This window comes from Euphorbia lathyris, chromosome 4 (assembly GCF_963576675.1).
Source record: "Euphorbia lathyris chromosome 4, ddEupLath1.1, whole genome shotgun sequence".
Taxonomy (NCBI): domain Eukaryota; kingdom Viridiplantae; phylum Streptophyta; class Magnoliopsida; order Malpighiales; family Euphorbiaceae; genus Euphorbia; species Euphorbia lathyris.
In genome coordinates, this window is record NC_088913.1 from 59,965,468 (window position 1) to 60,037,556 (window position 72,089).

General features: G+C 35.3%; 4 protein-coding genes and 1 long non-coding RNA gene across 8 annotated transcripts; 3 read left to right on the forward strand and 2 right to left on the reverse strand.

The window, feature by feature from the left end:
- Positions 1 to 17,909: 17,909 nt before the first annotated feature.
- LOC136227566 (uncharacterized) lies at positions 17,910 to 20,248 on the reverse strand. The gene is made up of 2 exons (XR_010688127.1): positions 19,909 to 20,248; positions 17,910 to 18,619 (listed from the first exon to the last, which is right to left on the reverse strand). It is a non-coding gene; the product is annotated as an uncharacterized lncRNA (long non-coding RNA).
- A 5,206-nt stretch (positions 20,249 to 25,454) lies between these two features.
- LOC136227082 (cytochrome P450 726A27-like) lies at positions 25,455 to 27,220 on the reverse strand. 3 transcript variants are annotated; one of them, XM_066015799.1, is made up of 3 exons: positions 26,323 to 27,220; positions 26,130 to 26,219; positions 25,455 to 25,794 (listed from the first exon to the last, which is right to left on the reverse strand). In XM_066015799.1, the coding sequence occupies exons 1-3, from the start codon at positions 27,193 to 27,195 to the stop codon at positions 25,705 to 25,707; spliced, it is 1,053 nt and encodes a 350-aa protein (XP_065871871.1). In that variant the 5' UTR covers positions 27,196 to 27,220; the 3' UTR covers positions 25,455 to 25,704. The 3 variants fall into 3 exon arrangements, with proteins under 3 accessions (XP_065871871.1, XP_065871870.1, XP_065871869.1); XM_066015798.1 differs by having other exon boundaries at positions 25,455 to 25,797; XM_066015797.1 differs by having other exon boundaries at positions 25,455 to 26,219.
- A 4,544-nt stretch (positions 27,221 to 31,764) lies between these two features.
- LOC136226029 (uncharacterized protein At4g26485-like) lies at positions 31,765 to 32,850 on the forward strand. Its single transcript, XM_066014299.1, has 2 exons — positions 31,765 to 32,044; positions 32,130 to 32,850. Exons 1-2 carry the CDS (start codon positions 31,825 to 31,827, stop codon positions 32,375 to 32,377), a joined length of 468 nt encoding a protein of 155 aa, XP_065870371.1. The 5' UTR covers positions 31,765 to 31,824; the 3' UTR covers positions 32,378 to 32,850.
- On the forward strand, positions 32,192 to 45,483 carry LOC136226027 (probable terpene synthase 6). 2 transcript variants are annotated; one of them, XM_066014298.1, is made up of 7 exons: positions 32,192 to 32,328; positions 43,322 to 43,613; positions 43,709 to 44,096; positions 44,167 to 44,385; positions 44,463 to 44,580; positions 44,659 to 44,898; positions 44,985 to 45,480. In XM_066014298.1, the coding sequence occupies exons 2-7, from the start codon at positions 43,349 to 43,351 to the stop codon at positions 45,267 to 45,269; spliced, it is 1,515 nt and encodes a 504-aa protein (XP_065870370.1). In that variant the 5' UTR covers positions 32,192 to 32,328; positions 43,322 to 43,348; the 3' UTR covers positions 45,270 to 45,480. The 2 variants fall into 2 exon arrangements, with proteins under 2 accessions (XP_065870370.1, XP_065870368.1); XM_066014296.1 differs by lacking the exon at positions 32,192 to 32,328 and adding an exon at positions 32,930 to 43,242 and having other exon boundaries at positions 44,985 to 45,483.
- Positions 45,484 to 55,265: 9,782 nt separating this feature from the next.
- Positions 55,266 to 57,638, forward strand: LOC136226030 (uncharacterized protein At4g26485-like). Its single transcript, XM_066014300.1, has 3 exons — positions 55,266 to 55,605; positions 55,691 to 55,889; positions 57,175 to 57,638. Exons 1-3 carry the CDS (start codon positions 55,386 to 55,388, stop codon positions 57,455 to 57,457), a joined length of 702 nt encoding a protein of 233 aa, XP_065870372.1. The 5' UTR covers positions 55,266 to 55,385; the 3' UTR covers positions 57,458 to 57,638.
- Positions 57,639 to 72,089: the final 14,451 nt, after the last annotated feature.

The window sequence follows — 72,089 nt, forward strand, 5'->3', positions numbered from 1 at the left end:
GAATCCAATTCCCTAGAGGGCATAGGGTAATGGATTAACCTAAAGTGGGGTAATGGCTTAATCTAAAATGGGTAAAGGGAATGAGTTTTTTTTGTAAACAAACGAGAACAAAGGGAATGAAACCCTTCCATTCTCATTCCCATTCTTAAAGACCCCAAATCAAACGCCCCGTAAAAATCAATTATTTATATTATTTTTAGAGAGTGCACTAGAAGCCTATTGGAGATGCTAGCTAGCCAACAAATAATAAGAAATATAAATATAATTTTCCCAACAGAATTCGAGTAAGTTAAAAGTGGTATTACCAAGGTCTTTTGAGCACATGGAGAGCAAGTGTCATATTTAATCTGGTAACAAGCTACTTACTCCTCAATTTGAGGAATCATATGTTCCCGTACGAACACCAATAAATAAATAAGTTCTCTAAAACAAATAAGACTAAATAAAAGATTGTGTAAGATCATTTAATTAAAAATATATATATCATCAAGTGTATTTTAAATTTGTTAAAATCGCAACCCTTAAATCGTTTTGTTTCATAATTTGATTCCTTTTGTTTCGTCATATAAACTATTTGGTTATTGTACGACGTTGACCAAACTTTGATTATAGAAATGAAACAACGTGATACTCTTGTGATTCCTAAGTTTTTTCTTTGAACCAGAATAATGATATCATATATAAATCGGACTGGCGTCCTCAACAATAGTGTTTAATAGCCAATCTGACACAACAATTGAAAAGAAATCGCTAGCATTAAAACAGACAAGTCTAGCTACCAAATGTGCTGCTCTGTTCGCTAAACAAGGACTAAATGATAATTTCAAAGACAAGTTGGATCTTAAGAGCGCTCGACAATCCTGAATAATCGATCCAAACTCGGAGATATCTTGTTTATCAGACTTAATTGCGTCGACAACCAGTTTAGCATCATATTCAAATTCAACAGTTATAAACCTCATAGAAGCGAGCCAAATCATGCCCGTGCGAAGAGCAAGTGCCTCAATAATCCGTGGCTCTTTAATACCTGGAATAAAACTGCTACTACAGAATAGGAATGTTCCCATTTCGTCTCTGATAACCGCACCCATGCCGCTGCTCTTTAATTCTTTAAAGATTGCTCCATCAATATTGCACTTTACTGAACCTAGGTTGGGCGGCTTCCATTTCTGATTAACCACCGAACGTACCGGGAGCCTACTGAATGGGGGTGTTGCTGCTTGTATGACACTGTTGGACTGCCCGGAGTGGCGCTGTGCAGGAAGCTGGCGCTGCTGTTCCGCGCAGATCACCATCCGTCGGGCGTTACTGCTGGGCGCTATGGGCACTATTCATAGATGCCGATCCGCCACTGGGGTGATACTGCTGCCGTCTCGCATTGCTGTTGTGTGATGCCAGCGTCGCACGATCGACAGAGGCAGCCGGGAACAGTTGCTGGGGTCCGACCACCGACTGCAGCAGCTCACAATTAGTTTGGTGGGTTCGTTGATCCGTGTATCTTCTTTCCCTAGGCGTTGCACCTTGATGATAGGCCCTCTAGTCACGAATTTCGTCCATGGCAATGCGCCAACTAGTGTCTGCCGGCCACCACCTCATATGCCATAGCACTCTGTTTCTGTCGTCCCAAATTGACTTTAAAGCATAGCAGGTTCTGACAATAATGTCCTGGTTTGAGCCACATAACGCTTGTAAAAGCCAATCAGCAAGGTTCAGATTACCCACTTGTGGTACTGGAATACCAGCAATTCGCCAAATGTCACATGCAAAACAACATTCAACAAATAAATGGTTATCCGTTTCATCCTGCTCCACACATACTGGGCATTCGACTGTGATGGGGACTCGTCTTTGGACCAACCGTGCTCTGGTTGGTAAACAACCTAAACAGATTCGCCATATAAACTTTTTTAGCTTAGGGGGAATCATCAACCTCCATAGTTTTCTCCAACCTTCCTTCACCCTGTCCTCCCATTCATTCTCCATACCCGTCAGATAACCCGAATGCACATTATAGAACCCATCTTTTGACCAATGCCAGATTCTCATATCTTCCCCAACACTGTATGGTAGAATAATGTCGCTAATGGCTTGCACTTGTGTTTCACTAAAGCACCCATTAAGTCTCTCCAATTCCCATCCTCTACCATTCTCATGCAACAAGTCAGCAACCGTCAAATTTTCCAATCTAGGGACCATAAAAGAGTTTATACAAAAACCATCTAAATTAGGTACCCATGCATCCTCCCAAACTCTAATGGATCTGTCATTCCCCACTCTCCATCTTATCCCTTTTCTCAATATGTTAAGGCCCTCCCATATACTTCTCCAAACCATACTAGGATTATTGCCTAATTTAGAGAAAAGTAAGTCCTCCCTAGAAAAATATTTAGCTTTGAACATTCTACTTACTATAGTATTTGGGTATTTTAGCAGTTTCCATCCCTGCTTACCTAACATTGCCAAATTAAACATATGCAAATGTTTAAATCCCATCCCACCTAAATCTTTTGGCATGCATAATTTTCCCCAATCAAACCAATGGATATTTCTTTTCCCCTCAGGTTTCATACCCCACCAAAAATAATTCATTAGCTTTTGCAGCTCATCACAAATAGATAAGGGTAGAAGAAACATACTCATACAAAAGGTGGACAGAGCCTGAGCCACTGACTTGAGCAACACCTCCTTCCCAGCCTGGGATAAGAATTTTAGACCCCAAGCACCAAACTTCTTCCGCAACCTATCGACCAGAAAAGTGAATATCCAATGTTTGGAACGTCCAATTAAAGAAGGCAGGCCAAGGTATAGGCCCATGTCTAGCGGTATGCTCACCCCCAATATCCCTTGAATCTCAGCTCTCACTCCCTCTGGCACATTAGTACTGAAGAAAACCCCAGATTTATTCAAATTCACAACCTGTCCAGAAGCCACCTCATACTCGGACAGAATATCCATCACCTTTCTAGCTTCATTTGTAGTTGCTCCAAAGAACAAGAAACTATCGTCAACAAAGAAAAGATGTGTAATAGTCGGGGCCCTACTGCACACTCGGTACCCTGATATGAGCCCCTCTCCTTCAGCTTTTCTTATCAACTTGGATAAGACTTCTTCACAAAGAATAAAAAGATAGGGAGACAGTGGGTCCCCCTATCTAAGCCCCCCTGCTTGGGACAATTTGATCTGTGCATTCCCCATTCACTGTCACCCTATACTTCACTGTTGTAATACATAACATCATCCACCGGATCTAGAGCTCATGAAATCCCATCCATATCATAACCAGCTTCAAGAAATCCCAATCCACTCTGTCATAGGTCTTGCTGATGTCAATCTTGAGGGCCACCTGCCCATTCTTTCCTCTATTCAATCTCTTCATGAAGTGGATGCTCTCAAAAGCCACTTGTACATCATCAATTATAGATCTGCCTGGGACAAAAGCAGATTGTGTTTCTCCAATTATTTGCGGGAGGACCCTCTTCAACCGGTTTGCTAGAGCCTTGGCAATTATCTTATAAATTACATTGCATAGGAAAATAGGGCGAAAATCCTTTAAAAGTCTAGGGTTGTCAATTTTAGGAGTGAGAACAATTGTAGTGTCATTTACCCCTTAGGAAATTCCCCCTCTTGAAGCCATTTTGCACAAGTCGCTCCCAATTCCACTCCCATTGTGTCTCAAAAGGTTTGAAAAAATCCTGGATTTAGCCCATCAGGGCCAGGAGACTTATTCGGGCTCATAGAGAAAAGAGCTTGTTTAAATTCCTCCAGTTCAAATAGAGTCGTGAGATAATCATTTATGTTTGAATCAGTTAGTGTGTCAATGACCTAATTAAGTCCCAGCCATGTTCGATGTAGAGAAAACAGACTGGAAGTAGTTCTGTGTTAGCCCCATCATCTTAGCCTGACTCTCGACCTCTCCCCCAATTCGTCAATCAATGAAGCAATAGAATTGTGTTGTCTCCTTGCTTTGACACTAGCATGGAAGAACTGGGTGTTTCTATCTCCTTCGGTCAACCAGGAAGCCTTAGCCCTCTGTCTCTAGTAAATCTCTTCTGCTTCCAGGGTGTCATTAAGTTTTCTTTTGGCTAAGAAATATAATGCAATTGACTCCCTATCACTGTTACCGTGCAATCTCTCTAGTTGGATCCTCCATCTACTGATCTGGCTCTTGAAGCGCACATTGAAACCCTTCCCCCACTCAGCCATTTTCTGCACACAATCCTTCAGTTTATCTTGAACAGGCTTGCTTCCCTGTCCCGTCTAGTGTCTGACTACAAGCACCTTGAACTCCTGTTCCTTCAGCCAATTTTCCTCAAAAAAGAATCTTTTGACTTTCCTTCTTCCTAACTCCCTTTCCAAACTAAGCAAAAGAGGTAGGTGATCAGAATAACCTGACATACATGATTGGAGATGGTAATTTGCAAACCGGTGCAACCATTCTGCCAAAGAGAAGCCCCTATCAAGCTTTTCTCTCACCCACATCTCAGTCCCCCTTCCTCTTTGCCATGTAAAAAGGTTACCTTTCTGTTCCAGCTCACATAATCCACACTCCTCAACAGCTTTGGCAAACTCCTACATTAAAAAGCTAGAGAAAATAGCTCCCCCAGCCTTTTCATCAATATTTAGAATGCAATTAAAGTCCCCTATCACTACCCACGGCAGTTGAAAGTCCCCATCCAATCTCCTCAATAACTCCCAAGATTCTCCATGTCTACTACGGTCAGCAAACCCATAGAACCCTACCAACCTCCAATATCCACGAACATTATCAGAGATTATCACCTCGATATGATGTCCAGAAAAACTTTTAATCGACACATGTATCTCTGCTTTCCATATCATTGCTAACCCACCACTGTGCGATGTTCTTCTATTTACAAAGAATGCCCCCATCAAACTTCAGCTGATGTTTTATAGAGCCCAAACGCTGATCTTCTACTAGTGTTTCCATTAAAAATATAACAACTAGTTTTGGGGATGAAACTAACTCCTTCAAGGACCGAACTGCCCGGTGGTTTCCTAGACCATGATAATTCTAGCTTAAGCAACTCATTCCCCCCGGCGGCCCTGTGCACTAGGGCTCGCCGATCCATTGACTATAGAAATCCCCTCATCCTTTCCAAGAACAGAGACTTCTTCCTCTTGTACATTTTCCCCTCCCTTCTCCCTCCCCTGACCCTGATCCCCCTTCCTTATTTTCCTAGGCTTGGCTAGCTCCATCTCAGTATCCTCTGGGGGGCCCCTTGTCTCCTCTTTCCTCCCCCCTTTCCCTTTTCCTTCAGTTTCTGCCGGTGCCTTAAAGAACGGCCTAGAATAGGGACATATCAAAACCTCCCTCTCCCCTTCCCCTAAATATTTGGTTAGTTCCCTCTCTCCTCTTCCTCTCCCCATATTAGTAATGTCTCTTAGAGTTCCCACCCTACCTCCCCTAAAGCTCCCACTCCCTCTCTGATACCCTCTAGTCATGATACCTCCATTACTCTCCCTTAGCCACCTCGCCCCACTTTGATCACCTCCCCTCCTTGTTGGGGCCTTAAGCCACTCCCCTCACTCTCTCTGAATTTCCACCCCATGCAGATCAAAAACTTTTTCACAGAAACGTTCCGTATGTCCCAGGCAGCCACAGACATAGCAGAAAATCCCCAGGCGTTCATATTTAAATGTTGCTAAAGCCCAGACATTTCATGTACTCTTCAATTTTTTAAATCTTTTCAACGGCCTTTCACTATTTAGCCTGACTCTAATACGCATAAACTGCCTATAAATACCAATGTTATTGTTTTCATCATACTCCTCAAATTCACCAAGGAAATTCCCTAATTGTTTACCAACTATCTCAGACATAGTTCCCACATGTAAGCCATAAATTTGGACCTATATTGAATAATTCAATACAGACACATCATCCACATGAACCCCAAATTTTCAATTGTTCATAATCAAAGCATAGTTATCAAAGGACCAGGGTCCTCCAGCAATCACCCTATCTCTATCAATTGGATGACAAAACTCAAACGAGTAAAGATTAGGACTCACCTCTTGGATTTTGATACCTCTAACCGGTCTCCATAAGACTGCCAGTCGGTTTCTCATACTCAGAAAATTGAGCGGTCTATCAGCTGCAAACCAACCTAGGAAACGAAGTCCCAAGTCCACCACTACTTCTGCTATAGGCGGCGCTACCAACTCAAGGTGCCCCTTTCCTCTCCTTCAATTCTTAGACCCTCCATTTCCCTCTCTATATCAATCAGAATCAGTAACCTTCCCCACCCACAATTTGATGAAGAGCCACAAAATACAGAATTACAACCCTCACTACCGATCCCCTTAACCGCAATCAAGAATGAAAATAAGTCTCTAAACACAAGGGAAACTGGTTGTTGCAAAGGAAACCAGCGTCACCACACCCACAATCGCACAACAACACCTCTAAACATCATTAACAGCAAGAAAAACCTAATCGAGATCGAGATCAGAACCACAACCGAGAAACCATCGACTCAAAGCCACAAACAATACAGAACTCTCAAAAGAACTGAGACAAACCTTCACCAGATCGGAAGGACCCTCTCACCGGCGACGGAACTCACGACGGCGGCCACAACCAGGATAGCGCAGGCGGTGGTGTCTTCGTAGGGTTGCGAACTTGAGAGAGACTGCTTTGAAATCTTTATTTTTTAGTGTTTGTGATTCCTAAGTTAATTCATATCTACTAGGAATCATATCAATTATTCATATTAAATAATATATAAAACAATATTATTTAATAAGGAAATTTATATAAAATGTCATAATTTACTGTTACAATCTGCTGCATAATGTAAGGAAGAGTTTGACCATGAACAAATTCAACCTCAAGCATTGCTAAAGCTACGAGGAGGCTTCGGCTTCGAGTGGTGAATGTGACATATCAACGTACGCTGGTGGTAGAGACCGAGTTGGTATAAGCAACACTATAAGAGAACATGTACTACTCTAGTGTTGGATCTCGGCCACCCCCTGAGTCAGTAGTCGGCACTAGGGGTGCAAACGAGCCGAACCGAGACCGAACTGGGACAGGCTCGGCTCGGCTCGAGAAGTATGGAGATCGGGCTCGGCTCGAGCTCGAAGCTCATCGAGCCTGGAGTTTTGGAGCTCGATTCGAGCTCGATATAGGTTCGGCTCGAGCTCGAAGCTCGTCGAGCGGCTTGTTTTGAAAAATTTTTAAATGAATTTTTTTTAAACAACTTTGAATATATTAAAGTCTAATGGACTGGCAATAATTTTTAAAATGAGTTTTAAACAGATTAGACCGGCCAGAATCGAGTTTTTTTAGAATTAAAAAAAAACATTAAAATATAAAATCACTTGAGAAGCAACCCTCTCAATTGCAGTGGAGGTAACAGCCCAACCAAACAAGTAGGAAAACTCCTCACTATGTTGCTCTTATTTATAGTGATATGTCCTCTTTATACTTTTTACTTTAAGCGGTATGGGATTGTTTTCTTTATGAAAAAGTTGAAGTTGAGGTGCCGGCTTCCCCCTATTATTAGGCTTCAATCTATTGGATTTTTGAGAGAGAACTAAATTCACGTGGATGAGCTTTCCATAGGCTTAATAAAAAAAATTAAAAATAAAAAGGAAATTAACTTCTATGATGATAATAATTAATTACACAATTTTTTTTTTGAAAAATTTAATTACGTATAATTTTAATTAAAAAAAATAAAATTCTATTTAAGGATGATAATTGGGCTAAACATCCAATATTGAAAAACTTTTTTTATTAATACATATGATTGTATTATAAAGTATATGATACTTAAAAAATAAAAATCAATATATATATATATATATATATATATATTAATTAAGAAAAAAACTTTCGAACCTGCTCACGAGCTTTCGAGCCGAACCTAAGGAAGCTCAGACTCGAGCTCATTAGTGCTCGAGCCGATCTCGAACTCGAACCGAGCCCAATCGATCTGAACTTTGACCGAGCCGAACTCAAACAGTTTGCGAACTAGGTAGGCTCGCTTGCACCCCTAGTCGGCACTAGCTTAAGAGATCCGCCCTAGTCTACTAGAGACTAGGAGAGTCGAGCATTCAACCTTTATGAAGGGGGCGAATGTATCCATAGGGTGGAACTTTATGGACACTATGGGCTCTTGCATTAGCCTATAGTGTGTGTCCCTTTTAGGGAGAGGTTTAACCACAGGGAGTTCCATCGGGACAAAATGCAGATAGACGCATTGACGGGACGCTTCAAGGGAATAGACCCCTTCGATAGGAATTGGTTGGCCGAGAGTTGGGAAAGTCTTAGCGCCGCACGGGGATTTGGCCTGGCTCAAACCTGGCCCCATGATATTTGGTATCAGAGCCTAAACTAAGCAAAGTCCTTGCGAGAGTGCGCGGTAGTGCCTTAACTAAGCAAGCTCTTTGTGTGGTGGGTTAATAAGCTTTTACGAAATGAGTTTTTCGTGGTGTGAGCATGTCATCTTTAACTAAGCGAGTTCTTCATGGTGTGAGCGAACATTGCTTTAACTAAGCGAGTCCTTTGTGTTGTGCGCGACCGTTAATAAAGATCCTAAATGATCCCCTGACGAATTGATGGATGGAAATTTACGATGCTTTTCTTGAAAATATTTTTTGATCTTTTCGATTTGATTAAAGCTTGTGGTTTACCAAGGCCATTGTTGTGAAACTTTTACCTAGTGTGTGGGAGTGCGGAACTAGCAAAAGGAAACTGATATTGCTAATGCATGTGAATGCATGAAAGTAGGCATACTCCCCTATAGTTGTAGGTGAGGGAATTCTACGATATTCAATCCCTTTAAGGGGGGAGAGTTCGTAGTCGATTTCGAAATTCGACGCTCATGTGAAGTAACATTGAGGTGATCTATCGAATTTGTGATTATCATAGCCAAATTATTGAGGCGTAGTTTGTGCTTAAATCATTTTAATTCGGTTAGACATGGCTTGTTCTTTTCCATGAGTCGAGAAAATTGAGGCGGAATATGGAGGCTTGGGTGAAGGATCACATGAGTGGGCTGTTGAACTCTTGTGGCGATGTAGGACTATCAAAGTATAATGTGAATTCCGTCCTATCAAGATTCAGCAAAACATTGTGTATGCCTTCTTAGAAGTCGAGAAAAAACTCATTATCGAGTTACCTTCAGATTACGTGGACATTGTCCATCATATGGAAATGGACCATTGCGCAAAAAATTGTGTAAATTCTTAGGCATGTTGGCCTAGCCTATCGTGGCAAAGGTAGACATCGGAAGTAACTATGGATATCGAGTGGAAACATCCGATTGAGAAATTCGGTGGCCATGATTGGCCTAATGTGGGAAAACTATGGAAGTTATATTTGAGTGAAGAAGATCATGAGATAATATAAGAGAAGATCCATTCGACCAAAAATTGGTCACGAGATGATATTGCAAAAGCTTTGAGGTTGTGGGCCAACGAGTAATGCTTTGAGATTTGCAATGACCCCATGCTCCGGTCCATGAGGATGATGTTGTGATCACTTGTGAAAATTATTAGCGATGGCCATTGTGAGAAATAATGATATTTGGGTTTCGGTAACCCAAGGTCTTAGGTACCCTTGAAGACCTCCTCGAGTGGAGATGAAAAATTCTGATTGTTATGGATGTATTAAAGGGACGCCTGAAATAATTCATAGGCTTTGATCTTTGCTTGTAATGAGCTCAATGGATGGGACGCCCAAAACAACGCATATACAAGAAGGACATATTTTCTGTGCAGGTACTCCAAGAAGCTTGAGAAAAGTGAGGAGTCTCAATGGTAAGAGAGTGGGGATCCCACTAAGAGGAATTAAGCATGTGAAAACATTCAAATTCAGCGGTAAATTCTAAGGAGCCTAGAGTTTGTCAAAAGAAAAACCAAACAAATTGAAATGGTGGCATAAGGAAACGAAATAACGGTTAACAAATCAGTGAGCAAAGGTTTTAGGAAACTATGGACATGTTCATCCCAATAAGAGGCATTCTACTAGTGAGCTAAAATGTACAACAACAAGGACATCCTATCGGAACCCATGAAGGCAAAGATTAACGAAACAAAAGCATGATCAAAGTTGAAGGAGGAAGATGCAAAACCATCGATGGAAAAACCCTGGGATTTTTTTATGTCAGATTTTAATTTGGGTTTCGACTATAACTTGGGAGAAGGGGAAGAAACCCAGTGTAGACGTCAGGACAAATGAAGGCAGAAATGGTGTAGAAAATAAAAGATTACGAACGACAACAACAAAATGGTTTGTCAAACAGATGTTGTAGTGGGTTCTATTTAATTTTGGTATATCAAAGTATTTAAATACTTGATCAATCACGTAAGCGGGCTTACCTTTGCCTTGTGAATAATAATTGCAATATTATTTTCTTGATGTTTGATTTCGGTTGTGAATGCTTGTATGGTTGCATTAAAATGTATTTCGAGTACCAACATTCACAAAAAAAAAATATTGTTAATATTGTGGTATTTTCATTTGTTTATTTTGTGAGGTGAAAATTTGGAAAGAGAAACATCAGGATAAAAGAACTGCGAAGGTGAGGAATTTGTTTGGCTAGTCGATATCAATGGTCTTCGTCAACGTACCAAACCCTGTCATCTCGATCATCAAGGATGGTGATCCTCTAGTAGGGGAGCGTACATATAGACCCGTATAAATATAATGGAGGATGAGTTAGATGAAGATGACATGTAGAAGAAGAATAAGATGAAAGGCCTTGAAGACTAGGATGAAGACCTTTGATAATAGAAAAGTATTTTTCACAATTTCAAAAACTTCAGGAAATTACTTTTGCTATTATAAAGGAATGGGTTGGCATTTGCAATGCAAGAAAAGATCTTCGGTTCAAGATGTTCATGGTGGAGATGGTCGAAGCGGAAACAATTTTCAAAGACAAGCAAATAGCGTGGAAACTGAAGTAGAGTTCAATTGGGAGATCAGTTAGAAGATAAGAGTGTAGACAACTTGGCGAACCTCAGTGATGTTCGATGTGGAAGTGAATCTCCCTTTAGAGGAGGCGAGCTCGATCAATGGGACGTTGATCCTCTATATGGGGGAGGATGTAAGGGGGGAGTTTGATCATAGACAAACTCAACCCCAAGAATTGGCAAAGCTATGAGAAGGCTTCGACATCGAATGGCGAATGGGACATATCAACGAATGCTAGTAGTAGAGGCCGAGTTGGTATAAGCAACACTACAGGGGACATGGACTACTCTAGTGTTGGATCTCCGCCACCCACTGGGTCAGTAGTCGGCATTGGCTTAATCGATCCACCATAGTCTACTAGAGACTAGGAGAGTCGGACATTCGACCTTCGTGAAGGGAGGCGAATGTCTCCATAGGGTGGAGCTCTGTAGACACTATGGGTTCCCGTGTTAGCCCACAGTGCATATCCCTTTTAGGGTGAGATTTAACCATAGGGAGTCCCACTGGGACGAAATACCGATAGACGCATTAAGATGATGATTAAAGAGGATAGACCCCTTCGGTTAAGGGGATAGACCCATTCGATAGGAATTGGCTGGCCGGGACTTAGGGAAGTCTTAGCGTCGTATGGAAATTTGACCTGGCTCAGACCTGGCCCCGTGTGTGATAGGTTATTTTAAAAGTTCAGGGTGCCAATAGGCAAAACGTGCCAAGTTAAAGGGTGTAAATATACATTAAGCCTTAAATATAAGACTTGACTTCATATGATTAATAAATTAAAAGGATTACAAATAGGCTTGTTAAAGGGGCGGGTTAGGGATGGGGATAGGGCAAGCAATTCCCCATCCCCATTCATAATGGAGATTCTCCATTTCGCCCAGTTGAGAAAAATTAGATAAATTTGTCCATATCCTATACTAATAGATAATGGAAATTCCCATGGATATACCGACCACATTTTATAAAAAAATTCTAAACTAATATCAAATATATATGATTTACTAAATATAATTTATTTTTAAAAAAATAAACATAAAATTGTGTAACCTCTCTAATGATGATTAAATATAAACAGCAAATAAAAAAACATGGACGATGAGAACTAAATGAGCTTGCCTTAGTCCCTGTTTGTTTGGGGGAAAATACTTTTCCAATTTTTCGGTGTTTGTTTGGGAAAGAAAATAAGTCAAAGGAAAATAAGGGGTAAGTCAATGGAAGATAAAGGAAAAAATGGTAAAATATTTTCCCCAAAACATACACGTTTAGAGAAAAATGGAGAAAACATAAAAAAAAATATGAAAATATGAAACACTAAAAACATGAATAACGTGAAAACGTTACAAAACTCGAGAATATGAAAAGGTGAACAAACGCGAAAAATACAAAAACACAAAATAAAACAAACACTACGTGAAAAAGTGACAAAACACGAAATATACAAAATGTGAAAAATACAAAAAACACGAAAACGTGAAAAAATACGAAAAACACGAAAATGCGAAAAATGCTAAAACAAAAAAATGTGACAATACATGAAAAACGCGATAAACATGAAAATATGAAAAATGCAAACAAAACACGAAAATGTAAGAACCACGAAAACATGAAAAATACGAAAAACATGAAAAAACGTGAATAACACGAAAAAGTAACAAAATGTAAAAAATAAAAAACACGAAAAAAAAAGAAAAAAAAAAGAAAAAGCCGAAAAACTAAACGTGAAAACACAAAAAAAATGAAAAAGAAATGCAAAAAAAACACAATAACGTTAATAACACGAAAAAATGTACAATTTATAGTAATAGATTTGAGGGTAATATTATCTTTTTTAATGAAAAATTATATATTCTATGCTATCTTATTCTACCAATCAAATATAGGAATGGTTATTCCTAAGGAATTTATATTCCATTCTTTGCTATTTTATTCCTTTGGAATAGCAATTCTATTCCATTCCATTCCGCGAACTAAACGACACCTTACAGTTTATGTGCGTTTTTGGTGCTTAATACATGTGAAACTCTTTTTTGTGTTTTATATATACAATTAAAAATAAAAATACAGAAAATCTATATTTAGTGGTTGGAAAATATTTTTCAGTATTGTAGCCAAACACCGGAAAATATTTTCCAGTGTTGTTGCCAAACAAAGGAAATATTTTATTTTCCTGCATAAAATTTTCCAGAACACAATATTTTTCCCCAAACATTAGTAAACGAAGAATAGAGATGAGCACACCAATATAATGAATCGAGTGAAAATCATAGAATAGGACTTCCCCGATTTATAAGTTTGAATTAAATAAGAAGTTAGAATTTTTATAATCCTAACCGGAATTGAAATTTTATTATAATAGAAGATTAGAGATTAGTAAATTTTATTTGCTGAGGCAATTATAGGTCACAATTGCATTTTAGGATTAGTTTACTGTAAATTATATTAGTATTTAACATACATATATAATATGATATATAATTTTTTTATATCAATAATACATTTTAATGGGTATTTATGGGTAACACTAAAGGTAATGGATTGGGGATCCTCATGGGATGAAGATAGCGATTATCGTCCCCAACCCATCCTCGAGAATGGGGATAATTTTCATTCCCATCTCTAACCCCATAAAAATGGATACTGGGGATTCCCCGACCCTAATGAGGCGGGACCCAATGGATATGAATATTATCCGCGTCATTGACAAGCCTAATTACAAATAGGGTGATGATTATAGTTTCCGCAGAAATCCTTTAAAATTTAAATAAATACCTTTTTTATTTTATTTTTAAAAAACTGACTATTATTAAGAAATATAAATATTGTCAATAGAAAAAGCCTCGCCTAAGTAAGTAGGAGCAACAATCGCATTAAAATAATTAGTATTGGAACGGGAATGACGAGTAATTGAATGGATATGGTATGGGCCACTTCGTTCGCTAATCTAACAAAAGCCGCAGAATAACCTGGACAGATAAGTAACATATCTTGACAAATTTTATTGATAGAGAGAAAATAACTTTAGATAGATTAGAAAGAATCAATTCTGATTTGTATTTTTTAAATATACTTTTTCATTAATGAATCAATAGGATTCAACGTACCTTTTCTTTAATCAATCACACGATCGTACAACTAATCAATATGATTTATTCTTTTATTTTAATAAACCATATAAATATATAATATATTTGGATATATTAACTTGATGTAAAATATGCTAATAATAACATTTTTTTTTACTAAATAGAGGTCAAGTGTGAAATAGTTGAAAGTATTCATATACTTAAAGTCTCTCTACCAATTCTTTCTACCAATACATTATTAATTTTTGACAAAACAATACTAGGAAAACATTTATTTTACTGCTAAGCTTGTAATAGAGGTGGCAATTTCTGACACGAAAATACGATTACAGAGCCAACCCGACTGACACGATACGATTGACACGAAAATCATTTTTCTAGCATTTATAACATATAAAACCATATGGAACATAAATATGAGATAACACGATTTTGACACGAAACACGATAATTGCCAGGTCTACTTGTAGATAGAAAACTAGTTACTTAAGTTAAGGAAATGCAAGTGAAAAAGAAAAAAAACACATAAACACACAATTCAGCTAAGACTTTCATTCCATGATCGATGCAACATGAATCAAGTAGAGCTGATTTTTTCTTGGGATTGCGAGTGAAAAAGCCTGTGTCATGTCTAGATCCTTAGTCTTCAATATATCAGGAAGTTTCCAATCGAAATGACACAATAGTTTTGCTAAAGCAAGGTCGAGGTTTGCAATAGCCAATTGAACGCCAGGACACACCCTTCTTCCACCACCAAATGGGAAACATTCAAAATTACATGCCTTATACTCAACTTCACCGTCAATAAATCTTTCTCGATAAAACTTTTCAAGTTCAATCAAATGATTAGGATCCCTTCCAATTTTACATACATTAAACATGACTTCAATTTTGGGATTTACATTATACCCATTAATTTTACATTTCTCTCTACACATCCTTAGAATTAATGATACATGTATATAATCTCATAGTCTCTTTAACTGTTGTTTTAAGTATTTTAACTCATGAATAACTGATTCATCAAGATACCCATTTCCAATACATACATTTCTTACTTCTTCTTGTACCTTTTTCATTACTTTCGGGTTTTTCATTAATTCTAACATTACCCACTCTAAAACCGATGCACATGTATCAGTCCCACCAATGAACATATCCTAGAATGATACTTTGTTATAAGTAAAGCAAAATAATTTATAACCAAAAATCTAGAATTTCGAAAATTTTAGAAATTTTAGAATTTCACAAATTTTGGAATTGCTGAAATTTTGGAATTCTGGAATTTCAAAAATTTTAAATTCTTTTCAGACATCTGGAATTCCAAAAATTTCTGAAATTTCAAAAAATTCTAGAAATCTGGAATTCCAGAAAAAATGGGTCAAAAAGTTACTCAAAATGTAAAAAAAAAAAACTTAAAAAATCTCGAAAATATCATTCTATTTTAAAGGTGTCAAGCTTTTTTTTTTGAGCAAAAAAACTTGCGATCTAGGAAAACATAAAAGCACATGATTTTTCTTTCAAAATTAACTCAAAAATAATGTCATTTAAATATTTGTAAGTTCATTAATTTAGTCCAATGTATAATAGCTATAAATTTATATTTGAAATTATTTGAATTAATAACCAACCCAATCTATTCAAGTTCAATATTTAAATTATTTCTTTTAATGGGTTAGATTGGAATTGTAACCCAAGTACAAGAAATTAATTCATTGTACACCCAGGGGCGAAGCCAGGGGGGTAGGGGAGGGTCTCCCGACCCTCCGGCCCGCCAAAAACCACCACCAGGGGTGTTTTCCACCCCTGGTTTGGAGGTTTACTGCTCTGGCCATGGCAGAGGTTGAAGAAGAGGGGCTCGATCTAATTTTTTTTTTGTTTCATTTAAGTCCAAAACAACGTCGTTTTGGACTTAAACGAAACAAAAAAAATTAAATTGGATCAAAAGATCTGCACTACAACAAATCACCACTTGCGCCACAGTTACTATTGTGGCCCAAGTGTAATATTTCCGTAGCTATGCTATTTAGCCACGGAAATTCAAGATGGATACTCTCGTGGCGCAAGTGATCGTGGCTAGGTAGCTGCCACGGGAAAAAAATTGTCCTGTCATAACTTGGATTCTATGCCACGAAAAAATCCATGGCTAATCATATCCCTTTGCCTCGAGTAAAATTGTGGCAAAAATAAAATACCTGTAGCAAGATATAGTGACCAATGACAATCAATCTCACTTAGCCACGAGCATAATCATGGCAAAAAAATAGAACAGTCATGGCTAAATATGTTAATTAGCCACGGGAAACTTAATTACATGTTGCTAATTTATTTTTAATTTCTTTTATTACTATCATTATTATTATTATTCTATGAATTTTTGGATTGAAATGGGGCTACATTTTAGTAAGAACAAAAGAATGAAATATAATCAAAATCTAAAATTTAACCATTCTTAACAAAAAAAAAAAAAAAAATATTAAATAAATATCAATTATTTTATCATCCAATAAAGAAGCTCTTGGCAACACAAAATAACATCTCCCAATTGCAATATATATATATATATATATATATATTTATATATTAAGAGAACTCCAAGTTTAAAGAGAAGATATTCAACACAAAGATTATATTACCTATTATTGTACCATGTGTACAAATAAATAAAAAATAGTGGCAGTAACCATAGAATTGAATATAATCATCTTTTCAAAATTACACCTCATCCATCAGCTCGTTGGTGATTTATGCAGACTCAAACAATCATCCGTTAAGAGAGAAAAAAAGTTACAATTAGAAATATTAAATTATGAGTCCAAATTAAAATATATTTGCACATCGATAAGAAAATATGAGCTAAAAGAATGACAATGCAACAAAATATGTCAATTCAACTTATCAATTTGTGTCGCATTTTATTGAATAATTATTAGTATAGGAGTTTTGCAAAACTAGTGTCAACAACGTTATTCATCTGCATTATAAAGATTGCAGTAAAACCTATCTCGCATTGTCATTCCTAAAGACGGGTCCAATCGAGTTCATGATTAATAAACAACAACATGATCTAACATAAGAAACACAGTTACCATGGAAAAAAGAAACCAAAGAGTGATCTAATGGAAATCTTACAAAGTAAATACTAGCTAATTGATTCTGAATTATGTAAACTCTAAATAGAAATTTTGATTGTATTTTGTTAAGTTGCTATTTAAATCAAATCAAATTAATTATGAATTTTTAAGTCCTTATGCAGTATAAAATAATAATAATAATAATAATATAAACAAAACATTGCGTAGTTTATTGTTAAATAAGTTTTAAAATAATTTGCATTTGTAATTTGGTAAACTTTTGACTTGTTAATTGACTAGATCCAAATATTTGACTTCCTTTTGTTCTCGTGTACCATGATTTTGTTCATGTGACAAGAAATTGAGGGAAGGAGGTGTTCTTTAAAAAGAAATTGCTCTGTTTTTACGAGCATGAAACTCAAAGATTTGGTTTCACCTTCTTTATTCATATGGGCTTTTATCTTGATGACTTTTATGATCATAGTAATTCTTAGTTCTTTTTTTTTGGGGGGAAAATAAAAAGACAAACTGGAAGCATGTTTCTGCACTCCTTAAGACAAACATGAGTGGATTATATGCTCTACTTTAAAACATGAGTGGATTTGAGATGTTGAATGCTTAAAATAAGAGACTTCTTTCGTACCTAATCCAAGATTTATTTGTAGGGTTGCAATTTACTGTAGAAAGTCAGACAACTCCAGATTAAAGTGGTTTTAAATGGGAGACTTTTAACAATATATGCACTCTAGCTACTGTTCAAAATCTCAATTTTTGGAAGACTTTGCCGAATAAAGAGCTATATGTGAGTATCCAAATTCATAGAACCAATCGCACACACTCATATATAAACAGCACATTGCAAAATAGGATCCAAAAAACTCAGATGGATACACTTCCTATTTCCTAATTAAATAATGAAGTACTAGGATTCAAATTCTATTTAAAGATATTATTCATTTCGTAAGCATACCTGTAATGGACGCCAAATTAAATGCTGAAAGGCACATTGGTCTCCGCCTCAACAGTACTTTTGGCTACTGCAATTCCAACATCCACACTCTGCATAATATCTAAGCCTGACAAAGAGAAGCAACCGTTCCACCAACCAAACAGTCACCATATCTTGTAAGCCTCGCCACTGATGCAGGAACGAGAGGAAATTGTACAACAAAAATATGAGAACTCTCCTTTAGTCGTTCGCCATCGGATAAAATTACTTGAAGGACATCTTGATGTTCTGATATCTTATAATCATTCCCTAAATCCATGTATTTTTGCTCATTCCCGTAAGGCTTGGATCTTTAGAGCATAAATACACGTTGTATGCACCACAAGTTGCAACAACTGTCTCAATACCATTCTCTAGCAAACCAGGATGGCAAGTTTTAAAATTTCAAATAAAGACCTTCTTGAGCAATGTTTGTGGCCTTTCCTTTTGATTGGATGAAATATATTTGCTCCAGTCAAAGCATTTTCCATAGCAATAAGCTCATCTTCATTGGGTGAAGCGAAGTTACCTATAACAATCTCAACATCATATGGGATATAAAAATGGATGAGCAAAGTTATTTTCCAGTTCCTCTAACTAATTATTCTGATGGAAAGTATTAAATATCAGTTTGAGCATTGTAAAACGATTTAAGAGGACAATACGATCTAAAGATCCATATGATTTTGCTAACTCAAAAGATTTTATTACCATGTAATACTCGGAGACTTAATTCAAGCTGGATCCATGTGTACATAAAGAATCAAGAGATTAAGTTAAATTGTCATCTATCAGCCTCACTTATTGACAAATATTCTAAATGTGGTGATGTAGAGAAAGCCCTTGAGATTTTCGATTGAGTAGAGCAACAATGTGTTTGTTTGGAGTAATTAAGTGGTAAACTTCAGAAAATCGTAAACTACAATCACTTGTTAAACTTAAACCAACAAATATGTACCTGATTTGGTGAGGTAAAATAAACATAAATCATTAATAGATTGAGAAAAGGCAGCATGAGCAATTACGGAAAAACATTTGAGCAGTGGATGGAGAAGGTACATCCAGGGTATCTAGGCTTAACTCATCTTCTATATTTGTTCAACAAAAGATCAATATAACATCTCATACCAGCATCTAAGACCTTGTTTGGGAGGAGGTTAATGGGAGTAAATGGAAGTAATGGAAGGTTAAGTATTAAGTTAACATTGTTTGGGAGTTATTTTTTGGGAGTAAATGGAGGTTAATGGGGTTAAATCTTTACTTCCTCTAACCTCCAAACTCTAACCTCCAAATTGGGGGTTAATGGGAGTAACGTAAACTTTTTTAAAATTTCTTGTCTCTGGAGAGTAAATTTAACTTTCCTTTCCCTCCAAATTTAAACTCCCAAACAAGGTTTTAACCTCATTTACATCCTATAAACTCCCAAACAAGGTTAATTTTTAACTTTCCATTCCATCACTTCCCTTGCCTTTCCATTACCTCCTTTAACTCTCACCTCCAAACTCCCAAACAAAGGCTAAAGAATCACACTTTGATATTCTTAACTTGCCTACCAACATATTACTACCCTTATTTAAAATTATAAATTAAGAATTTGAATTTCTTAGCCCATATATTGTAAGCCAAGAAAATTTCTGCAGACAGCTACTGAACATAAAAAGACCATGATATAAAAACACATACCCATTAAATCAGCATAGCAAACATGATGCAAAACCAAATACCCACGAAATCTAATACTTCATATGCATAACAAGTTCAAAGATTAACTTTGAGTAAAGCCCTTCAAAACAGAAACTCCTATAGAAGAAGCCTTACCAACGACGAAGCCAACACAACCAATTTTCCAATGAATTTTTTTGAGCGGCAATAACAGGTTCCCCAGGAAGATAAGATGGCGGCGATACTCCTCTCTGGTTTTGGGCTGTCTGAAATTGGAGATGGTGGAGATAAAGAAAGAAAGAATCGGGAGACCCATTGGGAGATAATCAACCCTAGTATTTTAGAGATACTAAAAATTAGGGAAGAGTATCGAATGAAAAAATCTATGAAAAGCAATTGAATGAATTTTTAGGGCTTATGGGATGAAGTGCAGGAAGGGTCAATAAATGGAGGGTAGAGAAGGGTATGGAAAGATAAGGAAAAGGAAATGGTAATTTCTAACCCTTCCAAACCCATCAAATTGGAGGGTTTAAAATTGAATGAAATTTTTTAAAAAAAATCCTTCAAAACCCCTCCAAACCCTTACCCTTCTAATTTTTGTGTATTCCAAACATGGGTTTATAGAAATCCTTACTAACACTTCCCCCTTCCAAACAAGGGTTTCTATCAACCCTTACTAACCCTTCTCTTATGAACCCCTCTAAACCCTCCATCCAATCAAGCCCTTAGAGAAAATTATTTCTGTGCAGAAGTAACGAAAAAAACACTGAACAATCAATTTTTTGACCTAGTGCTGGTAAAGGGTTAATACGTGGCTATGAAATTTTTGGCGCAAATAACTTTCTTTTACTGACCCCGTCAATGGGAAAAAATCAAATTAATATGTTTTTGACAAAATTACAAAACTAGGTCAGATGGGAAGTCCATTTACATATTTAACATATTTACTCAACCTATTACATATCTAGACTGTTTTTATGTGACTTTCCCATAATACCCTCAATCTTTCATCTTCCTATTCCTCTTCCTTACGGTTTCCTCTTCACCCAAAATGGCTCATCCTCCTTCCACAGGGATCTAACCTGCAAAATCTGTTGTTGTTTGACGGCGTTCTCCAGCAACTCCTATTCCGGTGAGAGAAAAGGGAATCGAACGGCGGTAGAGGAAAAACGAGAGGGCGATTTTAGGGCGAACAACGATGAGAGAAGGTGAACGACGATGGAAGAATGTGAACAGTGAGAGCAAAGAAGAGGAAGAATGCGAACAGACGGTAGAAGAAGGTGAACAGTGAGAGAAAAGACGAGGAAGAATGCAAACAACAGAGAAAAGGGAAGAAAGAGGGCGATTTTAGAGCGAACGACAACCTCGTTCCATGAGACGGAAGATTGGGAAACGCAGAGAAAATGCCTAATTCTATAAATCTCACTGAATTATTGTTGGTGTATTCATTTATGTTCAGATTTTTTTTGTTAAATAATGTTAGAATCTGTTGTTGTTTGGCGTTTTTTGTTATATACGACTTAGCGAATTTTGTTAAAAACACATCCAAACTTCGCATATGCTAACTAAAATCATCAACTAAACCAAACATTCGCTTCGCAGGCTTCGCATATGCTAATTAAAATCATCAACTAAACCAAACATTAGCTTCGCAGGCTTCGCATATGCTAACTAACATCATCAACTAAACCAAACATTAGTTTCGCAGACTTCGCATATGCTAACTCATCAACTAAACAAAACATTAGCTTCGCAGGCTTCACATATTTAGCTTCGCAGGGTTCGCATATGCTAACCTCTGCGAAGTCAGACGGGAGGAAGACAGCCACGCGTAAATATTGAGGGTACTATGGAAAAGTCACACAAAATCAGTTTAGATATTTAGTAAGTTAAGTAAATGGGTTAAATATGTAAATGGGCCTCCCATTTGACCCATTTTTGTAATTAACCCTATGTTCTTTTTCCAATAAAATTAATTTTAGAATAATTAACTTTCTTGATACGAAATAAAATACTCGTGGCATAAATAACTTTATACGACAAGTATATTTTTTTCGTGGCATAAATAGATTTAGCCACGAAATCAAAAAATCATTGTGGCAAAATTCGTGGCATAAGTGTATGTTTGTCACAAAATAAAATTACCTGTGGCATAAATATATCAAGAGAAAAGTTTGCAGTAGAATTTGTTTTTCTCGTGGCTAAATAAAAATATGCCACAAATTTTGAATTCTCGTGGCATAATTCGTGGTGCAAGTGATGATTTGTTGTAGTGTCGTACGTGCATCGTGACCCTTCTTCCTTTTTCCTTCATTTCTTAAATCGAAAACAGCAGACCCATCCCCCCTTCTTCTCCCCTTTTCCTTTCTTTCTTTTCTCTTCTTCTCTTATTTTCCTTTCTTTCTTTTCTCTTTTTCTTTGATTTATCAGCAAAATAGAACAAAGATCAACGGAAATTACGGATACAAAGATTCAAACAAAAATCTAGTGAATAAAATGTTAGTTTTGTAATTTAAATCCCTCATTTATAATTAGGGTTTATTTGATTTAAATTATCTAAATTAGTTTATAAAGAGCTTCAATTAGTTATTTTGTTGTTTACTTATGTGGATTTTATGTTTAATTAAGTAATTTTGTGTTGATAATTTTACTGATTAAGAGCTTTAATTTAAATCCCTCATTTTATGTTGATTTTGTGATTTTGTTTTGATGATTTTGTTGATATATTATGGATATTATAATGCATAAATTTTATAAATCGGTTGATAAGGTTCAAAATGTTGAATCTTCATCAAATGATCCTAATCCTAGTGAAAAGAGATAACGTGTGGAATCCGATGATATAATCGGTGATCTGGGGGAAAGAAAGTTGATTATTATGTATGATAATGCAATTTAAGATGAATTACGGAGGCAGTATTTGTTAAAAGGTCCTTGTCAACCAAAGGGTCATGTATTTCCTTGAACCCTTATTTCCGGACTTCACAGAAGTTTTCAAGTTAAGTGGTTTGATTCGTATCCATGGTTAGAGTATAATGTATCTAAAGATGCGGCATTTTGTTTATATTGTTATCTGTTTGCTAGAGGAAATAGGTCTGGTGATAAAGCTTTTACAGAAATTGGGTTTAGAAATTGGAAAAAGGTTTTAGAAAACTTTAAGGATCATGTAGGAGGTACTAATAGTCCACATCATTATGCTACAGACTGAGTTTTTGGATTTCAAAAGGAAAGGCTAAATGTTGACTACTTGTTATCGAAATCAAATGACACAAATGAGGTTGCTTATCACACTCGAGTAACATTAGTTTTGAAATGTATCCGATGGCTTTTCAAAGAAGGTTTGCCTTTTCGCAGACATGATAAATCACCGGAGTCATTAGAACGGGGCCACTTTCTTGGACTTTTGACATTTCTTTGCAATGAAAATGAAGAAGTGAATAAGGTTATGAACATGAATGCTCCAAAAAATAATCAAATGACTTGCCACCAAATTCAGAAAGAAGTTATTAAAGCTTGTGCATCTGAAACACTCAAAGTTATTTTAAAAGACCTTGATGGAAAGTTGTTTTCTTTGTTGGTTGATGAGTCTCGTGATTGTTCTGTGAAAGAGCAAATGTCTTTGGTTGCAAGATTTGTGAATGAAAGTGGAGAAGTTCTTGAACGATTTTTTGGGCTAGTACATGTTGAAGACACTTGCGCACAATCTTTGAAAAAATAAGTTGATAATTTCTTTGCAATGAACGGATTATTTCTCTCTAGTCTTAGAGGTCAAGGTTATGATGGAGCTTCGAATATGAGAGGCGAGCTTAGTGGGCTAAAAACACTCATTTTAAGTGAAAATAAACACTCATTTTAAGTGAAAATAAACACGCACACTATATTCATTGTTTTGCTCACCAGCTACAATTAGTGGTAGTTGCTGTTGCAGATGTTAACCAAATGGTGGGTGATTTTTTTAGCTATCTATCTCTCATTATGAATGCTGTTGGTTCTTCATGTAAAAGAAGAGAAATTCTCAATCAACTTCAACATGAGAAAGTAGTGCAGTCTTTAGAAAGTGGAGAACTTACTTCAGGAAAATGCAAAAATCAAGAAACGAGTTTAGCTCGACCGGATGATACACGATGGAGTTCTCACTATACTACTTTTTCATGTTTCATTAGTATGTAGAGTTCAGTTAAACAAGTGCTTGAGGTTATAAATGTTGATTCCATTGATCGTAAGACTAAAAACAGTGTGTGTGGTTTCCTTAGAAGAATGTATAATTATGAAATTGCCTTCATTGCTGATGTGATGAAAGACATACTCGGAATGACAAATATTTTATCAAAAATGTCTACAAATGAAGAATCAAAATATTGCTAATGCTTTACGAATGATCCGAATGACAAAGGACAATTTGAAAGACTACTTAATGAATGGGTGGGATTAGTTATGCAAAGAAGTCAATGATTTTTGTGTAGCCAATGACATTGAAGTGCCAAATATGGATGATATTATAAATGAACGGGCTAGAAGGTTACTTGATGGTGGACTAATGACTTATTGTCGTCATTTTAACAAGGAGATTTTTGTGGAGGTACTATGTTTTTCTTGTTCTTTTTACATATAACGTTATAACTTATAGCTATTATTAAATATTTTTTGACTTTTTTTATTTTTACTCAATGCAAGGTTATTAGTCGCTTTTCTGAATCGAATACAGAACTACTTGTGTGCATGTCCTGTCTTGATCCTACAAATTCATTTGAGAATTTTGATTTTCAACGAGTGCTTCGGCTTGCTGAGTTATATTCAGCAGATTTTTCCTATTGTGATCTATCTCAGCTCAAAGATGAACTTAAACTGTTCATTTATGAAATGAGATCGAATGAAATATTCTCTAGTATGAATGATGTTGGAGTACTTGCAAAGAAGATGGTTGAGCTAAAGTATCACTCTCTTTTTCCCTTCACATACGGGCTTATTGAGTTGATTTTGATCTTACTAGTTGCAACAGCTTTGTTGAAAGATCTTTATCTGCAATGAAACTTATTAAGACGGATTTGCGCAACAAGATGGGTGATGACTCTCTCGAAGATTGTATGATGTATTATGTTGAAAAAAAGATTTTTGTTGGTATTGAGAATGAAGCGATTGTGCGCAATTTCCAAGCTATGACATCTCGAATGAATAAATTGCCATCTTCTCAGCATTACTTATCTTCTTCGAGTCGGTTGAAGGTCAAAAAATGTTAATTTTTTTACTATAACGAGAACTATTTATTAGCAATTTATGAAGAATTTGTTTTTTCGAATTTTTTTTAATATATTTGTTTTTTTTTTCTTGCACACAAGTTAGCCCCTCTGACTATTGGGTCCTGGCTCCGCCCTTGTGTACACTCATAGCCTTCCATCAAGGTGTCTCTTTATCCATAAACTAATTTTTCATTAATGAACCAATAGGATTTAACATACATTTTCTTTAATTGTATAACTGACTAATACGATTTATTCTTTTATTTTATTAAAGCATATAAGTATCTTATTTTATTAAATTATATAAATATAATATCTTGGATTGGATTTGGATATATTAACTTGATATAAATGTAGAAAATTCAACAATAATATGCTGATAGTGGTAACATCTCTATTAACTCTTTTTTCAGTCAACAGAGATCAAGTGTGAAATAGTTGAAGGTATTTATTCATATACTTACCAATACATTATTAATTTTTGACAAAACAATACTAGGAAAACCTTATTTTACGGCTAAGCTTGTAGATAGAAAACTAGTTACCTCTAAGTTCCGAGGAAATGAAAAAAAAAAAAAAAAACCATACAAACACACAATTCAGCTAAGACTTTTATTCCATGATCGGTGTAGCAGGAATCAAGTAAAGCTGATTTTTTCTTGGGATTGCAAGTGAAAAAGCCTCTGTCATGTCGAGATCATCATGCTTCATTGTATCAGGAAGTTTCCAATCGAAATAACACAGTAGTTTTGCTAAAGCAAGGTCGAGGTTTGCAATAGCCAACTGAACGCCAGGACACATCCTTCTTCTAGCACCAAATGGAAAATATTCGAAATTACATGCCTTATAATCAACTTCACTATCAATAAATCTCTATGAATAAAACTTTTCAGGTTCAATCCAATGATTAGGATCCCTTCCAATTGCCCATACATTAAATAAGACTTCAGTTTTGGGATCTATATTATACCCATTAATTTTACATTTCTCTCTACACATCCTTGGAATTAATGGTACAGGTGGATGTAATCTCATAGTCTCTTTAATTACTGCTTTCAAGTATTTTAACTCATGAATAACAGATTCATCAAGATTCCCATTTTCAACACATATCTTCCTTACTTCTTCTTCTTCTAGTACCTTTTTCATTACTCTCGGGTTTTTCATCAATTCTGACATTGCCCACTCTAAAACTGCTGCACATGTATCAGTCCCACCAATGAACATATCCTAGAATCATATATAGAGTAGAATAATTCAAAAACATAACTAGTAATTAAATTAGGGTAAAATCCTAAAAGTTTAGAAAGTGATTAAATTAAACTAAACTAACCAGGATAGTTGCTTTGATGCCATCCGTAGTTAAAAGAGAATCAGGAATTGCTTGGAGTTCCAAAAGAACAGTAAGAAGATTATCTGCTTCACCATTTAACTCTTGTTGTTTGTGTTGTTTAATGATGTCTTCAAATATTTGATCAGCTACTTTATACAATTTCAAAAGCCTGGATTTCATACCAGTAATAACATGAATGAATTCAAGATAAGGAAACATATCAAGCACAGTGAAACCTGCTGCTGCCTTCACAATTCGATTAGTCACATCTAACACTGCTTGTTCGTTGTTGTTCTTCCTCCCAATGACTGTTCTTGCTACAATAGTATTTGTCAAAGAAAGAGTCATCTCACTTAAATTGATAGGAGATCTAACTTTTGAATTAATAGATCTAATCAAATTTGATATCTCTTCTTCTCTAATTGATCTAAAAGATTGAACTCTTTTGGAACTAAGAACCTCTAACATACAAATTTTTCGCATTTGTCTCCAATATTCACCATATGGAGCAAAAGCAATGTCTTGGCACTTGTAAAAAAGGATATCTGCTACGGACACACGGGATCTGTTGCTAAACTTGATGTCATTATCTTTAAGCAGTTGTTTGGCAACCTCCGGAGAAGAAACAACCATAGCTGAAACTTGGCCAAGTTGAAGTTGCATAAAAGGTCCATAAATTTGGGCAAGTTGTGCTAGTCGGCGATGGGGTAGTTTACAGATAAGTTGGTGGAGGTTTCCGATGAGAGGTAATTTCGGTGGCTGATTTGAACTTTGGGGTTTCGTTTTCCATAAAATAAAATAGGTACTCAATACTAGAATAATTACCAGGAAGCTCAAAATGGCTGGGCAGAAAATTGAGAATAACTTCTCCATTCAGAAAATTAAGAGGAAAACTATTGTTTTGTCTGTCTTATGCTACATAGATGGATGGGTTTTATACAAAAATACTAGACATCACCCCGTTTTCCACATGATATAATAAAACTTAAACTCCATCCCTAAACCATACTCAGAACTTGTCACTTTTAATCATTTTGTTTCCTGAATTTATGGGAGGACCCATTTGCCTCTTCAACTATTTAAAAGTGCAGATTTGATCACATGCACCTTAATTAACGTGTAGAATTTGCTCATTCACCGTTAGATATAGTCTTATTAGAATCCTAAAATGGAGATTCAAAACATCCTGGGCTTAGATTTAATAAGTCTATATCTAACGGTGAATGAGCAAATTCACTTACTCATTAAGGTGCATGCATGTGAAAATTCATGTTTAAAAGTGGTATTAGCAATCTCCTGTTTTCATAGTAACGAAACAATTATGACATTTCTCATTGCAAGCACCAAAGTCATAATAAAAAGAGTTGTGCACTACTAAAACAAGCTGCAAATGAGGTTAGTAGAGACAGTACACAAGTTCTCTTGTAAAAATTGCATATATGGTTATGCCCTACTAAAACAAGCTGCAAACGAGGTTACATATATGCAGGCTGGTTCCAATTCTTCTATATACACTTGTACTAATGTTAGAATTTCATTTTGTTTCCGTTATAATAAAAATAGGAGGTTGCTAATACCCTTTTAAATAGTTGAGGGAGCAAATAGATCGCGTGGTAAGTTCAGAGAGCAAAATGACTAAAATTGATAAATTCAAGGGGCTACGTATGATTTAGGCTATAAAACTATGCGAAAATACTTAATCATGGGTTGATTTAAATAGTTGTTGGCTTTCTATCTACTCAATAACAGAGTCCCGTTCAAATGGACCCTAATGACCAAATTATATTTGGACCTTCACCGTTAGATTTAGTTGCAATGTAATCCTACGGTTCTGATATTAGATAATTAAAATAATAGTTAACATATTTTCTTATTCAATTAATCCGTAACTGATCCAAAAAAAACAAGGTAAAGATAGCCAAAAAAATAAAAAATAAAAAACAGTAGGATTACACTATTCAACCATCTCTTCCATCTTCCCCCCTACCTTTTGTCGAAATTATTACTTTTTTTTTTTTTGCTGGAACCTGATGACACACTAATATAAAAATTGAACTTGCAATCAGATGAATAACTTAAGAAAGTGCTTTTGAGAGACAATTAAGATTTTTCAATTGACAGAGAGATCTAACAGATTTTTGGCTTAACAATTAATATTGAATTTCACAACTTGATTTTTTCGTTTTTCTCTAAGGCTGGATTTTATTTCTATGCTTTTCTATGGTAACTGGTTCAGCAAAGAGATAATTTGGATTCTTTTTTCAAACAGAGAAGCAATTAGGATTTACATTCATAAACACTACTGAATTTCAGGTCTCTCAATTTTTGGTTCTACTTTTAATCGAAATCCTATATATAATCAATCATTCTTTATTTGCATCTTCCCGCTGTTAATGGTTTAATGAAGATTTCCTTTGGAACAAAATAGCCAATCGATCAAAGATCTAAAAAGTGATATGCGTAGGTCTTCCGCAGTCCAAGCTAGGTTCCTTCGAAGTGGTGCAGAAGAGAGATCTCTCGACTCTGGAGACAGAGGTCAAGGTTCAATTGAATCCCTTGCTCAATCTTGCCTTCTCCAGCGGAGGTATAGGCGGAGCGAGAAAGATGGTGGAAAGCGGTTAAAAAGCAAGCTGTCTAATCAGCTCTTTACCTCTAGTAAGAAAACAATGGGTAAGGTTCTTTACCTGTACTAAGAATAGTTAAGTTATGGGTCTCCTATTCTATAGCTTGGAGCTTAATTATCTTCTGATCAAAAGGTTGAGACTGTCGTGATTTTTAGGCCCGGGAACATTGAAGAAGATGGTTAAACAGTGTAAATCGTGTTTTTTTTTCCGATCTTTACCTTGTTTACGGATTAATAAAATAAAAAATCTGTTAACTATTATTTTAATTATCTAATATCAGAACCGTAGGATTACATTGCAACTAAATCTAACGGTGAAGGTCCAAATATAATTTGGTCATTAGGGTCCATTTGAACGGGACTGCTCAATAACATACTTAAATTGATAACATACTTATCTATTTTGTTCCTTATCTTTATCTTTATGGTCTACTATTACTAGGGAAAATTATAAACGAGATAAGGTAACAAAATAAATCTATTGTTCTTAGGAAAGTATTAATTTAGTCTCCACGTATAAAATAGTATCAATATAGATTTAACGTTTAAAAAATGGTACCAATTTAGACCTCAATAGCGGAACGAGACACGTCATTGTTATTACTCCGTTAACTTCTATCAATTGTATGTGGATGGAGAAATCAGAACTTAACGGAGTAATAAGAATCACATGTCCAATCTGTTCTCGATGCCTAAATTAATACCTTTTTTTAAACGTTAATTAAGTCTATATTGATGTTATTTTGTATGTAGAAGCTAAATTGATATTTTTCTAAAATCCATAGATTTATTTTAATATCTTATCCCTTAACAAAATAAAAATAAAAACATGAATTTCTGATATGTTTGGAAAAAAAATAAATCAATACTGATGAAATACAGAAATAACAACTTGTTAAAATCTAAAAAAAATGTAAATTATGACTTATGATGTAATTTCCTATTAGGGTAAACCCATTCATGACCAGATGTTTTAGTTGGGCTTTGACAGGGTTAGATTTGGGTTTAAAAATCAAATGACAAACCCAATCCAAATTAACCCACTTAAAATATATATATTGTTTTTAATAATAAAAATAAATATTTATATTTAAAAATAAATATTTCATATATACAACGGAGGACTCAACGAGCTACGAAAGACAAACAAAATAACACAAAGTCAAAGACAAAATAGAGCGACACTACTAAGAGATCATCTCTCTAGGTCATGAAATCTCACTAATATCTTGCCAGAACTCATGACTGACACTAGAAAACAATTTTGAAACAAATGGAAGCCGTTGGACAAAGTTAATGCATAGTTATCCAGATTATTCGCCGCTCTGTTACTTTCTCTAAAGACATGCATAATTCTAACATCCTAGCTTCTATTAATGAGCTCAAAACATGCACGAATAAGGTTGTTACATATACTCGAGTTACCATCTCTATTATTTATCAAAGAAACTGATAAATTAGAATCACTCCCTACAATAGGATGGTGAATACCTAAGCTACATGCAAGCTTCATTCCTTTATAAATAGCCCACAACTTCTCTTGAGTAGCTGAACAAATATTGATATTGAGCGGTAAACCTCAAATCCAGTTTCATTCTCAATTTCTGATAACTCTCCCACTTTGTGCTGGCATGGGGTTGCTTTTGCTATAATCATCAGTATTCAGCTTGAACACGTTAGCAATCGGAAGATGTCATTGCACCTCAATCTCTCATCTATAACCAGTGTGTATTTCCTCACCATGTCCATCCTATAGAAGATTGCGTTCTCTTCAAAACTGGTTCTAAGGAAGTCTATCATCATCTGCAGTTGTTGATCATTCCCTTCAAACATTCTGATGCAGTGCCATTTTCAGACCCACCAAATAGTGATAGAAGAACAAAATTTTCTAATCTTTGAATGAGAAAAATCATTAAGATTAAACATTATCCAATATTGTTCATTGAATTCCAAAACTGCAGTAAACTGTCTAGAATAAAAATATTTCAAATTTGTTTTGCTTTTGCACAATCCCTCAAAATATTTCAAATCTGTTTGGGAATTAGCTATTAGCTGATTACATTAGCTGATTTGACTAGCTGATTTGATTAGCTGTTTGTGTAGACCTGTTTGGTAAAAATTAGCTGATTGATAATAGCGGTTTGTGCAAAAAGACGAATAAGGACATTAATTTTGGCGCAGGAGAAGAGCGAGTCTATTTATTAGGGTTAAAGAAGTCCATTAATTTTAATATTGCAAAACGCTAATTGAAAAAGCTCATTTTAAGAACTTTTTCTAAATTAGCGTTTTCATCCCAAAACTCTCTCCACCAAACACTCCAATTAGCGGTTTCAATGGTCAAACCTCTAAAATTGGTCAAAACCGCTCTTTTTATCCCAAAACGCTCTTAACCAAACAGGGCCATAATCTCTAAATAAAAATTACAACCGGAGTAAACTTCTAATTGAGTAAAGTCTTGCTAAAAATTATAATTCTACTTTTTATTTGGTGGGCGCATGAAAAGGAATTTAGTAAGACCTGTTGTTTGATAAAACTGAAAATTAAGTGCTGAAAAAATAAGTACTGAATTTTAAGTGCTGAATATTATAAGTGCTGAAAATATTGAGTGATATAATTATTATAAAAATATTAGTTGATAATGTTTAACTTAAAATGCTAAGTTAAATATTTTGACTTACCAAAATAAGTGATTTTTAACTTAATTTATTAATTTAAGTGGTGGATAAATAATTGTTATCAAACACACTTAAATTAAATAAGTACTTAATATTTTAATTTAAGTCGGCTTATCAAATAAGGCCTTAGTTTGGTTATTTTCCCCAACAGTCTTCGAGTGTCTGATCGATAATTTCGATCGGAATTATCGCTAAATCTACGAAATGGAGAAGACAATTGAAGAATATGAAAAACCAGGGTCACAATCAGAATCAGATGAAGATAAAGATGACGACGATGAAGTACCGGAAAAGACGATAAGCCACTATTCCTCAAAGCACAGGATATTATTCGTCGGAGATGGAGATTTCTCCTTCTCTCTTTGCTTAGCCAGAGCTTTTGGTTCTGCGTGCAACATGGTCGCCACTACTATCGACAGCCAAGGTTAGTTACTCTTTTACTCTTTCTCGATTTCGTTTCTAGTCAAAAGTGTTTTTTCTGATTGTAAGGGTTTTTAATTTTTGGGCAGAGAAGATAGAGAAGAAGTACAGTAATGGAGTAGCAAATGTGAGGGAATTGGAAGAAAGAGGATGCTTGGTTCTCTTTGGAGTGGATGCGAAGCAGATGAGCCAACATTTCTTCTTGAGAACACAAAGATTTGATCGAATTGTCTACAATTTCCCTCATGTTGGTTTCCTCTACCGGGAAGATAGCTATTGCCAAATCCAGTTACGTTTTCTTCTTCTATACCATTTCTTTTGCTTTTCTTCTGTTTAAACAAACATAATATACTTTTACATGATTCTTCTAACAAGGAATCCATAGATTAGAGTAGAATGTTAGATGCACACTTCCAACTTAAGAGAGGATCAATCAAGTGTTCTTTGCCTGAAAGATAAGGCAAAAGGCTTTAATCTGGCCTTTCTGCTCTGCACAATTTGTTATGCTGAAATCATAGATGGATATGTTGCACGGAAACTCCACTTCACTGGGGCTTTAGGCTTTTTCATAATCGTTTCTGGCTTAGGAAAATGTTTCCGCCTGCAAAAAGAATCCAATTAAGACTGATTCTAGTTAATTGAAACTTTCTCTATTCCACAAAATCTAATTATTCCTATCTTTTGCTCACTATTGTGATCATCTGTATCTGTACCATTTTTTTTTTTATTATACTTCAAATATTTATAAATATGTCTCTATATTTTTAATATTGACGCGTTTTTTCAACACATTTCTGTTTCATATAACCTTTCCAGTGTATGTTCTGTTCTATGTCCGTTTCCGTGGAATATAGATGGATACAATCGTTGTGGGTGATCAAACTGTCTCCAATTGTACAATGGTGCATATGGTTTTAAACTGTTGATCAAGTACCAAATTTTGCAAAAGTTTGAAGTAAAAAGGGGTCAAATGTGCCAGAATTAAAGTAATAAATGAGTCAAAATGATAAATTTCCTATGTAGTATGGTGCTTTGGCGGCATTTATCACGCACTTCTACTTCTAGGTCTTGAAACTCTTGAAGAATCTTGAAGTAAGCACAAATGGTCTTATTTGTCATTTCCTATGAATTTATCTATTGAAATCAAAAATTACATATATCAGTAGATTGCGTTTTTTATATTTCAAATATGTCAACAAAGTTCCCCTTCCTAATTCAAATTCAAGGGTGATATACAATAGGTCTATTTCGGACATCATATCCGTAGATAACGCATTCGACGTAGTTAAAACTCCCTCTCCGTATCAAAGTCATGTTCAATATCGTCACTTAGGTCTCGTTTTTCTACCCTTTCCCAAGAGTCTATGACTAGGAAGTCCAATAGGTAAGAGGCCAAATGTATTAAATGAATCCTAGGAGTATTACAATGATAAGTTGTCCGAGTAGAAGCCAAATGTTAGGAACATGGAAAGATGATTCCTTTCCTTGTGCTGTGCAACATATATATGATATGACTGAGCAAAAAAACTTAATTCCTTATTAATAATAATAATAATAATAATAATAATAATAATAATTTAGAATCTATGACTAAAAATGAGAAAGAAACTTAGAATGGTAGTTATGACAAAACATGATTTATGTTAGTATAATGTTTCCATACCTCTTTAATTATTTTCTTTAATATGCCTTCAACTTTAATGAACAACTGTTGTGTGAAACTTTATATTAGAACCAATTAATGATCTGTCAAAATAATGATATGTATTTATTAGAACCAATTAATAAGGCTATCTAGCTAGGCCGTTTACAAGTTTCTTGCATTATATTATGACCATGTCCACAATAATAAGGCTGTATTAATTTCAAAGCACAAAACAAAATTAATTAATAGATAGGAAAATATTAATTTCAAGTTGTTGCTCCATATCACTGAAAACCTCTACCATCTCTGATTCATGTGGATTACCATCAACATCATGGTTCTTGTCTATCTAACTATTAATAGGCTTCTGCTTTTGAACAAGAGGAATAACAAAAGTAAGACTATGAGTAAATTCACTATTTTTCGGGGGACAATCTTTCCCACATATATCAATTTTTTGAGCAAAGAAAATCAGATAAGCAAAACAAAATGATCAACTAGAAAAGCAGATTTTGATATTTGAACATCTCAAGTTGAGCCACAAACATGTAATTTAACTAAACTGTGGGTTTAAGTACATTCATACAACTAAAACCTTCCAATTAATAAGGAGGGGCAATGGATGAATTAGATGCAACTAAATTTTGCAAAACAGAAAACTATTTTGTAATTGAAGTATAATTAGAGATGGCTGATTTGTTACCAGTAGAAATCCTCTGTTGCAGTAGTTGATTAATTCAGATGGTCTCAATCCTAGGAAGCTTTAACAGACAGATTACAAATACATCAGGTAGCGGTTCCTGCTATACCTGCTTCTTGTGGTGGTTATATTTGATCTCACTGAAATGCCTAACTTGTTGATCCCATGGCAAGGAATTCAACTACTCTGTTGTGAGGTTTAGAACTTGTTGTTAGTCAACACATTAAGGGCCATCATGATATTCACAGAACAGAACAACTATCAAGGAAAAGAGACCTATCATAAAATCACAAGCATCAAAAATTGGAAAAATAAAGAATTTGCAAAAACAACCTGATCTGTTATACGGGAGCTTCCAAACAGGCTCGCCATCTCCAATATCATAGTTATTAAAGGCGCATGGCCCACTAAGGCGCAAGGGGTCCTGGAGCCTTGGCGCATGGCGCACGACGATGGCGCGCGCCATAGCGAGACAAGGCGCACTTACAAAAATAAAAATTATAAAACTATAAAACTAACATAAAAATGCAATGAATACTAAATCATGAAAATATCTTAAGCATAAATAAAATGACTCTGTCTCTCACTCTTCAAATGACTTTGTCTCTTCCTCTTCAAAGAGTCTTTTCGTCTTCTAGTTAGTTAAAACGTATAATCTCTCTCCTTTTTAATACTTTTTGTTAATAGAACACGTGTTTCATTCCAGATATATAAAACTAAATGCCAAAAATTCCAAAAAACTGCCCATAACTGCCTCTAACTGCCAAGGCGCGCCTTGGTGCGCCTTTGGCAACTGCCTCTTGGCGCAAAATGGTGCACCAGGCGCGCGCCATGGCAGTTGCGCCTCGCCATGGGGCTGCCATGGCGCTAAGGCCTGCGCCTGGTGCGCCATGCGCCTTAGGCGCGCCTTTAATAAGTATGTCCAATATCAACATCAAATACTGAGTAGCAAAATATAACTATTTAAATTCATGTATATGAGTCCAAATCTGACTGTACTTGCAGAAAAAAATTCAAAGTCACTATACTAACCATATTCATATTTAGTTCCATCAAGAACAGGCCACTTCATGCCATCACCGGGTCCATCAATAACTTCACCAATCTAAATATGGAAGAAAATTAACCATGAAATTTAGTAGTGTTACAAAGAAGAAAAATAATTCAACAAAGGATGAATGCAAAATGAGCAGGAAGACAGAGCTAAATCAGATGATCACCTATATTCCAAATCATCAAACTTAAATTCTATAGACACGATCTATATCATATTTTTGAGAAATTCAGTTTTGTAGGATTTGGATTATTTGATAATAGAATGTGTTAGAACAATCCTAGTGCAATATTAATGGTGAAGTTTATGGATATCTCAAGCAAAAAAAGAGGTATTTGACATCCTGTGTAATGATGATCTTAACACCAGATAAAAGAATTTATTTTTCACATACAAGATGACCCGAGTCACTGGATAACTGGACAAAGGTGCATGAAAATACTATAGAAAATTTATTAACATTAGTTTGACTCCTAACAACAATTTAAATTCATGGTCAAAGGACGCACAAAGTATCATTCCTTGTAAAACAGCAAATATATACACATCTTTGCAGGATGAGACAGTTGTAACTATTTTCATCAGTTCAAGGCAGAGAACTCACCAGATAAGAAGCACACTACTTCGCGATGCCTTCTATGATTCCCTGAAAGGGCATAATCCCCAGCAAAACCAATTATATAGAAACTAAAAGCACGTCGACATAAGACCACTGATATCTATTTTTCTTAATGGAGCATACATCTTAGAGAAAATAAAGGGCTCAAACATGTTTACATGAGATGCTTTAATTGCTAAATTTAGGGTAACCTAAAGGAAGAAGAGGACTTACCTTATTGGCTTTCTCTAGTGTTTTTCTGTCAAAGGATAATATGACACCACCTATGGCTCTCCCTCCCTATGTCGTTTGTTCGACTATTTGCTTCCATCCTATTAACAAACCCTGGCTCTCAGTCGTTTTTTGAATTCTCCAATTGAATTTCAATCTGCTTGAATTTCGATTCAGAAGGATTATTCGAGTTTGGGGTGGTGCACATCATTAGGGGTGGAACTTGGGGGCGCAAGCTAGGGTGCCGATGGCTCCGCCCCTGGCAGGGATGAACCACGGTAGCATTTGGGAGAGAGATTGAGGGAGATAGGAGAAGAAATAGTGAGAGAGAGAATAGAATAAACCGTTAGACTTAATAAATATCTGCCTCCGTGGTAAATTGGTCCTCTGTAGTTAATATATTTACGTATAAAACATAACTAATTTCTCTTAATTGAATTTTGTCCCCTTTTACAAATTAAAAAATAATTAGGGACAATTAATATAGTTGTCTTCCATGTTAATTTCAAAATTATAATTGAAGACAAAAATTATACATTGTCCCTACTCATTTGTACCTATAAGTCAATTTTTTTTGTAGTGTTTCATCAATACCTGCTGATGGAAAATTATTTCATCAATTATTATTGTCATTAGGACGAAATATACTTGCATCAGACAATAATGTCAGGGTAATGGCGGGAATGTTCCCGCCATGATTTTGACGCAACTATTATTCCGATACAATCTTCTGTAACAATACTCTGACGGAAACTCATTTTGAAGGAATTGTGTTTCAAATTACTGACGGATTTCCTTCCGTCTGAAAATCCCATCAGTATCTGGGATTTTCTAGTAGCGTGGATTTGCTCTCCTGTTTAATTTAGAAAAATAATTTAGTCTTAATATTTTGTGTGTTTAAAAATTGTAATTACATTTATTAGGTTTATGATTACAAATTCAAGAATTTATTATAATAATAAAAAAATTATTATAATATATAGGTAATAACATAATGGTATACCACAACAAAGTATACAATATAACTTATTAGAGTGTAGAAATTTTACAAATTATTTTTGTTAATCTGTATTTTATTTTAACTATTTAGTATGTATTGAAACCGAAACCGAAATATTAGATTCGGTTTGGTTTGTTAATATTATTCGGTTGGGTGCAGTTCTCACTTTAGAGACTTTGATATTTGATTATTTCAATTCTCATTTTAGAGACTATTTGGTATTCGGATATTCGGCTCAGTTCGATCATGAACGCCCTTAGTTTTAGCTTTTGTTTGAAAAATTGTATCAAAGACTATCTAAATAGTAGGCCCAGAGTAGAGGTCTATACTTAAACCCGTCCCTGAAATATACCACTCCTCCCTAAACTTTTTTTCTCCACCAAAAAAACATAATAAAGTTAAACTTGGGTTAGGCTATGCTTACTTTATTTTTTCCACCATTGGATGGTGATGAATTTTAACAAAGTAAGCTCATCCAATGGTAGAAAAAACAAAGTAAAACTTACTTTGTAAAAGACAAAGTAAGCATAGAAGTGGTGAAGCTATGATCCTAGAAGTCATGAGTTTGAATCACATGGGGTGGGGTGGGTTGAGGGTTTTCCTTTCTTTTTAATATAATTTCCTTTGTTTAATATAAGTGTAAGCATAGAAGACACCAAGACTAGAAATGATGCAGATTAAAATCGACTGAAGGTTTTAATCGTAAACCAACAAAGATTACAAACTTCTCAAGCTTAACTTGAAGGTTGAATAAACCCAAAAGGAATGAATCCTTGCTCCAATGGAGGCTTCAAAATATAATATTCATCAAAGTTAACCAACATTACAAAAGATGGAGAATATATACTTCCCCCAATTGAAAGATAAAGACTAAAAGACCACCCCTAGGGTTACCAACAACTAAGGAGCCCTAGAGGTAAAATAGGAAATACATAAGGATAGATATTAGGGTAAATAAGTTCAATGGCAACATGGTAAATAGTTAAATGGCAAAACAGTAAATAAGAGGTGGCAGATATTGTCCTTAACAATAAGAACTTGGGGAGGAAGTATTCCCCAACCCAGGTACGCCCCGCGTGGCCTCCCTCACGCCCCGCGTGGATGTGTCCCTGAACTTGGTGGTTCTTGTTGGGCACTCTTACGCCCCGCGTCTTGAGACATACGCCCCGCGTCTTGAGACATACGCCCCGCGTACTTGACCTCCTGATCTGAACTCTCATCGGAGGCTGGTTCCACGCCCCGCGCCTCGCCATACACGCCCCGCGTGTATGACCTCTTGGGTTGTTCCCCCGACTTCGAGTCCTTCACGCCTCGCGTCCCAATGGACACGCTCCGCGTGCTCTGTTCTTCGCCCTTTCCTTCATCCCCCTCGGTTAGCTTTCTACGGGTCCCATCCTTCAACTCCGGTTCAACCTTTAGGGACCGGATGTCCTCATCATACTCTCCTTCTTTAGAGGAGTTGGACCCCACTAGCAATACTCGTCTCTTGGGTCGGCTTACCCACACCTAACAATCCGACGGGCTGCTCAACGTGGGTATCTTCTAGCGGCGTCGGTTCCCGGCTAGGATACGCAATCAATGCCGCTTTCTTTTCTCCCTTAGTAGGACCCGTCAACGGTATGAGAATATACTTGGCCCCATCTTTGAAGACGGTGTACGTGTTGTCCCGTCCCGCATGTGAGGCGTCACGGTCGAATTGCCAAGGCCTCCCAAGAAGCAAGTGATACACATCCATATCGGCCACATCACACATAACCTCATCTTGGTAGGCCCCAATAGAGATAGGAACCTTGCACCGGTGGGTGACATTAAGCTTCTCCCCCTCTTTGATCCAGCCCACTCGGTATGGCTTCGGGTGTGGCTCGGGCACTAAGCCAAATTTGCTCAAAGCGGCTTTGCTAAGGATGTTCTCTTGGCTTCCACCATCAACAATCAATTCACATTTCAATCCGTGGATTAGACCTCTAGTTCTAAACAATTGGTGCCTCGGGTCATGCTCTTGTTCAACCGACATCAGTACCCTTTTCACTACATGGACCTTCCGCTCATCCCCGGATGATCCACTATCAATGGGCTCACAATACACCTCAGCATTACCCCCATAATCACCATCATCATATCGCTCAACCATGTTAGCGCTCCTCCTCCTTGGACACTCATTCGAACGATGGCCTGGTTCGTTGCATCGGAAACACTTAAACGGAGCCGGTTTTGTGTACGGGTTGTTGCTCTTAGGAAGGGTGGCTGTCCTAAAGGGTCGCACATCTCCGCTAGGTGATTTTCCCCCACTCAAGATCTTGGTTCCACTTGAACTAGCACCATTCTTATCCTTGCCCACCTCTTTGGACTCTTCCCCTTCTTCACAAACTTCCTCAATTCTCGGCCTCCGGTATCCGTCACGTGCCCTAACATTCAATTGAGACTCGGCCTTCAAAGCTAGGTTCCTTGCATCTTGAATCCGGATTACCATTTGTGTCCCAATTCTGTCTTGAATATTATACCGTAGCCCCTCTAGATACCTTGAAGTCTTTTGGCTTTCGGTTTCCGACAAGTTAGCCCTTGCTGAAAGCCTTAAGAACTCTGAAGTATACTCGTGCACACTCCTCGGTCCTTGCAAGCAATTCCGGTAGGAGCTGTAGATATACTGCTCGTAGTCGGGTGGTAAAAACCGCTCTCTCATCATCGATTTCATCCTCCTCCAAGACCTAATCGGTTCCCTTCCTCCTCTTCTCCGCTCTTCCTTCACATTATCCCACCATACCGAGGCTCCCCCTTTCAACCTATACGCCACTAACCGAACTCTCCTATCTTCCGGTATCCCCGCATAGTCGAAGAACCTCTCCACCTCAAGCAACCAATCAAGGAACCCCTCAATGTCAAGTTCCCCTCCAAATGAAGGTAGATCAACCTTGAGTTTGAAAGCATCATCCCTATCATAGTGTCCTCCATACTCCCCTCTCCCATTCATTCCGCCTCTATATCCGCCCCTATCAATAGCATGACCCCCATACGGATCATTCATCCCATAATTTACCCTTCCGTGACCACCTACATCATCATCATTCAAAATATCCAAATTCCCGGCACGCACATGCACGGGACCAACAACATCATGCATATTCATATCATTCACATGCCTAACATTCAACACATCATCATCCATTCTAATCCCCATAGTTCTAGCAATTTTAGGCATCTCAAAATCATCGAATAGATCTCCATCGCTATCACTATCAACGTTTCTAACGGCTACGGGATTAGTACGTCTTACCTCTTGAACCCGAGGGTTCTTGGCTTGGGGTGCATAAGTTATCCTTGGTGGTGGTGTCGGTTGCCGTTCAAGTAGAGGGCGGGCTTGTTCCTCTTGTCTCCGGTGAGGTTCTCCGGCGGGTTGGATGCGGCTATTTCGAAACTCGAGAATAAGCCTCTCCGTATCAAGACGCCTTTCTCTTCGTTCCGCTTCTTGTTTTTCTTCAAGCTCATTCATCTTGTCATTGATTGCCTTCATGCTTGATTCTAGTGCTTCAAGCCTTTGCTCATGGGTTCCAATGGCTTCGGTGGTGATACGTGGTTGAACCATTTCCGAGAAGAAGTCTCCGGTCAAGGAAAACGACTCGGCTCTGATACCAAATGATGCAGATTAAAATCGACTGAAGGTTTTAATCGTAAACCAACAAAGATTACAAACTTCTCAAGCTTAACTTGAAGGTTGAATAAACCCAAAAGGAATGAATCCTTGCTCCAATGGAGGCTTCAAAATATAATATTCATCAAAGTTAACCAACATTACAAAAGATGGAGAATATATACTTCCCCCAATTGAAAGATAAAGACTAAAAGACCACCCCTAGGGTTACCAACAACTAAGGAGCCCTAGGGGTAAAATAGGAAATACATAAGGATAGATATTAGGGTAAATAAGTTCAATGGCAACATGGTAAATAGTTAAATGGCAAAACAGTAAATAAGAGGTGGCAGATATTGTCCTTAACAATAAGAACTTGGGGAGGAAGTATTCCCCAACCCAGGTACGCCCCGCGTGGCCTCCCTCACGCCCCGCGTGGCCTCCCTCACGCCCCGCGTGGCCTCCCTCACGCCCCGCGTGGATGTGTCCCTGAACTTGGTGGTTCTTGTTGGGCACTCTTACGCCCCGCGTCTTGAGACATACGCTCCGCGTACTTGACCTCCTGATCTGAACTCTCATCGGAGGCTGGTTCCACGCCCCGCGCCTCGCCATACACGCCCCGCGTGTATGACCTCTTGGGTTGTTCCCCCGACTTCGAGTCCTTCACGCCTCGCGTCCCAATGGACACGCTCCGCGTGCTCTGTTCTTCGCCCTTTCCTTCATCCCCCTCGGTTAGCTTTCTACGGGTCCCATCCTTCAACTCCGGATCAACCTTTAGGGACCGGATGTCCTCATCAAGAAATATACATACAAAACAAAGCCTAAAGACGTATGAATTACGGGTGTCTTCTATGTTTACTTTGTTTTTGATAAAATAAGCTTTCCTTTATTTTTTCTACCATTGGATGAGCTTACTTTGTCAAAGTTCATTACCATCCAATAGTGGAAAAAACAAAGTAAGACTTATTTTGTTAAGTATAGCCTAACCCATGAATTACGGTATTAAAAGGACTACAATGCTAAAGTGAGAAGGATAAGATGCAGAAGGGATTGAATATTTTTTGATAACAGACCCGTCTATTCAAACCAACAAATGTTGACTGAGTAATTAAATCCATTAAATTTAATACACATTGTTATAACATAGTTTTCAAGGAATATTTAAATGGATGACAATACATGTGGGATTAAAATACTTTCTAGGTCAATGATACCATATAGTTAGAAAAAAATTAATATTTAAATAAAAAATATTAAATAATTTATTAGTCCCTTCTTTTTTACCTAATATACTGTTTAATCCATCTATTTTGAAAAACAAATTATAAAATTCGTATCGTTTGTTAAAATTAACCATTTGATCATTTTATCTAGTTTTTTCAGATTTTTAATCGGACATATATTAGCTTCAGCTATAGTAAATACAAAATGGTCATGTTACTCCGTAATTTTCTGTCTATCTGTTTATATTAAATATAACGGTTAAAAATCTAGAAAAAAACTAGGCTAAATTTACAAAGTATGGTATTAGACACTCAACATATTTAAAGTGGCATGATTAATATATACGCGGAACAAAACAATATTAGATTTGTATAAATTAGAATGTAATAGTTCATAAATAAACTTTTTTTATAAAACAACTTCATAAATAAACTAGGCTAAATATTTCCGACTCCCTGAAGTTGTCTCAATACTGTAATTAACCTTCCGAAGTTAGACTTGTGACAACTAACCCCTCAACTCGGTTATTTGGAACAAATGACCCCTCAAATTGCTCAATTGAAACAAATAACTCCTCAAGTTGTTTATTTAGAACAAATAGCTCCTAAACCCAAAAACAAATTTAACATAATATTACATCAGAAATAAAAGATTTCAAAATATCGGTTGCTACATCCATCTAATCTACTGATACATTAAATAAAGGGCAAAAAAACTCCCGAAATAACGTATTTAAGGGGTTATTTGTTCAAATAAGTAAATTAAAAGATTTAGTTGTCACAAGTCTAAGTTCAGAGTCAGTTGGAGTATTGGGACAACTCAAGGGGTTTGGAAAGTATTAAGCCAATAAACTATTATAACTATGTAAGTGTGCAATTGCACGTTTTAATATAATATAAATTAATTGGAAATATTATTATAGTATAAGCACCGGCACACCAAATCAGATGTGGGTATAGGTAAAAATTGTGTATAAATAAATTATGAGTATTGAGAGAAGTAAGCAATCATATTTGGGTAAACCTGAAAATGGCAAAAGTTGCAAAATCAGATTCTGATGTTCCACTCACAATATTTCCTGCTTCCTTGTGGGGTAGTAGCTTTGCTTCATTATCTGTTGATTCGGTATGAATACTAATCTTTTTCCATACTTGTTCTATTTTATGCATATATATGTTTTGATACCTTCTTCCTCGAAAATCAGAATGCATTTGCTCAGGAATACGAATCAATGACAAAAGAGGTGGAAACACTTAAAGAAACAGTCAAGGATATGCTGATTCAATCCACAAAAGATTTAATCCACAACATTGAGTTCATCGATTTGTTATGTCGGCTTGGTGTATCCTATCATTTTGAGATGGAAATTTACGAGCAGCTCAATTTCATTTTCACTCATATGGTTCCTAGTGTTATTGAGCAAAATGATTATAATCTCTATGAAACTGCACTTGTATTTCGAATCTTAAGACAACATGGATTGAAAATGTCTTCTGGTATGTCAGAAAACTCCAAATGATCTTACTATGTATAAGTATTCAATGGAATGCTTACCTTTTTTTGATAACATATGATATGATGAATTAATCAGATGTATTCCTGAAATTCAAAAACAACCAAGGAGAATTCGAGAAAAGCTTAACGAATGATGTGAAAGGCATACTTAGCTTATACGAAGCTACTTTTCTGGGAGTAAGAGGAGAAGATATATTAGACGAAGCACTTTTATTTACCAGAAAACATCTTGAAACACTATCCAAAAGTGAAGATTCATTAATCCCAAATCTTCAAAAAAAGCATATAAAAAATGCTTTGTTTTGCTCATTTCACCAAAATGTAAATAGAGTAGAAGCTCGACAGTACATATCTTTGTACGAGGAAGATGATGAGTCACGAAATGAAACACTACTCAAGTTTGCAAAGTTGGATTTTAATCGACTGCAATCATTGTACAAGGAAGAGCTAGGATTACTCTCAAGGTATGGAATTTTTCAGTTCATTAGTTTCATTGAGCTAAGAATAAAAAACTAATTAATATTAATTATTCAGATGGTGGAAAGAGCTGAATCTTGTTGAAAATCTGAGTCACATAAGGGACAGAATCGTGGAGTGCTATTTTTGGGCAGTTGGATCCCAATTTCAACCCCAATTTGGTGTATCACGAATCTTTATGGCTAAGTACACAGCAATCACAACAGTAGTTGATGATACATATGACTCTTTTGCTCAACTCGATCAACTCCACCATTTTACAGCCGCTATCCAAAGGTTTGCTTCTTTTTTCTTATCTTATCTACCCGAGAGTAATACACCCGACCAATCTGATCTCTCGTCATTCTTTTTAGGGGTAGAGTTGATCCAAGTGATGAACTACCGGAGTACATGAAAGACATACTCAAAGCCCTTTTTGATCTTCACAAGGAAGCAGAGACAGATGGCAGAAACTATTTTGTCAAAGAAGCAGTAAGATATTATTTTCTTAATTCTTTATTTTAACAAATGATTTATGTTCTTATAGTATTCGTTTATTAATTTGAATAGTTCAAGAAACTGGTGAGATGTGAATTACTAGAAAAAAAGTGGTTTGAGGATGGCTATAATCCACCATTGAATGAGTATTTGGATAATGCGTCGATCACAATCAGTACTCTTGTATATCCGGCAGCTTCATTTATTGGAATGAAAGATATGGTACAAGTTCAAGAATACATATGGCTACAAAATAATTCCAAAATTGAAGAAATTATTAATTCATTTAGTCGTTTGAACGATGACATAGAGGTAATGATTTCACTTGTTTCATTTCAATAATGGATCAATCATCAAAATATGGCAGGCATATCATAGTTACGATTATATTTTTGTAGGATGATATGTATAATGAGGTTTCGTGTATTAAATGCTACATGAAAGAACATGATGTCTCAACCGAGGAGGCCATGGAAGAGATACAAAAAATGGCCAAAAATAGATGGAAAGACATCAATGAAGAATACATGAAGTTATCAAGTGTCTCTAGAATACTTCTTAACTTTTTTCTGAATGAATCAAGAGCACTGTGTTTTCTCTACAAACTTGGTGATTCCTTCACAAATCCACTAAATATGAAAGATAATATTGCATCCTTGTTTCTCCACAAGCTGCCCTTCTAACTATTCATTGCACTCATTATTTTTGTGTTTCTTGGTTTCTTTGTATCCCCACCTCTATGATGCTGTTGTTTTTTTAAGTAAATAATTGGGATAAGTTATGTAAAAGTTGACCATTTCATTCAAGGATTTAAAATAACAATAGCGGTGTATTGGTATTTTATTTAACACCATTACTGTCAGATTTTACAGTATTTATATCTTCACAGATGGCATTTGTAAGTGCATTTCATACATTCAAATTACAGTTCACACAATTTTAAGCAGGTTGCATTTTCAGACAGTCTCATCGCATTTCACCATATATGATTACAAAACACGTCGCATTTCCTAAAAATGTGATACAGAAACTAAAATGTGATTCGACGTATCGCATCTTAGTGAAATGCGACAATCAAATATTTATCGCATTTTATGCCTTGGCTCGTATTTGACCTAAATGCAATGAGGGTTTAACGCATCACATTACTACAAACTTATCGTATTTCATTATAATGTGACTAGGCTTTAAGCTGAAGACGATCGTATTTCATGAAATGCGATAGGAATTCATAAAATGTGAAGGCCTGAAACCCATTTCTAATAGTCCGATAACAACAAACTGACCGCCGACCACACATGATTCACATATATACAACACAAATTAGCTCGGAAATCACCAATGTATACATAAGCTTAAATACATATTTCGAAACAAATCCAGCCTAAAACCTAATAGAAATCAAGTAGAAGAAAACATACACACATGTGGAGGCACATACCTTCAATTTTGGTTTATCTTGGTCCCTCTTCTTTGCCGTTTTACCCATGTCGTCGAAGTTCCTGTGAGTTTGCAAGTTGCAATATCGTTCCCACTAGGAGGAAAATGAGAAGGGTTGGGTAGATCAATGGGTGTTATAGTTATTTTAGAAGTGAAAGATTCTATTTAGATAGCGTATGTAGGAATGAGTCTATATATATATATATACAAATAGGCTTCTCCAAAGGTATAGGTTTGGAATTTATCCTTATAGGCTTCTCCAAAGGTATAGGTTTGGAATTTATCCTTATTATTCTTATTTGATAACATACTTATTCAAAAATGTAGATAGTAAGTTAACAGTTTTGTTAAGTTTTTAATACTTTTATTAATATTTTCATGAAATTTGCATGTATCGGATTTTGATAGATCGGGATCAAAGATCAACTTTTTGGATAACTAAGAGAACTAATTTTACCACATGATAAGCCACAAAACAATTTTGGATATACAAGGGACAAATGTTACCAAATCATACCTTATAAGGCAAAGATCAAAGTTTTGGATATGCTTAATACATCATTTGCCATTTAAATTTGTCCAAAAAGTTTGATTGACCTCTTGAACTTTCAAAGTTTCTTGATAGCTCCATCAACTTGCATAAAATGTCCAGATAGCCTCATCAACTTAAGCAATTGTAATCAATTAATCACTCGGTTGCAAAAAAAAGTAAGTTGTATGCGAAAGATGTGTTGCACACATCTTAAAATATTATTACATAATTCATAGAATGGATTAAAACATATTAAAAAGCAAATTCTTACTTGCTCATTATATTCTCTGATATTAGAATAAGATACTTTGATCTCGGTTGTTTTACTTTTCTAAGACGTGTGCAACACACCTTCCGCATATAACTTACTTTTTTTTCAACCGAATGATTAATTGATTACATTTTACGTAAGTTAAAGGGTCTATCTGAATATTTTATGCAAATTGAACGACTATCGGGACATTCTGAAAGTTTATCAATCAAAATTTTTTTTTTTTTTTGGATAAATTGAGGAGGTAAACGATGTATTAATTCTTTTGGATAAGTCAAGTAACCAATATTTCTCTAAGCCATTATGGATATAAAAAAGGGGTTTAGGGATGTGAACAACTAATGAGCGCAAGAATTAAAAATAGGATAAGTTACACAATAGTCTTAATTCATTTAAAACACAATTTTACACAGTTGTGTTCACATGGATCCTGATAACCACGTAAATTTGGTCATTCACTGTTAGATCTAGACGGATTAAAATCCTAAGGTGGAGATTCAAAACATCCTAAGGCTTATATTTAATCCGCCTAGATCTAACGGTGAATGACCAAATTTACGTGGTCATCAGGGTCCAACTGCAATTTTACAAGTGTCTCAAGATTCTAAAACACAATTTGTACTTGTAAGTTGATGTTACTTGTGTTCTTTTATGAGGGGTAACTTTTTTTTAAATCAGAAATAAAGGCCTAAAAAAAAGGATGGTGCAGGAGTTCATTGCTCGATAAAGTCTGAATCTTCCATTTTAAAATGAAATAAAGTTTAGTAATTTAAAATCTGTTCATGCTCTTCTTTTTTATTTAGGATTGCAAATCTGGAAATCTTCCATTTGACCATGCTGTGCACACCATTTTTAAAACAATAACTCATACTTGATAAAATAAAAATAAAAACATGAATTTCTGATATGTTTGGAAAAAAGAAATCAATACTATGAAATACAGAAATAATAATTTGTTAAAATGTAAAAAAAAAAAAAATTAAAATTATGACTTGTGATGTAATTTCCTCTTAGAGGTAAACTCATTCATGGTCAGTTGCCACTTCAGTTCGCAGTTATTTTAGATGGTCTTTGACAGGGTTAAGCTCGGGTTTAAGAATCAAATTACAAACCCAATCTAAATTAGCCTATCTAAAATAATATATATTGTTTTTAATAATAAAAATAAATATTTATATTTAAAAATAAATATTTCATATATTTTTTTTATATAACGGATGACTCAACGAGTCACGAAAGACAAACAAAACAACATAAAGCCAAAGACAAAATAGAAGGACACTACTAAGCAGGGGGGTAGATGAGGGTGTGCAAGGAGCCCTTCCTCATAGGGCCTCAAAATTCCAAGGGTCCCAAAATTTAAGACGTACTATAGATATTAGCTTAAATTGAAGAAAAAAAATTAACATAATGTAATAAGATCCATTTATAATCTTTCACTACATTGAGTGTACATACGATTTAGATATTCAACCATTCAAATTCACAACATTAACATTCATTCATTCATTCATTTCTCTTTATCTTTTCTTAATATAAAATTCTATTAATGGTTTGATAAAAATTTAGCACATGGGCCCCAAAAAGTTTAAGACGGCCCTGCTACTAAGATGTCACCTCTCTAGATCATGAAATCACACTAATATCTTGCCAGAACTCACGACTCGCACTAAGGGAAATTTTGAAACAAATGAAAGCCTTTGGGCAAAGTCATCACATAGCTATCCAGATTATTTGTCATTCTGTTGCTTTCTCTAGAGACATGCAAAATTCTAACATCTTAGCTTCTATTAATGAGCTCAAAACATGCACGAATAAGGTTGTTACATGTACTCGAGTTACCATTTCTATTGTTGTTCAAAGAAACTTATAAATTATAATCATTCCCCACGAGAGGATGGTCAATGCTTAAGCTACATGTAAAGCCCACAAAACTTTTATGCCTCTTTGCTTTCTTTATTACTTATCGCACGCCATGTCTCAACGTCACTTCCCAAACCAAAACCGCCTTTCCGAGATCTATGAAAGGTAAAACGTTGATGTTGAGCGCTAAACCTGAAATCAAGTTTCCTTCTCGATTTATGATAACTCTCCCACTCTCGGTTGGCTCGGTGTTACCTTTACGACAACCATTAGTATTCAGCTTGAACACGTTAGCAATCGGAGAATGTCATTGCACCTGAATCTCTGGTCTATAACAAGTGTGTATTTCCTCGCCCTGTCCATTCTATAGACGATTGTGTTTTCCTCAAAACTGGTTCTAAAAAAATCTATTATCATTTGCCGTTGTTGATCCGTCCCTTTAAACACTCTGATACAACGCCATTTTCATACTCACCAAATAGTGATAGAAGAACAAAAATTTTCAATTTCTGAACAAACTCCCAATGAGAAAAATCATTATCCAATATTATAGGTTTATCGAGTTCCAAGAGTATAGAATAAAAATATTCCAAATTTATTTTCTTTTGTGCAATCCCTCCAAATATGGAGTGTAGTCTCGGATGTAAATTACAATTGGATTTGATAATTTGTTCTCTCTGTAATATTTGTTGTCCCTGTTGTTCACATGAGTATCGATATTTATAGGTTACAAAGAGAGAGTCCTAATCCTACACAACCTAGAATAATACAATCCTTCTCCTATAAGACTTCCTGTCTAGAATCCCTTCACAACAGGTCTTCTACTTCCTATATAATATTGTGCCGCCAACATCCCCCCTCAAGTTGGAGCATGCAAATCACAAATGCCCAACTTGTGCATTAAAAACTCAAAATGAGACTTGCCCAAAGCTTTAGTGAAAACGTCCGCCAATTGGTGTTTTGTTGGAACATATGACGGAGAAATTAGACCATCCTGAATAGCATCCCGAATAAAGTGACAATCCGCCTCAATATGCTTCGTCCGTTCATGAAACACCGGATTTTGGGCTATGTATAATGCGGATTGACTATCACAGAATAATCTCATCCCTTTCTGGTGCCGCACCCCCAGTTCGTCTAGCAGTTGTTTGAGCCACTTCAATTCGCACGTAACTGCCGCCATGGCGCGGTACTCTGCCTCGGCTGATGATCGTGAAACCGTATGTTGCTTTTTAGTCTTCCATGAGATCGGAGATAGACCAAGCAAGACCAACCAACCCGATAATGAACGACGAGTAAGCGGACAACTCGCCCAATCCGAATCACACCATCCTTCCAATTTCAGCTCACTATCTGCCTGAAGTAATATACCTTGTCCAGGATGTTTCTTCAAATAACGCACAACCCGTAACGCTGCCTCCCAATGCTCTTCTCGTGGTCGTTCCATAAACTGAGAAAGAATGTGGACAGAGTATGCCAAATCAGGTCTAGTCACTGACAAATAAATCAATCTGCCAACTAGTCGTCTGTATGATCTGGCGTCATCCAACAAGCTACCCTCCGCCAAAGCCAATCGGTGGTTCTGTTCCATTGGGAACTCTGCCGGTTTAGCACCAAGTAACCCAACTTCAGAAATGATCTCCAGGGAATACTTGCGCTGACAAATAAAAAATCCTTCTGAGCTGCGGGCAACTTCCAAACTTAGGAAATATTTCAACACTCCCAGGTCTTTCATACGAAAACACTGACCCAAATAAGTTTTAAAGAGTTTCAACGCCACAACATCGTTCCCAGCAATAATCATGTCATCTACATAAATCAAAACATTTATCTGAATCCTTCCTTTACACAAGGTGAATAACGAATAATCCGAGTATGATTGTGAGAAACCATAGTTTTTCAATGCTGTCACCAGTTTCCCGAACCAACATCGTGGGGCTTGCCGTAGCCCATAAAGCGACTTTTTCAACCGACATACCTTATTTGCTTGTTGATCACCAAATCCAGGGGGAACTTTCATATAAACCTCTTCCTTAAGATTGTCGTGTAGGAAAGCATTGTGCACATCCATTTGATGCACCTCCCAGTTCTTGACCGCTGCAACTGACAAAAATGTCAGAATAGTGACCATTTTCGCCACTGGAGCAAACGTCTCATTATAGTCTATCCCCTTTATTTGATGATTTCCGAAGCACACCAATCGTGCCTTATATCGTTGCAAGTTCCCGTTCTCATCATATTTTTCTGTATACACCCATGTGCTTCCAAGTGCCTTCTTTCCAGGAGGTAATGTCACAAGTTCCCATGTTCCTTGTTCTTCAAGGGCACGGATCTCATCCGCCATTGCTTTCCGCCAATCCTCACTCTTCATAGCCTCCTTAAAATTTTTAGGCGTAGTGCCTATATTTATAGCTGCAAGGAAGTCTCTATGTTTTTCGGAAAAATTATCACAATTAACAAAGTGAGTTATAGGATAAGGAGTACCTGAGGAAGATGATGAAGGTGATGAACTGGGGATGGGACTCTTTTTCCGTATAGTATGAGTAACAAAATCACGCAGTTTTGAGGACGGGATCTTCGTGCGCATTCCACGACCCAATGGAACTTCTTCCGCAGCAGAATCTTGAGCAGCAACATGCTGCCCGCTGTTATTCTGAATTGAAATAGCCAGCTGGTCCATTGTCTCCTCATTCATCGGCGAACTCGACTCGACCGTATTATCATTCAACACACCAGCCTCAAAATTCACCTGCATAGCCTCCTCCCCGATGTCAGTCACATTTTCTGTACGTGCTGAAGCATACTGTTCAGGCTGTACTTCTTCTATAACCTCATCAAGTATACCATTAAATACCGGTGGGGCTCCATTGTTCGGAAATGTGACTTCAACAAACGGAAATTGTGCCTCAAAAAATTTAACATCCCTTGAAACAAAAAACTCTTTAGTCTCCAAATCATATAATCTCCATCCTTTCTTCCCAAAGGGATATCCCACAAAAATACATTTTCTACTTCTTCGGTCAAATTTATCTCCACATGTTCGTTGATTGTGTGCATAACACAAGCAACCAAATATGCGCAACATCTCGTATGACGGTTTCTTCCCAAATAACATTTCATAGGGAGTCTTTTTATTTAACAAAAGAGACGGAGTACGATTAATTAAATGACAAGCTGCCAATACACATTCACCCCAAAAGAATTTCGGTAAGTTACCTTCAAACCGTAAGGCACGTGCCACATTTAGTATATGGCGGTGTTTCCTCTCCACTCGTCCATTCTGCTGTGGTGTTCCCACACAAGAAGTTTCAAACACAATACCATTCTGAAGAAAATAATCATCCAAGCAATTAAATTCAGTGCCATTATCACTGCGTACCCTACATATTTTCTTTCCGAATTGACGATCAATCAAAGCAGCAAAATTCAAAAAACAATTGCCCACTTCAGTTTTATTTGATAATAAGTAAACCCATACAGCTCTAGAGAAATCGTCCACTATAGTTAAAAAAGATGAGGCCCCACAAGAAGAACGAGTACGATATGGACCCCATAAATCACAATGTATCAATTCAAAAATGTCACTAGCTTTATTATTACTAACAGAAAAACTACTCCTAGGCTGTTTCGCATCAAAACACACATCACATGCCTTATTTAATATCCTTCTCGCACCTCTCACTGCAGGTACTAATTTCACTACCTCCTCTGACGGATGTCCAAGCCTTTTGTGCCACAGTTCAAACAAATCCTCTCCATTCACAGTCAGAATCTTCACTTCAGACATCCCACGGAAAAAATAGAGTCCATCCCTTTGTTCACTGATTCCAATCACCCTCCTCGTCCTGCGGTCCTGTATAACACAAAAATCACTTGTTAATTGTAATATGCTCTGAGATTCCTTTACCAATTGATGTACAGAAATTAAACTACAATTCAACTTAGGCACAAAAAGAACATTATTCAAGCATAATCCTCCGGGTAATGTCACCATTCCTTCTTGCGTTGCCTCTGCGGATTCACCGTTTGGCAAGCCGATTGGGCATTTATTTATTTTCTCCACATTTGTCAAACAATCAAAATTTCCCGTCATATGGTGCGTTGCCCCTGTATCAATTATCCACTCAAACTCATCAGCCTTACCATTCAAAAAATCCGAAGATTTAGAAGCATTAAGCACTTCCAACAGCTGCTGCCATTGTACGGGTGTAATTCCTGCAAGACCTGCTGCCTCCGATCCTCCTTGCAGGGCGCTATTATGGTGCGGATTGACATTCGTAGCCGTCGCCTTATGTGCACGTACCTGCCCACTTCCTCCGCCTCTTCCACGGTTTCCTGAACCTCCACCTCGGTTGCCTCCTCTCCCTCCATTAAATCCACCACGACCCGGACCACGTCCGCCCCTTGGACGATCACCCCACCATTCCGGGAAACCGACCAATTGAAAACAGCCACTCTCGTCATGCCCTTCACGGTTACAGTGATAACAAAATTTGCTCGAATTGTCAGTGATTTTAGTTTTGCCCCTAGCATCAGATTGCACCCTGAAAGCCATAACATTCTCATGTTCAGTTTTATTGATAGAGGTTTCGCCTTTAATTAGTCGTTCCTCCTGTATCACGCGTGCATAAGCTTTATCAATTCCCGGGAGCGGATCCATCGATAACAAATTGGATCGAACAGTTCCATACAGAGTCGAGTCAAGACCAAGCAGAAAGTGGTGTTGCATATCTTCTTCCCTCATACTCGCCACTTGACTGCTTATATCGCACGTACATCCATCACACTTGCACACCGGTACCTTCACATAGGTCACCAAATCATCCCAAATTTTGGAAAATCTCCCAAAGTACATGGCGACGTCTTCATTCTTACCCTGTCTACATTCTCCCAAACAGGACTTCAATTGGCAAATTTTTGTTCCATTCACCACACAGAATCGATTCTTCAAGTGCTTCCATAAAGTTTGCACTTCACTGTAATACGAGAGAGTCTAACGAACCTTCGGATCTATCGTGTTAAGGAGCCAAGACACGAGCATAGATTGTACGGCGTACCAATCTTCCAATCTGTCCGCTTCGGTCGGCTTAAGGATTGTTCCCTCTACAAAGCCAAAATTTTTCTTTGCCTTTAACGATGTTTGTATAGACCGCGCCCATTCGTCGTAGTTATCTCCCTTCAATTGGACCGACGTTATTACGTTTCCTGGATTATCGTTTGAACCCAGGAAGAATTGATCTATCTTCTTCCCGCCGCCTCCGGTTTTCTCCTCCTTACCGTCGGCCATGTCACCAAAAAGTAAACGAAAAATATTGTGGATTTAAATCGGTACTCACCGAACTCTCGTTGAGTGTTTAAACCTTCTCTGATACCATGATAATTTGTTCTCTCTGTAATATCTGTTGTCCCTGTTGTTCACATGAGTATCAATATTTATAGGTTACACACAACCTAGAATAATACAATCCTTCTCCTATAAGACTTCCTATCTAGAATCCCTTCACAACAGTTCTTCTACTTCCTATATAATACTGTGCCGCCAATAGGATTAAGCCTTTGTTTGGGAGTTTGGAGGTTAACGGAGGTGAGAGTTAAAGGAGGTAATGGAAATGGAAGGGAAGTGATGGAATGGAAAGTTAAAAGTTAACATTGTTTGGGAGTTTATAGGATGTAAATGAGGTTAAATGTTTAACCTTGTTTGGAAGTTTAAATATGGAGGGGAAGGAAGGTTAAATTTACATTGCAGAGACAAGAAATTTTAAAAAACTTTACGTTACTCCCATTAACCCCCAATTTGGAGGTTAGAGGAAGTAAAGATTTAACCCCGTTAACCTCCATTTACTTTCAAAAAATAACTCCAAAATAAGGTTAACTTAATACCAATGTTTTGAAAACCGGACCGGACGTTGAACCGGTGAGATAACTGGTTCAAGGTTCAATAGGTTCAACCGGTTCAACCGGAATGGTTCAACCGGATAAAAAAATAAATAAATATATATATAAAAAATAAAATGATGTTTCATTGAACATAAAATTAAAAATTTCATACATATAATAAACAATTCTTAAGTTACATATTAATTAAAAATTAAAAATCATACATATAATATAAAAATTAACACATCGGGAACCAATCCTTAATTTAACACATTAATTAAAAATTCACACATCTAAAATCAAACTCATAGTTTAACACAATATTAAGATTAAAATTAAATTAATTAACACCAATTATTAAAGAGGTTGTTCTCTACCTAATTTTTAAATTTTTCCTTAATTCAATATTTTTTTTCCAAAAAATGGAAAAAACCAGGGTCAATCCGGTTCACTGGTTCAACACCGGTTCGCGGTTCAACCCCGGTTTGATGCGGTTTAATATAGTTGAACCTGTATAACTAAAACCGGACCAGACACTTGACTGGTTTGCGGTTCGACCGGTTCGACCGACCGGTCCGGTCCGGTTTTCAAAACACTGTTTAATACTTAACCTTCCATTACTTCCGTTCTACTCCCATCAACCTTCTCCCAAACAAGGGCTAACTTGATCAATTAAAGGTTGACCGGACCCTACTTTTTATTTGATGGGCGCATGAAAAGGAATCTAGTAAGACCCTTGTTAGTTGGTTATTTTCCCCAACAGTCTTCGTGTGTCAGATCGATAAGTTTGATCGGAATTATCGCTAAATCTACGAAATGGAGAAGACAACTGAAGAATGTGAAAAACCAGGGTCACAATCAGAATCAGATGAGGATACAGATGACGACGATGAAGTACCGGAAAAGACGATAAGTCACTATTCCTCAAAGCACAGGATATTATTCGTCGGAGATGGAGATTTCTCCTTCTCTCTTTGCTTAGCCAGAGCTTTTGGTTCTGCGTGCAACATGGTCGCCACTACTATCGACAGCCAAGGTTAGTTACTCTTTGACTCTTTCTCGATTTCGTCTCTAGTCAAAAGTGTTTTTTCTGATTGTAAGGGTTTTTAATTTTTGGGCAGAGAAGATAGAGAAGAAGTACAGTAATGGAGTAGCAAATGTGAGGGAATTGGAAGAAAGAGGATGCTTGGTTCTCTTTGGAGTGGATGCGAAGCAGATGAGCCAACATTTCTTCTTGAGAACACAAAGGTTTGATCGAATTGTGTACAATTTCCCTCATGTTGGTTTCCTCTACCGTGAAGATAGCTATTGCCAAATCCAGTTACGTTTTCTTCTATACCATTTCTTTTGCTTTTCTTCTGTTTAAACAAACATAATTTACTTTTACATGATTCTTCTAAGCCAAATAGCTACAAATTCACAAAAACAAGGAATCCATAGATTAGAGTAGAATGTTAGATGCACAATTTGTGGCCTGAAAGATAAGGCAAAAGGCTTTAATCTGGCCATTCTGCTCTGCACAATTTGTGGTTTTGATATGTATGCTTGAAATCATAGATGGATATGTTGCACGGAAACTCCTTTTCACTAGCGCTTTAGGCTTTTCATATTCGTTTCTGGCTTAGGAAAATGTTTCCACTGGCAAAAAGAATCCAATTCCAATTAAGACTGATTCTAGCTAATTGAAACTTCCTCTATTCCACAAAATCTAATTATTCCTATCTTTTGCTCACTATTGTAATCATCTGTAGAGTATAAATACCATTTTTTTTGTTATTATACTTCAAATATTTATAAATATGTCTCTATATTTTTAATATTGACACGTTTTTTCAACACATTTCTGTTTCCTATAACATTTCCAGTGTCCGGTTTGTTCTATATCCGTTTCTGTGGAACATAGATGGATACAATCATTGTGCGTGATCAAACTGTTACAATGGTGCATGTGGTTTTAAACTGTTGATCAAGTAGCAAATTTTGCAAAAGTTTGAAGTAAAAAGGAGGGTCAAATGTGCCAGAATTAAAGTAATAAATGAGTCAAAATGATAAATCTCCTATGTAGTATGGTGCTTTGGTGGCATTTATCACGCACTTCTACTTCTAGGTCTTGAAACTCTTGAAGAATCTTGAAGTAAGCACAAATGGTCTTATTTGTCATTTCCTATGAATTTATCTATTGAAATCAAAAATTGCATATATCAGTAGATTGCCCTTTTTATATTTCAAACATGTAAAAAAAAGTTTCCCTTCCTAATTCAAATTCAAGGGTGATATACAATAGGTCTATTTTTGACATCCTATCCATAGTTAGTCCATTCGTCCTAGTTAAAACTCCATCTCCATATCAAAGTCACAATCGATATCGTCACTTCAGTCTCGTTTTTCTACCCGTTTCCCAAGAGTCTATGACTAGGAAGTCCAATAGGTAAGAGGCCAAATTTATTAAAATGATAAATTGTACGAGTAGAAGTCAAATGTTCACTTGTTAGGAACATGGAAAGATGATTCCTTTCCTTGTGTTGTGCAACATATACATTTAAAAGTACAAATATTGGATTTTGTGTTGATGAATTTGTAGCGTTTTTGTGTTGGGATAAAGCAGGTTAAACAAGAGACTGGTAAAGGGGTTTCTTCGGAATGCAAAAGTGCTGTTGGAGGAGAAGAATGGTGAGATTCATGTAACACACAAAGAAGGAGATACTTATCAGAAATGGGATTTAGTTAAGAAAGCAAACAAGATAGGTCTGGTTATGCATATGAGTATACCTTTTTCAAAAAATGATTATCCAGGCTATGATAACAAAAGAGCTCATGGAACCCTTTCTGATGCTTCCTTCACCCTTGGTTATTGCACTACTTACAAATTCAAGCTCAATTCCTCCTAATATCATGTATAATTGGTAAAATGTAAATGATTTAGAGATGTTTGTTGCCTTTGTTCTTCCAAATCCAATGTTAGATGATAAGATTGAAGCCTAAATTTGAATGTTTAGGCATCTTATATCCTTCTCTGGGCCTGGCCTTCTATTCTATCTGTTATGAAAGTAAATGGGCATTCTCCATCAATATCATACCTAACTATAAAATTATCACTAAATTAGATTATCAAACTTAATTCTAAATACGTCATTATTTGCTATATATAACAAATAAAATATGATTTTATATCCCAATTGAAAATTTTCACATTCCAATTCATAAATTCTAAACCCTAAACAATATATTTTAGATCCTAATATATAAACTCTAGTTCTTAAAATAGTAAATTTATTAGTTTGAAATTATCTAAAATTATGACTTGACATACAGTTATAAATAGTTTTTAAAAGATGAATTTTTTGTATAATTTCCCAAATTAAATCTCTTCTCCTTTTCTAAGCCGGTTATGAAATGGATTATTGTTAGAGAAATTTACATATAAATTCACACTTGAAAAACTATCTACAATTATATCAAGTCTTAATTTTCAATTATGTCAAACTAATGAAATTATTACTTTTAATATATTTTAAGAATTGGTGTTTATAAATTAAGAATCTAGAGTATATTATTTAGGGTTTAGAATTTATGAATTGGAGTTTAGAATTTTTAAATTAGAGTGTAAAAGCATATTTTATTTGTTATATACGAAAAATAATGATATAATTAAATTTGATAATCTAACCCTTTTTGTTACTCTCTTAAGTTATTGACCCAAGCCCACAGAAGAGAGAGGGAAAATGAGATCTAGATGCCATGGGCCACCATAATTCCTGACCCCAGTATGAAGGGATCTCTATAGATATATGTATATTAATTAGAAGGAAGAAAATTTGTTGTCTTAATTATTTATCTCATAAATAATGATATGGGACATAGTTATCATACTTTAACTCTATAATTCCAACTCTTAATTGTTAAAATACTATAAGTATGTCACCAAGCAAACAGAAACAAAGAGACCATTTTCATCTTTTGAACACCAAAATTTTGTTTATTGTAAATGAAAACCAATACAGAAACACTCCAATTTTCATATTTCAAATAAACAGAAACGCATATATCAATACAGATAATTATACCATAAAAATATTAGATTTTGCTTAAATATTCTTAATGGAATCTTGTTATTCTTTTTGGGTAGAAAAGGAAAGAAAAAATAAAACAAAGCCGCCTAACCTGGGATCAGCCTAGGAAAGCTGACTCTAACTAAATCATCCAATATCAGGGATGAAATGAACATCAAAGGAGAAGAAAAGGTTGAGAGGTCCAACATCCTTGAATGACCTTCAATAGCGAGACGGTCCGCAATCCGATTTTGTTCTCTATAGATATGGCCAAAGCTAACACAATCAATGGAATCTTGTTATTAATAACTCTTAACCATTCGTTAACCAAAATTATCAGAGTTACAGTGGAATAAACATGTCACGTGGTAATAAAGGCCTCCTTAAGGTAGATCTTTTTTTGGGCTTCTTATATGAATATTATAATTAAATTTAAAATTATAAATAAATCATATTATCAACTTAATTTTGAATATATCATAGGTAACAAATAAACTTTTATTTCCAATTTAAAAATTCTAAACTTAAATTCATAAATCCTAAATCCTAGATAATATATTCTAATATATTTTAGATGCCTCTATTTATAAACTCTAATTCTTAAAATATATTAAAAATAATGATTTTATTAATTTGATATAATTCAAAATTATAACTTGACATAATTGTAAATAGTTTTTTAAAAGTGAATGTCTATGTAAATTTCCTTTTTTTTTATATATCTAAAAGCCTACTTGTCATCAAATACATCAACGCTTTGAACCAACTAGACGATATCTTCTCCAAACCGATCGCTTCAAAATTTTGTATTCCAACTTGAGCATTTGATCCTCCTATGCTCAACGAGTAGGAGGATAATATAACATATTATTGTAATTATCATTGTACCTATTGTATTAGGGTTTCGATATACATATGTATGGTTTAAATTGAGCTTCTAATCTTTTAAATTGAGATATTAGATCACTGATTATTTATTATTGGGTTTTCTACATAAATATCATTAATAGCTATAAAATTATAGTTGAACCTTATTATCAAATTTAATTTTTAATATATTATTATTATTATTTTTATATATAACAAATAAAGTATGGTTTACAGTGCCTTCTATGGTTACTTTGTTTTTGACAAAGTACCATTACTTGGTGTGTTTTCACCATTGGATGATGGATTAGAAAATTAATCCAATGGTGAAAACACATAAAGTAAGGCTTACTTTGTTAAAAACAAAGTAAGCATAGACTTTACCATGTTTTACACTCTAATTTAAAAATTATAAACTTCAAATCCAAAACGATATATCCTAGACCATAATTTATAAATTCTAACCCTTAAAATATTTTCAAAATAATGATTTTATTAATTTGGTATAATTCAAAATTATCGTTTGATATAATGTTAGATAGTTTTTCAAATGTGAATTTCTATATAAATTTCCTTTTGTTTTTTTTTTCAACATATTAAACTCCTAATCTTTTAGATTGAGACATTAAGTCAATGATCATTTATTTTTTAATACATTAACACTACAAGAATTCAAGCTTGTTGCGACAATTTAATTTGTCAAAATAAGTTATATTTTTGTCATAAGAAACTTCTTGTTACAAACTGTTTTGTCACCATCCTAGTCACAATAAGCCCGTCTTAATAAGTTTTTAGTGACAAAATTATATTACCTCATAATTAGTTTTTAAATATTGTTACAACTATAATTTGTCATTAATCTAGCTATTATGACAAAATTTAAATAACCGTGAAATATGATTTATTGTGACTACATAATGTAGTAAGAAAAATGTTACATACACACACCCCATATGCAAATGCCCATTGGGCTTGCAGCTTGTACAACACAGGCCCAACCCGCTAAATCGTATATCTTATATTAATCTCTGACACATCTCCACATGCAAATGCCCATTGGGCTTACAACGTGTACAACACAGGTCCAACACCGTTTGGTCCAAGCAACTCTAATACCATGTCATGGAACCGTTTGAACTAAAAGCTCAAGATGATTAAGGCTTAATCGTATATCTTATATTAATCTCTGACACATTCTAATCCCTAAATAAATATGAAAATTTGTAAATTGATTTACGAAACAATAGATTAGTCTAATTTGATAAATATTACTGTCATAATTTGGTTTTGTTTTTCATTTTTTTACTAATTGTAATTTTGTCATAATAAGTACATTAATTGCGAAAACAGTTATTTTATCGTATCAATGTTTCGTTACATCTTTATATATTTATGACAAAAATGACGTGACAATTTGTTTTTATCATAATACGTATTAAGTTCTACTTTCTTGTGAAAAAAAATTTCAACAAAATTTTTTTTTCTCACGATTTCTTTTGGTTTTTTTACATTTTCTTACTAATTATTATTTGATAACAATAAATACATTAGTTGTAATAAAAAAAAATTATTTTTACGTATGAATTTTTGTCACAACCTTATGTATTTATGACAAAAATGTGTGACAATTTTTTTTGTCATAATATTGATTGACTGGTGCTTTATTGTGATAAATATTTGGATGAAACATTATTTTGTCAAAATTTTGTTTGGAATTTTCACATTTTTTACTAATTATTTTTTTGTCACAATAAGTACATTAATTGTGACAAAAATTATTTTGTCAGACGAATTTTCGTCACAATATTAGATATTTGTTGTAAGCCCATTTATTAAATTGAGTCTATTTTGTCCATTTAAAAGATCAATGGCTTAATGTATTTAAAAGTAATTGATCAATAACTTAATGTATCATTTTAAAAGATTAAGGACGTCATCAATAATAATAAAAATCTGATTAGGGATTTGTTGTAGCCTGAACTAAGTAGTAAAATTTATTAAGAAAATATTGATAGTTAAAAGCATAGCGAGCTCTGGGATGGAGATTAAAACCTCAAGGAAACGGCTGATAATTCTTGGAGGGTGATGTTTGACATTCGTTAATGGTGACGGTTAAAATTCCTTGAGGTTGACAATTGATGTTTTTTATCTTATTCGGTGTATCTGTTACAATGTTGGATTTCCTTTTCCTCTTCCCATTCTGACTTCTGTAGGTTTCCCGGTAATAGGGAGATCCGCGAGAACTCTTACCCATATCTTACCATTTCTTCGGAATTGTCCGCTCATAGGGTCAAGTGGGTAAGTGTAAAGGGAAGGCTGACTCTGCTTCAGCGGACCGGCACGATGCACTGGCTAGGTTCCGGAGCGTTACCTTAGTGTTTGTCCTATAGTCCCCACCTCTGGTTACTACGCCTCACCTCTGGTCATATTGCCTTAAATGAACATCTATATTAAAGCTTTAGAATTATCGTTACCTTGATATTTGAAGTTACTAAGAGCATTCCTAGTGGGAGCTTTTTGGTTGTAACTTTGTAAAATTGTTTACAACCAACCATTAGGGGGGATACAACTTAAATTAGTTTGTTATCTTATTAAGTTACAAACTTTATCTGACAATGAAAAAAACTTAAAAAAGACAAAAGTAAAGGGTGTGGAAAGCACGCATGCGCCAGACTACAGCGTCTGACGCGTGTACCACACACAACAGAAATTGTGAGTCTGGCGCATGCAATTATATAAAGAAGATAGGTTGCTTTTTAGGGATAATATCATATTTGGTCCAGTTTTGTTAATTTAAATTTCTTTTTAACTCCAATTCATTTCTTTTCCACCCCACTTAATTTAAAGTAGTAATCTATTAACTTATGCCTTCTAATGGTATGTCACTTTTCTTTGTATTTTATCCTAGGTGGCAACAAATAGTTGTTACCACCATTAGGGATGCTATGACATTGGGTTTGACAACTTTCAAATATTGTCTACTATTAGAGTGATGGTGAGTGCCAAACAAAATTGCCACTTTTTGGCAATTTTGCTGAGCATCTTCAATACAAGTTGCTTCAAAGAATGTCAAAACTTAACACATCATAATAAAATATAATATTTTATTAATTTAATAATTCGCATCACTTTTGATAACTTTTGTTTAAAAATGCTTTATTAGTAAGCAACTTTAAAAGTTGATGCAATGACTCTACAAATCATTATTTAATATATAATTTATTGTAATTATAAATATTGTCAACCAATAGTGAAATGAAAGAGAGAGTCATAAAAAATGTGTACCAATATCTACCAATAAAAATAAAAAAGGTGCATCAATAGTATTCAAGTAAATCACTTTTTTTATATTAAAAAAAGTTTGGCAACCTTGAAACAAGGTTGCCAAAAATTGACAATCTTGAAATAAGGTTGCCAAAAATTGGCAATCTTTTGGACTTTCTTGGCATCCATTATCACTCAATAATAGACACTCTTTAAAAGTTGTCAAACACAATGTCACTCTTTTGACCACCCTCCATTAGAGATGCTCTAAGGTTATCAAACTTTTTTTAATAAAAAGAAAAAGTGATTTGCTTGATTATATTGGTGCACATTTTTTATGATGTCATCTTTCATTCCAACATTGGTTGACAATATTTATAATTAAAATAAATTATATATAAAGTAATGATTTATGAGGTCATTGTGTCAATTTTTAAAATTGTTTACCATTGAAGCATTTTTAAACAAAAATTACCAAGAGTGATGTGAATGATTAACTTAATAAAATATTATATTTTAATCAAACAATCTATTGGAGATATTTAAAGATAATAGATGTTATATTGAGAATTGTACCCCACGGATTATTGTTAAAGAGTTTTTTTAACTTAAGTGATATATAAACATTACAAGCCTCAAATATACATTTTTACCTATATGTATTAAAAACATTAATATAATTACAGTAAAATCTCGATAAATGCATATCTTTGGGACCGGAAAAAAATATTCATTAAGCGAGATTATTTATTTATCGATAAATGAATAAATTATTCATTTATCGATAAATCAATATTTATTATTTTATAGATAATTTTTCATTGTAAAATGCATACATTGTATGTGGTAAGAAAAATCAATGACGATTGAAATGATCCAGAACCAGATGATAGTTGTGTTGTCGCAAATGTATCGTTAAAAGAGGTCTTTCAAGCAACGGTCACCTTAAACAACTACTTGCTACAACAAGAGCAAAATATACCAGAAGTTGTGTTTGCACTACAAAAAGTTAATGTTCATTTTGGTTTAGTTGGAAAGAAAAAACAATCAACTATAGATGCGTTTTTTTTTCAGAAGAAATGACTTCTAGTTGATCGATTGAAAGGTTTTGGTATATATATATATATATGTTTTCATTGGACCCTTCATGATTTAAATATTTTTATTACTTAATGCATTTAGCGAGGTTATTACTTTAGTCTATTGGTTCAAGTCGGGACCACAAGAATTTATTATATAAACGAGGTTATTATTTTATCGAACATTCATTTATCGAGATTTAACTAGGAAGTTTCCTCATCGCTTTGGCTTTAGGGTGAATTAGATTTGTATTTGCATGAACAATATCTTATTGTTCTCTTGAGTGCAATATTGTACTTAAAAAAAACAAATTAAGGCATTGGCATAAAAACTTAATTGGAGTTTAGCTTTTGTTATTATCACTTAAACTAATAAAGTTTCATGTACAAGAAATTGGAAAATAATTAAATTAATATTATAAGTTGAAGGACAAGGACAAATTGGAAGCTACTTACTCATAAACTCACCTCCATTTGTCAATCGATTTTCCCAACATAACACCTAACCAATATTCTCCACAAAAAGCAACCTTCTATAATCTCAAACAAAATAAGTACTTATTTAATTAATTAAAAGACAGACAGACCATTTGTCATTTTAGTTTCATTTTATCACACAAAGTGTTAGAAGCAACCTTCTAAATATTAAATTCTTGCTCTGAATCCTAGGACTTCCATCACTTCCTTTGTCTCATTAAATTTACACATTATTTGTAATAAACAAAAATATTTTGTGTTTCTTTAGAATTAGAAATTGGAACTATTATTTAAGATATATGTATTTTAATTTTTAAATCCTTTGACTGATAAAGTATATAATTCTAAAAAAATTTAGTACACAAAAACCTTTTAAAATCTTAATTTTTTTTAATCAATAAGATGAATTAATGAGCTCTTACTTGACAAGAATGTAACATAGTAGGTGAAATAAAACACGGTAAAGAATTAAAGAATAAAGGACAAGTATTGAACAAGACGACTGGGCTATTGCATGAGCCACTCTATTAGCTTGTCGTTGAATCCATTTGACTAAGTAAGAGTCATTTGTTACTAACATTGCTCCGCACCGAGTGATTAAGTCTCCAAATTTTGACTCATCCAATGAAGCGAAGTTAATTGCTCCACGACTTGTTTGGCATCTGATTCGAAAACAAACCCCAAGACATTTTGATTATGCAGCCATACCATTGCACGCAACAACACCTCAGCTTCGCACTCCTTCACCAATGGACAACAGTGCAATTTATCTGATTGACCGAAAACGAACCTTCCACATGAGTCACGAACCACAGCGCACAGTCCCACACAGCCTTTCTCAGCAAACAGTGCAACATTCGTGCAACAAGAAATGAGCCCTGTAGTCGGAGCATGCCAGATTGGGCAATTAAGAATAGCAGTTCGTCTCGCCTCTGAAGCAGCAGCATGTATCCCTCGCAATTGTTTAGTGCGGTCCCACTCATAGAGAGTATTTAGTGCAATGAATGAGATCTGATCCGTGTAGTAATCGCGTAATTCCACAATCGCTCATTCCTAGCTCGTCATATGCTCCATAAGTGCATCAAATCAACCAATAAAATGAGTAGATGAAGATTCCACAATTTGACAGAACCACAATGCAATATTTGAAGCATTACCAGTCTTGTTGATTACCAGACCCAACATTCCCGTACTCTGTCGAACCCGAGTTGCACTCTCGCATTCGATGAAAACATGACATGTAGCCTCCCACAGTCCGTTACAAGTCACACAACATCAATTTACACTACAAAAAATATGACCTTTTATGATGATTTTATTTTCTACGAATATAATTTCGTCACCAATAATCATTTAACCATGACAAATTCTACATTTTGTCACCGTTTTTAATTTTTTCATGACAATTTTTAAGACTGACTAAAATTTAAGAAAATGAATTTAGAGGATAAGCTTTTTCCTTACGAAATAATGATAAATGGTGACAAAGTTATCGTCATGGTAATAAATACTTTTTGCGACACATTTTTTTTCGTGATAATTTAATTCAAACAAACAGTAACAAATTAGATTTCGTCATGTCCTACTATCTTTTGTGATATTTTTTAAATATCGTCATATATTTTGATATTATTATCACGATGTATGAACGGTCGTCACTATAATATTTATAGAGAAATTTTAGTAATTTCAAATTGGAGAAAAAAAATATAATTTATTACGAAATATTTTTAACAGATGACGGTTAATTTTTTCATCGTGAAATATAATATATTAATAACAATTGTAATACATCATAAAATAATTGAAAAATATGTGACAAAATATATATTGTCATTTATTATTATCTTATTGTAACCATATATTTATATTGTTATCTATTTAAATATATTTTTTACAATCTAGTCATAACATAAAGCTAATTGATAGCATATAATATTTTGTATGATAATTCTTACTTGTCATAAAATAATTGGGTAAATTACACCTATGGCTACTAAATTTTATCCACTTTAACATTGTGGCCACTGAACTTAATACGTTTTAACATCCGTAGCCACTCAACGCTTCAAAACGATCGTTCACAACCTCAAAATAAAAAATTCGAAGAGTTAATAATATTTTAAAAAACTTTAATTTTTGAAAATTTTCGTTTTGAATATAATTATGACATTCAATATTTGAAATAATTTGTTTAATTTTTTTAACAATGATTATACTAATTAATTATATTTTTTAAATAAGGTTAAACTAATTTATATATTATATGTTTGTTCATAGACAGAGTTTTGTATGAAGGATAATAATTACTATCCACCTGACATAATATTCGTGCGTCGAACCAATAATTTTTTTTTTTTTGGTAGGAAAGGAAAATAAAAGCAAAAACACAACAAACGCTCAACCCGTGATCAGCCTAGGGAAACTGACCCCCACCATATCCTCCAAAATCAAAGAAGAGATGAAGACCGGAGGAGAAGAAAAGGTAGAAAGACCCAACAACCTAGAGTGCCCTTCCATCGCCAGACGATCCGCAACGCGGTTTTTCTCCCTAAAGATATGAGCAAACTTAATAAACTCAAAGGAAGAACCGATCCTTATAATGCTTTTAATGATGTTCAGATTATTTCGGCAAATAGCATTGCCCTCAGAAATCATTTTAACCGTTTCCTGGTTATCGGATTCAACAAGAATCTTTTTCACCCCTAGATCCTTAGCAAGCTTCATGCCAGAGAAAATTTTATGACATATTAATTTAATATCATAACATATATTTAAATTGTAGAGTTTATATTTTAGATCCATGGTTTATATTTTAGGGTCTAAAATTTTATATAAATAAATAATTAAAAATAATTAACTAGTTAATTATATATTGACATTTTATGACCTTAACAAAATTAAAAAAAAAAGGACCATATGGAATCGTAAATTAATTGCTTAATAAGATAAAACAAAGAAACTGCACTGTGAGAAAGAATTAAAAGCCAAGGCATGCCCAAAAATATCTAAAAGATAATAACTTAAGCAAAACTAAAAATTGAAAATGAAGAATTTTTTTTATAAAAAATTTAGGACCAATTAGCTAAGGACATGGCAACTTGAAATAATATAGATGTGTTTGAGTAACAGTTAAACATCTCAATTTTCTCTCACTATGAAAGCGGACATAGATGGTTAGGAAATATGCTATGAAAGCGGAAGTCATGCGATCGTGAATTGAAACGGAATTTGAAGATAGCTCCATTAATAGGGTTGTGAATTGTTGCAACACTATCTTGTTGTTCTATTTTCTTCTCTCATTTTTGTTCAGTGTCGACTGCAATTAAATCATCCTAGCTTTAGGAGATTTCCCCAAAATCGCCTTGGTGAAAATGTACTTTTGATCCGATAAAACATCCATGCTCCCCAAAAATGGTATAAATTTATCACTGGAAGACATTTGGTACCACTACAAACCAGACCCAGCAAACCTGGCATCATCGAGCATCAGACCTGATGGGAGATTTCATTGTGCCATTTGGTTTATTTCCGAATAGAGATGAAGAAGCTGTTGATAGATTTATTTGTCATTTTTCTTAACTTTTTTGTTTTCAGTGAAGACAGAATTTAGAGAAATGAACAACATTAAAAGATGTCATTTTTCTACGAGCAACGGTACAATGATTTAAGATGACTTCAACTTGCTCGCATTTGCTACCACTATTTTTCTGTTAATTAATATTTGGAGTATCGTGTTGTACACAAATTTTCTTATTTATTCCACTAATTAAATCTAGAAAATTTTGGCTTATACGATTCAAATATGAATCTTGACAAATAAATTAGGTTTTACTTATATATGGAAACTTAATGTTTCAGATGAAACTTACTAATTATTGGGCCAACACCTATCTCTTTCATCTATAACAATATAATTGTCACAATTTAATACTCCTCCGTGACGAATTAAATGTTAAATGACAATAATAATTGACAATTATAATGGCATTAAAATTCTACAATTTTAGTCACATAGACATATTCGTCACTTTAACTCTATTTTATAATGATGAATTAAAAAATTTGTCAATAAAATATTTACATTTCATGACAAAATTTAATCTTAAGTGACAAAAATTATCTCAGTTACAACATCACTAAAACGTTATAACTCCAATCTTATATTTGTATTCGTCACCTTAACTATATGTTTGAATGACAAAAAAAAATTTGACGTCATATAAACGTTTACTATTAATGACGAAATAAAGTTTTAAATGACACAATATTTATAATAATAGTGACAAAATAAGCGTCACTAAAACAAAACATTATAGTGACATATGTTATTCTTCATTATATAAAAGTAAATCACTTATGACAAAAAGTAAAATTCGTCATATATACATAATACCACGCTCCTGCCGTGACAATCATTGTGACGATAAATTTTTGTCACATTGTGTATAGTGACGAAAAATCATGTTATCCTGACAAATTTTGTGCGTCGCAAAAGACCAAATTTCTTCGGTTTCACCATTGTTGGCAAACAATTCCGAGCCAGTTGCCACCCGAAAGAGCGAACCTTATGCGGCACCTCCACATACCATAACTTATTCTAGGCTCTAGTTATATGATACCTCTCTCCCCCTTCAAGTGACACCACACACCAATAAACACTCTTGATGGAGTATCTCCTTGACGGATGAGCCTGCCATATTATCCAATCCGTAGTATCCATAAATCGAGCAAGTAGTTTGTTCATTTCACGAATATCCTTATCTTCAAACACTTCTTCCAGCAGTTCACTGTCATATTCACACGAGTTTGGTATAAACAAATCGCAGATTTTCAACTGCTTCAAACCCTCAATCATCGGAGTCTGTATATAACAGTTAAACTCATCCCTTAGCCATCTATCCTTCCACACATTTATCGAGTGACCATCTCCCATTTTCCATATGATACCTTCTCTAATGATCAGTTGAGAACTCCAAATAATTTGCCATATAAAATTGGGTGAATGCCCCAATTAGGATCCCAAAAAAATCCCCTCTTGGATGATATTTAGCTTTGTAAATTTTACTGATAAGCGAAGTGGGATCGATAGAGAGAAGCCACCCTTGTTTTCCCAATATAGCAAGATTGAAGGCTGTGAAATTTCTGAAACTGAGTCCCCCGAATAACTTAGCACACAATCTGTCCCAAGATATCCAATTTAGTCCCTTCTCTCCAGATTTCTTATTACCCCACCATAAATGAATTCAACATTTTCTGGAGTTCATCAGCCGTGGAAATAGGAAGTATGAAGACAATCATAAAATAGATAGGAATAGCCTGACTGCAACTCGAATGAGTGTAGCTTTACCCACTTTGGATATTCCTTTCCCATGCTATCGTTGAAGTTACTGTCATGGCCAATCCCTAAAATGAGCAAAAATAGCCTTCTTCATTCTATCCACCAATGAAGGAAGCCCAAGATATATACCCGTGTTAATAGGATTAGACACACCCAAAATGCTAGAAATCCCATGCTTCAATTATGATGCAACATTCCTATTGAACATGATACTCGATTTGGCAAAGTTAATAGCTTGTCAAGATGGTTATTCATATGTATGGAGTAACTCCTTGACAACTTGAACTTCTACCATGCTAGCCTGACAAAAAAGAAACGCATCATCTGCAAACAATAGATGGGACATAAACGGAGTGCCCGTGCTTACCCGACACCCATGCAATAAACCCCAATTTTTCGAATCAGATAACAAAATAGACAATCCCTCCACACATACGAAAAGAGATATAGGGATAAGGGATCCCCATATCTCATGCCTCATTTAGGGACAACTGGTCCACTAACTGGTCATTGACTTTAATCATATATTAAACAGAGAAAACATATAGCATTATTAGACTGACCCACTTATCTGTAAAACCCAACCATAGAATCAACTCCCTTAGACAATTCCAATCAACCCTATCATAGGCCTTGCTCATATCCACTTTCAGCGCAACATTTCCTTTTTTTTCTTGGCAACATTACTGTTGAGACTATGAATCAATTCAAATGCAATCAAGACATTATCATGGATAGGCCGACCTTTAATAAATGCAGACTGGTTTTTAAAGATGATAGAAGGTAACAAGAACTTTTAACTGGTTGGCTAATACTTTAGAGATAATCTTAAACAAAACATTACACAATGCAATTGGACAGAGTTCTGTCATATCATATGGGTTTTCAGACTTCAGAATTAAGGTAATAATAGTATATATTTAAACCAGATGGAAAATACATTATTCGATCCATGTCGACCCGACATTGAAAATATCATCACACAACAGGTCCCAAAAATATTGGTAGAACCTCGGGTTAAAACCGCATGGGCTTGGTGCCTTATTCGAATGCATTTCAAATAATGCCTTTCAAAAATCTTCTTTGGTAAAAGGCATCAGCAGTTGTTCATTATCACTGATGGAGACTCGGGCCTGAAGACAGTCCACCACCACTCGCTAGTCACTATGACTATCAGAGAAAATCAAAGAAAAGTATGTCTGCGATATCTTAGCAATTCCGACCGTATCAGACACCTAATCCCCTGCTGAGTTCTATAGTCAACTGATGCAATTTTGCTTCCGTCTTCCATTTGCAAATGAATGGTAGAATCAGGTATTCATGTCCCTTTCTTGAAGCCATAGAAATTTTGACCTCTATCGTCAATGGTCATCCTTTTGTAGTAAAAGACTAACCAGTTCCATTTGTGTATCCTTATACGCAACTATATCAACTTCATCTAAACTTCTCCTCAATATATCGCTCCAATCGTACCTGTAGTTGGGTGATGTTTTAACGGAAGTCTACATTCATGTGTCTGCCCCACTGACCCAAGCCAACTTCAACCTTAGACTGATCGCTCTCCACCCAAGCCATAGTCACGACTTCCCTAAGATCCGACTCCCTGATCTATTTTTGCTCAAATTTGAAATATCTGGGAATAAAAGTGGGGATAATTTCTTCCATTTGTAGTACAATCGGAGAATGATCCGAAGTTGGAGCTACAGTATTGAAACTGCAACTATTCTGAAAATGCATTTGCCACTCATCGGTGCACAAGCAACGGTCCAGCTTCTCTGGAACCTCATTAGGTTTTCCCCGATGTCGGATCTAAGTGTGCAGGTAACCCATTAAAGGCATGTCATTAAGGCCACATACAGCTAATGTTTCCCTAAAGCCCCGATAGAACCATTCCGGATGTTCTATAAGACCTTTCTTATCTTTGTGACTAAGAAAGTCGTGGAAATCCCCCAAAATTACCCACGGGAGAGGAGATGCAGCACTCAGGTTTCTTAAAATACTCCAAGAAACCTTTCGTCTAGCTCTCTCTGGGAACCCATAAAATCTCGTGAGGCACCAACATCCAACAACTGTATCATTGACAGATAGGTCAATATGATTGGAGGAAAAAGGAAAGCAAGGAGTAGTCATTTGCCTTCTTCCAAAACACACACACACCATCGCTTCGACCAATACACTCAATAGAATAGCATCCTTCAAATCCAATCTTATTACGTAAGAATTCAATACGCGGATGGCACGCTAATGTTTCATACAGGAACACAACATCGAGCTTATAAGCTCAGACGAGCTCATATAGAATAGGAACTGCTCTGACATTGCCCATGCCTTGGCAGTTCCAACTGAAGATTTTCATAATTTAGGGCAAACTGGTTGGCCTGCGAGAGAGGTTCTTATCGACTCTGTCCCTGTCTAGACGTTTAGGTGAATCTGTTCCTGATCA

What these genes read in the sequence shown, in the direction of transcription:
- LOC136226030 (XM_066014300.1), top strand. Translation starts at nt 55,386, where the DNA reads ATGGAGAAGACAACTGAAGAATGTGAAAAACCAGGGTCACAATCAGAA. An exon ending in CACTACTATCGACAGCCAAG is followed by an intron (nt 55,606 to 55,690) that starts GTTAGTTACTCT and finishes ATTTTTGGGCAG; the next exon opens with AGAAGATAGAGAAGAAGTAC. An exon ending in GATAGCTATTGCCAAATCCA is followed by an intron (nt 55,890 to 57,174) that starts GTTACGTTTTCT and finishes GGGATAAAGCAG; the next exon opens with GTTAAACAAGAGACTGGTAA.
- LOC136226029 (XM_066014299.1), top strand. Translation starts at nt 31,825, where the DNA reads ATGGAGAAGACAATTGAAGAATATGAAAAACCAGGGTCACAATCAGAA. An exon ending in CACTACTATCGACAGCCAAG is followed by an intron (nt 32,045 to 32,129) that starts GTTAGTTACTCT and finishes ATTTTTGGGCAG; the next exon opens with AGAAGATAGAGAAGAAGTAC.
- LOC136227082 (XM_066015797.1), bottom strand. Translation starts at nt 27,195, where the DNA reads ATGGAGAAGTTATTCTCAATTTTCTGCCCAGCCATTTTGAGCTTCCTG. An exon ending in GCATCAAAGCAACTATCCTG is followed by an intron (nt 26,220 to 26,322) that starts GTTAGTTTAGTT and finishes ATATGATTCTAG; the next exon opens with GATATGTTCATTGGTGGGAC.
- LOC136226027 (XM_066014296.1), top strand. Translation starts at nt 43,147, where the DNA reads ATGGCAAAAGTTGCAAAATCAGATTCTGATGTTCCACTCACAATATTT. An exon ending in GAGCTAGGATTACTCTCAAG is followed by an intron (nt 44,097 to 44,166) that starts GTATGGAATTTT and finishes TTAATTATTCAG; the next exon opens with ATGGTGGAAAGAGCTGAATC. An exon ending in GTTTGAACGATGACATAGAG is followed by an intron (nt 44,899 to 44,984) that starts GTAATGATTTCA and finishes ATATTTTTGTAG; the next exon opens with GATGATATGTATAATGAGGT.